Source organism: Gopherus evgoodei, chromosome 1 (assembly GCF_007399415.2).
Source record: "Gopherus evgoodei ecotype Sinaloan lineage chromosome 1, rGopEvg1_v1.p, whole genome shotgun sequence".
In the NCBI taxonomy this organism is placed as follows: domain Eukaryota; kingdom Metazoa; phylum Chordata; order Testudines; family Testudinidae; genus Gopherus; species Gopherus evgoodei.
Genome location: NC_044322.1, coordinates 87,099,959 through 87,172,047, shown reverse-complemented (window position 1 = coordinate 87,172,047; position 72,089 = coordinate 87,099,959).

Here is a 72,089-nt window from a genome sequence, read left to right as displayed (position 1 = left end):
TAAAATGTATTTTGCTTACATTTACACTTTACCCTAAACTTAAGAGTGGACTTTCTGTTAATAGATATATCACATATTAGTAAGCAAGTATGGAATAAAGTTTAAAAAACACATTAAAATGTACCTAAAGCAACAAACAACAAAGCCATTATAGCTATTTGCATTCAGTTGAATATTGTAAAATGCCTTCATAATACAAATGAACATAACAGTATAGCCAAGAAGTTTAATACAGTTGTTACTGCAACTGGCATTAAATAAGTGCAGTAACTATGAGAAAAATGCTTCCTTAAGTTCCATGTAATTTAAAACAAAAACAAAACAAAACAAAAAAAAACAACTCTAAAACATTCTTAAAATAGTTGTTCAGTAACATCTATGACATAAACATAACCCATGATAGTTATGCCACATGATGGTGTGGCAAATGTTTGATCAGATCATAAAACCCCTTGCAATGCAAGTATCCCAAAATCATGTCAATAAATCTTTTGTACCACACCATCATATATAATTCAATTACAGAAATGAATACATAAAAGTTGAGTAATTAAGTACTTAAAAATAGCATCAGAGCTTAGGTTTTTTTTGGTACCAATCTTCAGAATGATTGTTTGCAGCTCTATGAATTTATTTGCCCTCCCACATTTCTCACCACTGCCATAAACTGAAGGAGAATAAATAGATACGTGGGAATGAATGGAAATAAGTAAAACAAAACAGTAAGCCAGACTTCATTGCGTGTTGACAAAAAGGGGACCAGAGTCTCAGATCCAAGCTGTGGCTGGAGCACTTTATAACCTACTCGTGCTATGCTTATAAGCAGCACACAGGAACTTTTTCAGAGGAAAGGGCAATACGCCACTTTTATTGAAAATACAACAATTTGCATATGCATTCAGTCACACCACACACACACACTGTCCCGCAAGTTGATGTTATAGTTACCAGTCCAGAGTCCGAATCAATCTAGTGGCCAGCTAGGTTGATCACGGGTAGGGAGTAGCCGGGTTCTGTCAGTCGCAACACAATGCTCTAGGGAAGTCTTGGCAGGACTGACCCAAAGTTTCATGGCAAGGCATCCTGTTTATATAGGGATTTTCCTTCACTGGGACCAATGAGTTTTGCACCCTTATGCAGTAATCAACTGTTGTTTGATGAGTGCTTGTTTTCTTAAATTATCCTTCTCATTCTTTATCACAACTATCTTGTCCCCATTGATAGGTGCCTGTCTCTTATTTAGTCGTCAATCTGCCCTCCTCTGACATTTCAATAAGGGCATGTTGCAGCCTCCTGGCACCCTTGTGTCTGTTTCTAGTTTCTCCCTCGTACATCTGACTCAGCGATGGCCTTCCTCATTCACACACAAAACAGAATTAATGTACACGGAACATTTTGAACAGGAACATCAAATTTCAATACACAAAATACAATCATGGCATTCTTTTACTTATTTTAAAATGATAAACCTACAACAAAATAAAAGACCTTAAAACATCTGTTACTGCCTTGAAATCAGCACAGATACAGATTCTTGCTGATGCATCTTTACTAAATGGCCCATTAGGCCATTCCTTTCTGCTATTCAAAAAGTGTGACTGGCAGGATATGATCAAATCATACACCAATACATTTAATACACACTACATTATTATCTCATTATTCTTTATCCTTCATTCTAAATCATATAAAATACAAACATAAAATCCTACTACTACACTCCGGGGATTTCCGCTGGTTCTGCAGTTACAGTACTCATAGACCCCTTTCCAGTGCTCCTTAGGTAGAAGGATGGACTGGCCTAATCAGTGCAAGCAAGATTAAGGGCAAGAAAATAGATTCCCACTAACCCTTAAAAACATAATAATAATAATAAAGAAAAAGTGGAGCAGTGAAAGGAAAAGATACATCGGGTCCCATTCTTATCTTACACACAGTACTTTTGCACTGATGTACCACCGTTGATATAAATAAAGTTATTCCTGATTTACACCAGAATAAAAGATCAGCCAGGCCTACTGTTTCTTGGTAGAGATGGAGGAAACTAAAGAGGAAGAGAAGACAAAATTAATGATAGTACCTCATTTGCGAACCTCATGCTAATGAATTCTCAATGTACTCATCCCACGGGTAGCATTAAGCTGTAAAATCACCCCTGATAATCTCATTGAGAGTTTAGGATGGAAAATGTATATATGCAAATAATTTATTATATTTTATTAATTATTGTATTTTATATTTTAGTAATACTTAATTAGAAATACAGTCAGTGAAATATAAGAAATAAAAATAAGTGCTCTAAGTTTGCCTCAGTTTAGGGTTTTATTGTTTGATTGATTGAAATCATCAATCCATGAACCAGAAACAGTCTCAGACACATCAGAGTGAACTAGGCTTTTGCTGACAGCAGCCTCAGTCCTTCTTGAAGCACCAATTCAGTAGACAACTTAAACACAAGTCTAACTTTAAGCACGTTAACACTCCCATTGGCTTCACTTAGCTTAGAATTAAGCTTGTGATTAAGTACCTTGATGAACCAAGGCTTCAAATAATTAATTTAACACCAGCAACTTTTCTTATGGACCAATAACAAGATGCCTCCGCTCTCACCCGCCCTTCTGTTTGTACTTTTTTTCATTCCCTCTTTATGCTGTGGTCAGCAAAATGTTCCACTTCTAATATCTCTTCATTTTTGTCTGGGTTATATTTTGTAGATTCACTGTTTTGCACTGGACTATCAATAATACAACCTGTGTTCCATGCAGAACATGTTCTGTAAGTCAGTGTGCTCTTGCTTTGCATGCAATTGTTCTTAGACAGTGTCAGTGTCAGCTGTGCTCAACTGGTGGAAAAGTTTGTCACTACTCCTGTGTTAGAGTACTGTAAAATATAGATATTATAGCAAACAGAATAAGAAGCTTGTCAAATGGTCTCTAAAAATAATATCATAATTTCTCCTGGGTTGCTGTACACAGAGCTAATAAAATATAAAGGCAATGTAATATTTGCTTAAGATGCCTGTTTGCTTAAAACTCGTATTTACATTCCAGAAGTTATTCTCAATAATTTTATATTTTAATCATCCTATGTCAAGATATTCATACAATGGGTATTGAAGGGAAGGGCAATCCATTTTTTATTATTTGAAGTCTGTTTTCTGTTGGTGGGTTGTTGTTGTTGTTGTTGTTATTTTGTTTTTTAACATATACCAAACAGTGAAATGTTTCTCTTTACACTTCAAACTGATGCTGAGGTAATATCTGAGTATATGGTATTGTCTCTGAGCCTCAGACTATCTCATCAATGCAAGTAAAAAATAACTGCTAATATTATTCACAGTTAGAAAGCACTTGAAGGACCTAGACAGTCCTTCACAGCATGTATTCATTCCCAGCAATTTTTAAACACAGTTACATCTTTTTTTCCCCTTCTATTTAATGTTACATGAAGCAACTACATTTTACTTGCGACTAGAGCCAAATATCAAACTCTCCTGTTACTCTCCAATTTTAGCTCCCCTCCATCCCACCACTTTCCTGTGATCCTACTACTGATGTCCAGGCAATAATAATGCTTTTACAAACTCACAATCAAGAGTATACTCTCCCATGTAGGAATTGTGATACTGGGGCGGAAATGAGAGAGTGAGAAAGAGATAAAATAAGTTTAGTCACAACAGAGAGGTGGTGAAAAATACTCTGTTGTCAGATTCAGCATTTAGCTAATGGAAAGGAATTTCTGTAAAGGATATAATAAAACAGAGGTAGTCAATAGGCAGACCATGGACCTATTGTGGACCACCAGAGACTTTTGAACAGATCGTGAAATCTTTTTATTGACTACTATTACTACTACTACTATTCTTCTTTTTATTATTATTATTTTCTCTTGAGCCCAAACCTTGACTGTACCTTAATCAAGAAACTTGGATCTTGACAAAAATAATTGATTATTCCTATAATAAAAAAAATGCTGACTTGGTTGGTTTTGGGGAAAAAAAATCACTGAAACATTTGCTCTTGGATTGCAAAGTTATGGAACAGTTGTAATAGATACAGTAAAACTCATTATCTTTAATTGTAATATAATCTCTTTACAACTTTTAGCTCTTGTAGGCAACAGTTTAGTTCTTTTTCTCAAAACTGATTTCTGTCCAAATGTACATTTTCCTCAAGACACGCTGCTATTCCTTTTTTTGTGAATTCGCATGTTTAATTTTATTGTTTAATTTGGGTTATATTGTTTTTCCTTTGAACTAACATACAATGAATAATTATGCTCAGAAAAAAATGGACATTCAAAAAGTAGGTATTAAAATCTAGCATAAAATCATTAGTGTGATACTTCAAAGACACCATAAGTGTTTAAACAAAATAGCATGACAGGAAAATAACCAGGAGTAAATGAAGCTCAGTACTCTGTATTGTATTTTCTTTGCCATATTAGAAAATGATGTACAATATAACTTAAAAAGTGCTTATTAACAAACAATATTCTGATATCAATATAATAGTGCTGCTGTCAGAGAATGTGTATATTTTTATAGATGTTAAAATTAAGTAGACCGACAGACACAGAGCAGGAACTATTTTCTGGTTGCTGAAATGAACTATTATATGAGGGTGGAAAACTGGGTGAATTACCCTTGCTGGGATTTCTGACTTCAGCACAGGCACTGACTCTGTGGGTGCTCCGGGGTTGGTGCACCCATGGAAAAAACAATAGTGAGTGCTTAGCACCATCCAAATGATCAGCTGTTGGCATCCAATCAGCTATTGCATGGGCAGACTGCATCAGCCGTTTGCTCCACTGCAGCCAATCAGCTCTCCCCATCTGGTCAATCAGGCAGCTTCACGCTGAAAAGCTATCTTCAGCTCTTTTGGCTGGAAGGCAGCCAGGTTCCCACCGGTTGTGGGGGCTGCAGTTCCCAGCACGGCTCTGTCTGCAGGCAGGTGAGTCTTTTTCCAGGGCAGAGGGAGCCGGGCTGCTGCAAGCAGCAACACAGGCAGCTTCTGAGAGGGCCTTAGGGGGATGGGGCTGGAGGAAGAGAGCCTGGGCAGGCTGTAAGCTTCTGAGCTGGCCGCAGGAGGATAGGTCTGGGGGGAGACAGCCTGGGCAGGCTGACAGCTTCTCGGCTGGCCGCAGAGAGCTGGGGCTAGGACTGGGGGACAGGGCCGGCCTTAGGATTTATGGTGCCCTAGGCGAGATTATTAAACTGGTGCCTCTGTGCCTGATCTGCTCTTAGCAACACAAACATAAGCTTACAGTATTGGAAAACTTGCCACATTCACATTATTAAAACCAGTTTAACTTAATGAAGCACACTGTAATGCTGAGTATCAGAGGGTAGCCGTGTTAGTCTGGATCTGTAAAAGCAGCAAAGAATCCTGTGGCACCTTATAGACTAACAGACGTTTTGGAGCATGAGCTTTCGTGGGTGAATACCCACTTCCTCAGATGCATGTAATGGAAAAATCCAGGGGCAGGTATATATATGTGTGCTAGCAAGCAAGCTAGAGATAACGAGGTCAGTTCAATCAGGGAGGATGAGGCCCTGTTCTAGCAGTTGAGGTGTGAAAACCAAGAGAGGAGAAACTGGTTCTGTAATTGGCAAGCCATTCACAGTCTTTGTTCAATCCTGAGCTGATGGTGTCAAATTTGCAGATGAACTGAAGCTCAGCAGTTTCTCTTTGAAGTCTGGTCCTGAAGTTTTTTTGCTGCAAGATGGCCACCTTAAGGTCTGCTATAGTGTGGCCAGGGAGGTTGAAGTGCTCTCCTACAGGTTTTTGTATATTGCCATTCCTAATGTCTGATTTGTGTCCATTTATCCTTTTCCGTAGAGACTGTCCAGTTTGGCAGATATGCCCACATATCTACACCAGCGACACCATCACAGGACCTAACCAGATCAGCCACACCATCACTGGTTCATTCACCTGCACATCCACCAATGTAATATACACCATCATATGCCAGCAATGCCCCTCTGCTATGTACATCGGCCAAACTGGACAGTCTCTACGGAAAAGGATAAATGGATACAAATCAGACATTAGGAATGGCAATATACAAAAACCTGTAGGAGAGCACTTCAACCTCCCTGGCCACACTATAGCAGACCTTAAGGTGGCCATCCTGCAGCAAAAAAACTTCAGGACCAGACTTCAAAGAGAAACTGCTGAGCTTCAGTTCATCTGCAAATTTGACACCATCAGCTCAGGATTGAACAAAGACTGTGAATGGCTTGCCAATTACAGAACCAGTTTCTCCTCTCTTGGTTTTCACACCTCAACTGCTAGAACAGGGCCTCATCCTCCCTGATTGAACTGACCTCGTTATCTCTAGCTTGCTTGCTAGCACACATATATATACCTGCCCCTGGATTTTTCCATTACATGCATCTGAGGAAGTGGGTATTCACCCACGAAAGCTCATGCTCCAAAACGTCTGTTAGTCTATAAGGTGCCACAGGATTCTTTGCTGCTTTTACTGTAATGCTGATGGATTAGCACTAAAGAAGCAGCACTATAGAAAAAATTCTGATATGACAGAATGATGCAAATAATATTTTTTTTTAATTTATCAAAATTTTATTGGAAATTTATATGAAAAGGTATTGAAACAAAGATTTGTTTTTAATTAAAAGCAATCTTTCTGGCTTTTTTGGCTGCAAAATCAGTAATAATGTCATCGTATGACAAAGACAAAGTCGTGTCTTGTTCGATTGCAAGAATAGCAAGACCAGTTAAGCGTTCCTGACTCATGGTAGAGCGGAGATAGTTTTTAATGAGCTCTAGTTTGAGAAACTCCATTCTCCTGATGCTACTGTTATAGGAATTGTCAGTAGAATACGAGTGGCAATATACACATTAGGATATATGTTAACAAGTTTGCGGGTATGACTAAACTGTACAATGTCCATCACCGATTTTGCATGTGGCAACATTGATGACAGTGTACTCAATTCTTCATACAGTTCAAGTCCTTTTAAATCAAAACTATCACAGTGCTTCAGGAGGCTCTCTAGGTTCTTGCACTTTGTCATTAGTTGCTCTTGTTTTCCTATTTCGTTGAATTTAGTTATGTCATACAAAAATCCAAACTGTTCATGGTGTACTTGCAAGGTATTAAACCTTTCATCAACAGCAGATACTGCTTTATGCGTCACAACATTAAAAAATTCAACCTCAAATTTATTTTCTGGATCGTCTATGGGAATGATCTGCTGTACAGATTCTTCACAAAGAAGTGTCCCTGGCCTTTTAAACTCATATTAACTATGTATTTACTTTATGAAAGTTGGAGAAAACATTGTGAAAACGTAAAACATTGGCTGCCCAACTTCTGGGCTGGCAAAAGTTATACTGACTCACAGGGAAAAAAAAAAGCAGGAGAATCTTAGTACAACATATGGTCACTTTATACCAGGGGTCGGCAACCTTTCAGAAGTGGTGTGCCAAGTTCACTGTAATTTAAGTTTTCTCATGCCAGTAATACATTTTAATGTTTGTAGAAGTGTCACGGAGTCACCGGGCGATGCTCTGGAACTGCTCCCCACAAAGCCAGTCAGGACTTTGGGGAGCCTCCTGTCCCTTGGAGCAGACTTGTTCAGGGCAAGAAGCTCACACATCTTCACCTCCTGGGTCTCTCCTTGGAGCATTCAGCATCCTCTGCCCCTCCGTGCACTTCCCACAGCGAGCCCGCCTCAGTGGGGTCCTGAGGAAGCCACCGGGTCCTGCACCCCCACTTTGCAGTCAGATGTGACTCTTAGCCAGTCAGTAAAACAGAGGTTTATTCGATGACAGGAACAGGTCTAAAACAGAGCTTGTAGATACAGCGAACCAGACCGCTCGGCCGGGTCCATTCTGGGGGGCAGTGAACCAGACTCCCCGTGTCTGCACTTCACTCCTCGACCCCAGCCAGCTCCAGACTAACAACTCCTCCCAGCCCCTCCTCTCTCCTCAGCCTCTTTCCCGGGCCAGGAGGTCACCTGATCCCTTTGTCTCCAACACCTTCAGCTGGCACCTTTGCAGAGAAGGGGCCCAGGCCATCAGTTGCTAGGAGACAGAGTGCCAGGCATTTAGGTGCACTGTCCCTTTGCTCTTCAGCAATCACATGCCCTTATCCCACCACCTAGATATTTAAGAATTGCATAGGGGACACTGAGGCACCAACACAGTATTCAGAGGAAACATCAAGAACATTCCCAGTTCGTCACAAGAAGGTTTCTCTCTATGTCTATATTACATAAATAAACTATTATTACCTGAGGTCTTGGCCACCGGTCCTGCTCAGGCCACTGCCAGCTGAGTAAATGAAACCCCAAACTGGCAGCGGGCTGGTGGCTGGAACCCTAGACAAGGATCCCAGGCCCTGCTCAGCCCGCTTCTGGTCTGGAGTTCTGACCACCAACTCCTGCCAGCCAGGATCCCGGCCGCCAACGCCCCCTCAGCCCGCTACCAGCCTGGGATTCTGCTCACCCAGGCTGGCAGGAGGCAGAGTGGGGCTGGCGGCTGAGCTCCTGACTGGCAAGGGGCCGGCAGCCAGAACCCCGGAGTAGCAGTAGGCTGAGTGCTGCTGGCACCCCAGACTGGCAGCAGACTGAGCCACTCAACTCTCCACCGGCCCTGCTCAGCCCACCACCAGCCCACTCAGCCCGCTGCCGGCTGAGTGAATGGAACCCCAGGCTGACAGCAGGTTGAGTGGTTCAGCTGGCCTGCTCAGTCCACTGCCAGCCTGGGGTTCCTTGAGGGTCCCCAGGCCAGCAGCAGGTGCTGAATGGGGCCGATGGCTGGTATCCCAGCTGGCAATAGGGCAGCAGCCGGAACCCCAGAGCAGAGATGGGCTGAGCCACTCAGCCTGCTGCTGCATACCATCAAAAATCAGCTCACCTGCCACCTTTGACACATGTGCCGTAGGTTGCCGACCCCTGCTTTATACACTAGTAAGAAGATGAGCATATTACAGTTGTTGGAGGGTTCTTATCAGGAGTAACAGGCTATAGGAAAGTCAGTCAACATTTTTTGTTTCTCTGATGAAAACTGGCCCACTCCCTGCCTTTAACCAAACCTGTCACTAATAATTGTCAACAACTTAATTTTCTGTTTTTGGCTAAGATATTGATTTTTTTTTTAAAAAATATTGAAATTGGATTCAGGATTGTTAGCAAGAATTTTTGGCAAACAAAGTTGTTAAATGACAATCTAAATGGCAACACAGTACTGCTTTCATGCTTGGCTCACCCCCCAACCTGCTGGTCCAACAGCTGCATTAGACCCCAAAATCCACCTCTTGGGGTGCAGAGTGGCAACAGAAGCAGCAAACCCTCAGGTGCAATCACACGCCAATGGGCACCACCACCAGCCTTACGGACCATGGTGAAGTTAGCACAGCATCTGATCTCAGACAGGTCACCCATGGAGCCACAGCAGCTCATCTTGCCCTGTGCAGCTTCCCCCAGATGAGATGGATCGCTGGCAGCTGCCAGCCCGGGGAGAGGCGCTTCCCAGCTAGGGTGGCCAGATCCAGATGTCCTGACTTTATAGGGCGAGTCCTGATATTTGGGGCTTTGTCTTATATAGGCACCAATTACCCCCACCTAGAGTGACCAGACAGCAAGTGTGAAAAATCAGGACAGGCAGTGGGGGTGGGGGGAGGAGGGGGTAAAAGGAGCCTAAATAAGAAAAAGACCCCAAAATTGGGACTGTCCCTATAAAATAGGGATATCTGCTCACCCCACCCCAAGTCCTGATTTTTCACACATCTGGCTAACCCCAGCCAAGCCCTGTGTGACATTCCAATTCTGGCTGCCTGCGGAGGAAGTGAGTTACTTTCACTTTCATTCCTCAGCAGGCAGCCAGCCAGCTGCCTCCTCTCCCCTCCCCTGCAGCACCTCACCCAACCCAGCCCTGACGGAGGGGAGGGAGGAGAGAGAGAGGGGTGCTCCTGGGTAGGAGGGAGAAAGGAGGGGGTGCTCCAAGGGGCGGGGCGGAGAAGAATGGATGTTATGGGGGACAACAAAGGATACTGGTTCCAGAACCACAGAGCCTGCCTCACCTCACCTCAGCCAGGGGGAAAGAGTCACACTCACAGGTGAGCTCCTATCCCATCCCTACCCCTTCCCCTTCCCAGAGACCCCAGCAGCCAATCCCATTCCTCAGATTGTGCTGCATTTGGCTCTCTCTAGGACCCAGCAGCCCTGCTTTTACACTGTCTGGGCTGCCTGCAGTGTGGTGCCCCCAGGGAGAATGAGGCCCTACGCCGCTGTCTATTCTGCCTATGCCTAAGGACGTCCCTGCTGAGGGATGACAGGCAGGTAGCTAAGTAGATGAAGTGTCCTGAACCCCTCTTTGGTGTGAAGACCTCAAAATCCCAACTTTCCTCCACCCTGAGACCCATCTTGAACCTCCCAAGACAACCCAGGAGCTTATGCACTATCCCACAGTCTACCCCTACAGGCACTCTGGCTTATAGTTTAACTATTTTGGAGCCACATGACATTAAAGCAAGGAACACAAGTTCCTTTGCAAAGCCTTAAACACACACACACACATGCACTTTACCCAGACAGCACAAAAGTTAGAGCTAGGCAAAACAAAGCTTCTGAATACAGTCCTCCTTAGACTGGTTGCACCCCTGTTGTGAGTCTCTGGGTTTGGTTCAAGTCCTTAAGGGAGGCCAGGTCCCTCCTGCCTCCATTCTTTCTGGTTCTGGCAATGACCTGGCTCCTGTCAAGGCTGATTCCCCTGTCAAGGCTGATTCCCCACACTTGAGTGCAGAAGGTGGGGGCCCGCAAGGATTCAGAAAACTAATACTGGCCACTCCAGCTGGTATTAAACTCCCAAGGTCACAGCTTCTTTCTGAGTTTGGATGGGTAGATGCTGCCACCACCCAAGTGCAAAAAAACCCTTTGGACCCAGGATGGCGCACTTCAGAATTCCTTTCTGTGGGGTCCCTTTAAGTCTTTTCATCTCTCCCCCCCCGCCCTCAGGGAAGAGCTGAGAAAAAAAAAACAAAGGAAATCAGCTGTTGCCACCAGCTAATTAAAGAACATATGAACAAACCTCTTAGGACACAAAAAAAAAAAACAATCTTTTTCTTTAAAAAGATAAATTTTATTAAAAAGCAAAAAGAAAGAAAATACATCTGGAATGTAAGTTATTGCTAGATTTAAGAAGAACAAATATAATAATTAAGCATCAAGAATGGTTTACTTGAAGTCCAGCTTATGGTTACAAGCAAAACAAAGGCATTTGTGGGTTAGCACAGAGGATTCTTTACAAGCCAACAAGGAAAAAAAATGAGATAAACCTAATTGTGTCTTCCTAGACATTCCCTGATCTACGTACATATCTGGGGGTTTCCAATGAGTACCAAGAGGGATTTTGTAGTTAACTGACTGGCTGGGTGTCCATAAAAGGAAGCTCTTCGCCCCTCCCCCCCACTTCATTTATCTCAGCTCCTCTTGCTTAAAGAGCATGTCATTTTTTTAGAAACAGTAACAATTTTTCTTTGATCTTGTCCAGGCCTTCTCAGAGGTCCAGAGAGGCCTGGGCCACTTCCTGCTTTTGGAGCTTCTAGCCATAATAAAAATAAAAAATGAGCTGTCTACAATCTTAACATATTGAATAACCATAGTAGTCTGCTCTTTATGAGAATAAATCCTGAGTGTCATCAACAATGATTGAAAAATACTTTGCTTTTTGAATCTCATCAAGAATTTTTGTTTGTATGAATTACTCACATAGCTCGATAAACTTGTTTTGTATGTGTTTGGAGAGATAATGGACTTGCATGTGCTTTTCACTCTCTTATGATTCTCAAACATGTTTAACATGCTCTGATAAAAGTGAGTCATGTTTTCTGAGGAACTCAACTATGTCCAGAAAGTTTCCATTTGCACGATCACCAATACGTTGACTGGAACCAAAGAAAGCCAATCCCCGATCAGAAAGAAAAAGGATGACATTCAGTATGTGCTCGAGAAGTTTTTTCCAGTTATTAGTTTCGGTAGAAAGCTCAGTCAAGAGTAAATTCTTAATTGAACTTTCAGCTGATGCTGCCATACTGGCTGATTTCCATGCAACAGAGTTTTCTTTGTGTGACGCTGAACACTTATGTGATGGTATTCAGTCTTTCACCTTCCTCTAGTCTCTGTTGATGGTCCATCCTGACTGATCAGAGAGAACTGATGTGCTTGAAGCCCTTTTGTTCAAAATGAAGCAGGGTGCACAGTACAGAGATTGTTTTTCTGTACTCCAGCATAACCAGTATCTTGTGCACGTCTCACCATTTGGAAGTCTTTGTCAGCAGACGAATAGCGCAAGTATGATTATCAGCATCTCGTGGAATGTTACTTGGAATTTCAAAACAACTAATTTGAAGAAAAGATTGCATTTGGGCAGCATTGCTCTTATCAATAATTCCAAAGTCAGTCACAGTCAAACCTGTAGTACTCATGAATTGCTCTTGCTGACTAAGATCTACATCTTCCTGTGGGATTGCTGTTGAGTTTCTTGATCATACACATGACCTCCTGCTGCATCTGTTATATTGGCACATCTTCTTGACTACTGTCCTCATGTTCAGGTATTGGCAATGAGATATCACCTGTTGCAGTTGTGGAGTTTTCATTATCTATAGTATTGTTTGTTGGGTAAGGTGTGTTTTCCAGTGGTTTGAAAAGCGAAGTTATTGGCTTTGAGCTCTTAGCTGCTGCTTCACTCAGTCTCTTGCTTGCACCACTATAAAATCTCCTCTTCATAGTGATCTATCTGGTCAATATGTAGCCTAGCCACACTGGAAATATTTTGCTGTAAATAAGTAGCTTAACTACACTTGAAATCTTCTGCTGTAAACATGTACATAAATGCTGAAAAGACTTTAAAAGGAAAGAAAAATTAAGAACACAGAATGAAACAGTCAGACAGGTCATTATCCTTATCACTGAATCAAAACTCAAGCATGCACGGTATAATATAACAGGCAGAGCTGAAGACAAAGGGATGACATGTATATAGTAAACATGGATACAGACAGAGGGATAATGTCCAAAAATTTCAAACGTGTCCTCACAAAATTCACTGTACAAGATTGTCCTCGCAAATTTTCGCCTTGCATCTGGGCCTATAGCCTACAAAAGCCTATGGTGATGGTCAAGCTGCCAAGCTAGGGCTCAACCAACCAACCAACCTGTCACCTCTTTTAGCTACCATATGAAGATAATAATGAGGAATTCTCACACATAAATAATTCCTTAGTCAACTAGACGTAAAACTATAAAGACACTAAAATGTAACAATTCTCTACCTTCCAACATGCACTTGATCCAGCACCAGCCACTAGTAGTGGTTTGTTTATATAATCAGCTGATCTGAGAGGACATGTTCATCACGGTCTAATCTTGTGCCATGAGAACCGATATATTTTTATTAATATTTATGAACATTTTTAACCTTTTAATATGACAACATCTATATCAGTTAACAACAACAACAACAAAAATGTCTTTTACCAAATCACATCTCTTATTTGCTTAAATTTGCAGCTCTAAGCTGAGAGAGTGTGTCACTTTTTGGTCCAACAGGGATGCACATAAAAACAAGTTGCAAAACTTATCAAATGCCACAAAATTGACAAGTGTCTACATTTGAGGCCCTCTTTGAGCTTGAGAACCAGGCCTAATGGCCCTCCTGGTCTCCCCTCTGATTGGCCCTGGTCCTGTCCTTCTGCTGGGATTTCCATCCTGAAACCTTGTATGGGATTGCTGGCAATGATGCTGTTAGAAGTAAAGATATCTGCCTCTAACTCAAGGGTAGAGCGAATTAATGTTGATGACTTGTTAATGACCATGGTTCAGTTTCCAGACGTAGCCTGTTTTCTGCTACAAAAAAAGGAAGTTAAATCCACTCTGAAGGTTACAAGTAAATACCATAAAACAGGAATTCATATTTGGACACAGACATGTTCCCCAAGGGAACATCTTTGAGCTTCATTAAAACATTGCTTTTTAGTATTCATTTATTACTGTTCAGAATATTTCATACCATACTCAGTAATTAAATTATGTATCAATAAAACAAATACAAACATCCATTAATAACATGTTGTAGGATCACACTTTGTGTTTTGTCCCGCATGGAGATACTTAAAAGATAAAGATGAAACCCCAAACAAGACAAAGTACAGCTCTGCAAGCTTGGCTGGCAGTATAGGGCTGGGACTGGAACTAGGGAGAGGTGGGCAGGCAGCTTCTCAGCTCAGGGGAAGGGATCTAGTGATTGGGGGCAGAGTGGAGGGCAGGAAGAGGTGGAGTGGGGATGGGTTTTAGGGGACAGAGTGAGGTGGTGCCTCAAGGGAGGGGGCAGAGCCAGAATGGGGCACCCGCTGGCAAAACCAAAAGTCAACACTTATGGACTTCAGTGTACAAATTGGTATCTCAGTCATATACATTCATGTTAATTTAAGCAAGTGTGCATCCTTATAAATTGGTCTGTCCATGCCATCAGAATAAAGGTGCTGAGCAATGATGAGTTTAGATAGGTAACCTACATAAAACTTTAAGAAGTACCCTATATTTTCTGAAACCAAATCTCTCTGCAGTGGCAATGCTGCCATATCAGTGCTACATATCTTTTTATTGAATAATAATTTTGGCATTTTTATTCCAAAAAATGTGCAGTGAATAAGGAGGAAAACAAAGTATTTGCAGGCAATTGTGGTTGCCAGAAAGGTTGCATTTCAGCTGGTGCATGTGAAACCTAATAAGACTACACAGTGAGTGACAGCAGTTGAATTGTGTGAAAGCAAGTCCCTAGAAGGCAGGGAGCAAGTCAAAACTAAAATGCTATTATGAGCTGAGTGAAACATTGTTATAGGTAGGATTAAAATCCCATTGACGTTGGTATGTGTGAACTCACTCTTTGCTTTACATAACTGTAAACATGAACATCACTTAAGACAAAAGGTGTTCGTGAACCCATTAAGGAGCTTTTGGATTAGGTATTATTTTGGATAGGTGAATGTGGGTGTGTGAGAGAACACACAAAAACTGAGGACATGGACAAGAACAGAGAGGGACAAAGGGGGGAAAAAAGCAATAAAGCCTCTGAGCACAGTTTGACTGGAAAAAGCTAGAGAGCAAACTTTTGGATCTCTTTGCTACAGAGACTTGGAGCTACAAGCTTAGAAACTTTTCCTTTTATTCTTGGTTCTATCTGTATACAGAGACATAGACTTTGTACATTCTTTGCAAATAAACAAAAATTAATCACAAAAAAAAATCAGACTCCATCAATTTCTACTTCCAACAGGAACATTCCCAGGACCCTGAAATCTGACTGGCCACTTAGGTCAACTAGGGCAACAAACACATGAATGTAGGATACTGCAGAATGCATTCTTCCAAAGGTGCTGTATATGATCCATATTAATTTGTTTGAATGCATGTAATTCAGTTTCATGTTGGACATAACAATAAAACAGGTTGTTGGACAATCTGGTATAATTTAGTAAATACTCCCAAATGCAAGGGATATATGAGAGACTAAATTTTAACACTTGGTCTCACTAAAATCCAGATAAGCCCTTTTCTCATTCACTGCACACCTTGTGCAATTTTCCAAATGTAGGTAAGCTAGCCACACAAGAGTTAGCATTGCCAGTGTTTGCTTAAACTTGTAACATCTACAGCTATCATTTTTAAAAAAAAATACTGCACATTTTCAGAATCCCATATTCATAATTAAGTCAAATCAAAATCAGTTTCTACCAGAACATTCAAATACACATCTCCCTAATAAACACTCTTACACTGCCAAATTTCACTATACTGCCCCCACTAAAGCTAGTCACAAACATTTTGCACTAGAACTAGTCACAGTCACAAGATTTTTATATAGTTTTTTTTAATCTCCTCAGACTCACAACATGGATTATTATTGCCTAGAACAGAAATAAATGTATTTTTGTCAGAGACTAAGTTTAGAAAATTTTAGCACAGATGGTGAAAATTTCAGATTATTAGTAATTGAAAACAATGGATTAGAATGGAAGCTGTTATGTAACCTTAAACACTGGTCCTCATTACAGCTCCTGTTATAATACAGATATGGGTGGGAAGCAGACTTTGTGCACTGTTTTGGGAGATTCCTGAGATTCTATGTGTCATAAAAGAGATGTGAAGAGTATTTGAGCTTTTTCAGTGACATTTTAGAGTCCATAATAATAAAGCCACTCAACAGGGCAGCTGGCCCAAGCACAAAACCTCAGAAGTCTGTTTAGTGACTAAATCCTTTGTTTATTGGTGTTACATCATCAACTCACCAAACTCTTCTCTCCTTTAAATGATCAAGCCTGTAAGTTATTTTGTGAACAAATGCATTTTTTCAACTTTGAAGAGAAAATGTTCTCACATTATTCATTCAACCAATTTAGGAAGGCTTGATGCACTAATTACACACAGTTTCTTTTCTATTTTCCTGGTAAATAACATGTAAAGGTTTTCCAATTGCTCATTAAAACATTTGATGTCTGCTAATGTTCCTTTAAGGGGTTTTTCATACCGCCTGCATGGTGCAATAAATATTAAACTGAAAATAAAGAAGCATGTATGCTAACTTTTAAGAAACAATAAAAACATGTTTCTTTGTGTGTGTGTGTATGTGTGTGCATGTGTGCACAGTAGCAGTACAGCTTCAGACAAAGAAGTCTGTGTTTTTAAATGCAGAAAAAAACTGCCACAGCAGAGCAGCAATAATTTGAATTTTTAAAACTAGAAAGGTCACACTGGTCACTATAATGAGACTAAAGATGTTAGAAAACATATATGAACTAGTTTATAATTGGGCTTGTTACTACAGCTTTGGAGCTATTGGGCCTGGTTCTCCTCTCATTAACACTTCATTTGTTTAACTCAATAACTCTACTGAAGTCTGTTAAGTTATAGTGCTGGAACATTAATGAATGAAAGCATCAGAGCTATTCCTCATAGGCTTGACTAACTTTGTGATCTATCCTGAGTAAGAAGCAGTGCATAGCTGCAGGGATTTCCGTACACTCCCCCTGAATTTTCCGAACGCTCACCCACTTTTGTGAAATAGTTACATACAGTGTTGCCAATTGAGTGGATTGTTTGGATATTTGAATTGAAATTGAAACATTAATACACACTTTAAAAGCATATAAAGTGTATGATAAAATACATGTATCTGAAAAAGTATAATAGATTTGAAAAGTAGGAACATGGACTAGCTTCCTTATACAGCTGTTGTTTTTTATGACAATGTCATTTCTGTGATGGTGGCCAACCGAATAATTTCAAATTATGATTTGTAAGCAAAGTCTTAATGAGCTCTCCCTGACAGCTAGTGATGAGGTGGTAGCTGAGGGGAAAGGCTTCAGAACCAGATTGTACTTACCTTCACACTTAATCTACCCAGGTATACAGCAAACAGAGCTGTGTTGCCCAAGTGATAGATTTTGGCTGAGGTTGAGTTACAAATCACTTGAATGTGGTGTGTGTGTGTGCGGGAGGGAGGTATGAAATGTTGTTATTCTTATTGTATGAGTAAAGGGCTGTAGAACTGTACTTAGCCTATACAGATTGAGAATCAAGAGAGAGGTTGAGAACATGTGTTTTGCTTGATGGTCTGCCTGAGTCACAAGTACTATTTGACCAGCCCTTCTCCACTGTGTAAAGACAGAGCTGATTAGGCTCCATGTTAGGCCTGGTCTACCCTACGCGTTTAAACCGAATTTAGCAGCGTTAAACCAATTTAACCCTGCACCCGTCCACACAACAAGGCCCTTTATATCGATATAAAGGGCTCTTTAAACCAGTTTCTGTACTCCTCCCTGATGAGAGGAGTAGCGTTGAAATTGGCATTGCCATGTTGGATTAGGGTTAGTGTGGCTGCAAATCGATGGTGTGACCGCTCTGGAAAGCAATCTGAACTCGGATGCACTGGCCAAGTGGACAGGAAAAGCCCCGCGAACTTTTGAATTTCATTTCCTGTTTGCCCAGCTTGGAGCTCTGATCAGCACGGGTGTCGATGCAGACCCAAATCCAAAAAGAGCTCTAGCATGGACCGTACGGGAGATACAGGATCTGATCATATGGGGAGACAAATCTGTTCTATCAGAGCTCCATTACAGAAGACAAAATGACAAAGCATTTGAAAAAATCTCCAGGCTATGATAGACAGAGGCACAGCAGGGACTCAGCATAGTGCTGCGTGACAAGTGTAACGGAAAGCCAAAGAATCAAATGGACGCTTATGGAGGGAGGGAGGGGGGACTGAGGACTTCAGCTATCCCACAGTCCCCGCAGTCTTCGAAAACATTTGCATTCTTGGCTGAGCTCCCAATGCCTGAAGGGTCAAAAACATTGTATGGGGTGGTCAGGTATATTTCATCAATTTACCCCCCTTTCCCCCTGTGAAAGAAAAGGGAAAAAAATCGTTTCTTGCCATTTTTCAACGTCACCGTATGTCTACTCCATGCCACTGGTAGACGCAGTGCTGTGGCGCTGAACAGCAGCATCCCCTCCCCTTCCTTTCCTGATAGCAGATGGTACAAAATGGTGGAAAACCATCATCAGCCCATGAGTGCTGCTGGTTGGCCTCGGTGAGGTCGGCCGGGGGCACCTGCGTAAAAATGGGAATGACTCCTTGTCATTCCTGGCAGACGGTACAAAATGCTGGGTAACCGTCCTCATCATAGCAGCTGGAGGCTGAGCTCCATCATCCCCTCCCCCTTTTGTGTCTAAAGAAAAGATTCTGTATTCCCTGGACTATCATAGCAGCGGGAGACTGCGCTTCTCTCCCCCTCACCCTTTAATGTCCTGCCTGGACTATCATAGCAGCTGGAGGCTGCGTCCCCATTTTATCTCGCTAAAAAGTCAGTGTTTCTTATTCCTGCATTCTTTATTACTTCATCACACAAATGGGGGGACACTGCCACAGTAGCCCAGGAGGGATGTGGGAGGAGGGAAGCAACAGATGGGGTTGTTGCAGAGGCACCTCCTAGAATGGCATGCAGCTCATCATTTCTGCGGGATCTCTGGGGCTCTGACCTGGAGCGGCTGTGCTCTCTGGCTCTCTAGTAGAGGTGCCCCATATTCTAGGCAGGACTGACTCTATTTTTAGACAAAACATAAAGAAGAGAATGACCCGGGGAGTCATTCCCATTTTTGTCCATGTGCCCCTGGCAGACCTCAGTGAGGTTAGCCAGGAGCACCCATGACAGCAGCAAACAGTACAAAATGACTGATAACCATCATCTCATCACCAATTTACAATGGCAGACGGTGCAATAGGGATGGTAACCATCTCTGCTAGCTTGCAAAGGCAAATTAATGCTGCTGTGTAGCACTACAGTACCGCCTCTGTCAGCAGCATCCAGTACACATACGGTGACAGTGGCAAAAGGCAAAACAGGCTCCATGGTTGCCATGCTATGGTGTCTGCAAGGGCAATCCAGGGAAAAAGGGCGCGAAATGATCGTCTGCCGTTGCTTTCACGGAGGAAGGATTGAGTGACGACATTTACCCAGAATCACCTGCAACACTGTCTTTGCACCATCATGCATTGGGATCTCAACCCAGAATTCCAATGGGCGGGGGAGACTGCGGGAACTATGGGATAGCTACGGGATAGCTACCCACAGTGCAATGTTCCAGTAATCGACGCTAGCCTCAGTACAAGGACACACACCACCGAATTAATGTACTTAGTGTGACCGTGTGCACTCAACTTTATACAATTTGTTTTACAAAACCGGTTTATGTAAAATTGGAATAATCCCGTAGTGTAGACACACCCTTAGTTTCTTGTTTTGTTAAGTGACCACTACAGCTGAAATCACTGATAATCAAGTCTAAGTGCTTAGACCTGTTGTGGGACAGTGTTTCTGTGGAAGAGATGACCCAGTCTGCACTAGCAGCAAGGTTCCCTGACTGAGAGCTCAGCTGAAATCACTGAGAATTGGGTGGAACCTCAGGAGATGAACTCGCAGAGGTCACAGGTTGCAGCAGAAGATGATAATGCAGGGCCATTGGCAACAGAGCAATGGAGTGAACAGTGGCACAATGAACAACAGTGGCCAGAGCGAACAATGAGTAGCTGGAGGTGAACTCATGTGAAAGAACCTCTGAAATCTGAATCTCCACTGACCAAAGACAACAACCATGAGTGTTAATGAGGCTGTTAAGAATCCTGGAGACACAGCAGCATTCATGCAAACAAATATGGCTGTGGCATGATACTTTCTATTTGAGCAAGAGATATCATACACTACAAACTGGAGGCCAATGCTAAGTGCATTGTCACTTGTTCATCCTGAAGTTGAACACTGGTTCTGAACAAGACCAGCAAATACTCACTATCTTTCTGCAAGAAACTCAAGTGACTAGCTAGAAGCATGTGATGTAACTATGAAAGACTCAACAGTTGAGAAAGTGAAGAACTCTCTCAGCACATTCAAAAAATTTGCATACATGGCTGATGAATGCACTGATGCAAATGGGCATCAAGTATTAATTACGTCATTGTGGATGTTATCTTGATGTCAGTGGTAGGCCAGTAGATGCATTTCTAAATGTTCAAGTTATAGAAGACACATTGGCTGCATCTGTGACAACCCACATCTTAGAAGAGTTAAATGCTTCTCAATTGGACCCGAAACAGATGGCATTTGATGGAGCTGAAAACTTCTCTGGAAGACATGGTGGAGTACAAGCTTTGCACAGAGAAAAGTGTAATCCTAATCTATCCCGTACACCCTGTAGAGGCCATTGACTCCAAATAGCACTATTATGAGCTTCAGACTCTTCAAAAAACATTAAAAATCTATAAATTTAATGTCTTCATTATGTTCTTTTTTCAGCAAGAATCCAAAAAGACTGAATACCTTGGAAACTATAGAAGATACATTGGGAATGAAGTTCAAATTAGTCCAACCTGGGAAAACCCTCTGGCTTTCTCATGAGCGATCCTTGGCTGTTGTCTTAAAATTACTTCAGCCATTATTACCGGCTTTGAAAAGTATCTATCAAGATGGGATGGATCTAAGTAGGGAGGCTGGTGGATTTCTTTTGCTACTATGTCCAGAGAAGACTATTGCTACACTCTCTCTTTTAAGTCTATTGTTGAAACCACTTGGGTCATTAAACAATGCCATCCGGGCATCTACTACAGCAGTAGTAGATCTTTGTCCAGAAATAGAAGCTACTTTTGGATGAATCAGAGAGCTATCCACTGAAAAAGTACTGGAAGAAGCAAAGACTTCAGTCCAGAAGTTGACTATGAAGGCATTTATATTGAATCCTTAAGTGAAGAGGACAAGAAGTGTTTGTTAAGGCAACTGAAAAAGTACACAGACTTGATTCTTGTTTCACAACAGTGACTTCTAGATTCTACTCAACCTCTATGTAACTTTATATATCCATGTCCTATAAAACACTGACAGTTACATGGAGTGAGGCACTACCAGCAATGGGGCTGCCATGTGCTCAGGACAGAATAGAGGATTTGAACACAGAGTGGAATGTCATACGATGAATGAATGAAGATTTGACTTCAATTTCGTTTTATCTCTCTAGTGGCTCGACCTGATCTTTGTGCTATGTTTCCTGGGATGAAAGTAAGAATTCATCTCTTTCTACTCTCAGTCACAACAGCTACAGTTTAGTGTTCTTTTTCATTATTGAATAGAACTTTGTGTTCTGAAAGAAGTCGCCTTCTGCCTTATCATGTGAATGAACTAATGAGCATATCAATTGAAGGAATAGAAGTATCGGACACATGAGAAGCCACCAAAGATGAACATATTGCATTCAAGAAATTCATTAACAGAGTTGTGCAAAATTATAACAAGAAACCAAGAAGGATGTAGATGTTGTGCATCACAGAAGGCTTGAGTAGCCAACTTTACTTTGTGTAATGATTTTAGAACAGGAGTTAAATCTAATAAAATGGCCATGAAATATTTTTCAGTTTTTACTGTGGTGCCATACAGCCCTCCTTTGCCCTCACGGTCTCACACCTCATCAGCCCTGACCGCCTTTCCCCGTAAATTCGAACACACCCCCTAATTTCAATTCCTGGGGAAAACATTGCATAACTGTTCTGGACAGAGCAGACCAGGAAATGATTTGTGATTTAGAGTCACAATTCCTCCACTGCTCCTACCTTACTTTGTGGGGTGGAATAAGTTATTTCATGTTTTTTCATGAACCAGCTTATTACCACCTACTTCTGTTTGCCCAAACTACTACTCTGGCTAGTGACTAGAGGTAAAATCCAAGAGTTCTCCAGCTATACACCTTTTTCACTTCCTCCCTAAACACTTACATATAGGGTAGGATTACCAAGACGCAACCCTTACTTGTCCTCCCATGACAGAAGTCACAACCTATGCAAACCCTTGCAGGGTACTTCTCCAGATGGTCAGTTTTATGCATGTAACTAGTCCCATTACCTGTATGAATAGTTCCAGTGAAGTCAAAGTTAAGCAAGTTTATAAGACTTTGCAGGACCTAAACCTTTTCTGTTCAGATTTAGAGCTAGTTTTGGAAGAAATGCAATATGTCATTTAAGATGGTGGAGTCCACTTTATTTCCATATGTCTTTTATTATTATTTACCCAGGTTGGTCCCCACAGTATTGGGCAATTTACGAACACATAATAAATGACAGTCCCACTTCCAAAGACCACACAGTTTGAAAACACAAACATTCTTCAAAGCAGCTTGTGCTTCTGTAACCCCCGAATTTGCCATTCCTCATGTAAGCTCAGGACATGACAGTACTGCAATAGTGTCCATTTCTGGCTAAAAAACAAATACTACATAGTTAGAAATAATCTTAGGCCCTCAGAGGCAAGGCTATGTATCTGCCTGTTTACAGTTTGCTAATCAGAATGGGAGGATTGGACAGGGAGTTAATGTTCCATGAGAATGGAAGGAATGTTCGGACAGTTGACCTTGGTTAAGTGTCCCGACATACAAGTTTTATTGTTGGTATTACAAAAAATACTGGAAATGATTTAATAATAGAGATGCTGAGTAGTTTGCTGATATTAGGAGTATTGGTGACACAGTAGGGGTAATAATGGTGACCCCCTTTGAGTCACTATGAGTTATGTGCTTTGTTGAAGTTAGCTATAAAAGATTAGGCAAAAGGATACACTTTGGAGCAGTTCGAGGAAGCTTTTCTTCGGGCAAGGAGCTGACAACCCAAACTCCCTAGTGGGAAGGCAACTGGCCATCGATGACCTACTGTCACTTATTGAAACCATTTCAGACTTTGGTAATTATGTCTTGAAATGCTCAAACCCGGTTGCTATAATATAGATGTGCATGTGTGTGTGTGCACTTGAGATGTCATGAGAAGTAGTTTTAGATAAAAACACTCTGGTTTGTATCAATCATGCATCAGGTGGAGAAGCTGTGTCCCCACTGGTTTATTCCTGACACCTCCCGGAGAGAAAAAGTAAAGTTACCACTGCTTTTGATTCTGAAACCCTTATATATATAACACTTGTATAGTACTTTTTTTTTGCTTGTTTTTTTGTCTTTTCAAAAGAAAGTTTACATTGCACAAGTCATTTAGTAATAAATAAAAAACAAATCTATTGCTCCACTAATTGCCACAGACACTGTGTGAGAGGTTTTGGTTTTAATGTCTAGCTGTGAAATGTCTGGAAGCTCGTAGGCTGTGAACATTTCTAATGTCAAGTCAGGAGCTTTTTTTACATCATTTATTAGTTCATTTTTTCCCCATAATATGATTATGTATACTGTTCTGCCAATATTTGCAATACGCATTCCAATGGGCAAAATTGGTAGAGAAGCAGTCTAAGCCTTGGGCACAGAATGAGTAAGTTTCTTGAGTCTCCTCCTTCCCCACATTCTTACACTCTCATTAAACAGCCCAAAGAAAAGGGATGGGTGTCAGCATCTTTTCTAATTATCTTATCCCACACCAATACACAGTAATGTGCTTTGACCTCATTATTTTTCCCTCCATTGTGCCCCAAATGCTGCACATTCGATTGCATTATATTCATAGCTCTTAAAATGGTTACAGATGAAGTTGTTTTTAAAAGTGCATATTCAGGCTTAGTCCTTGGTTTGCTCTAAAAGTAACCAACCATTGCACCAGAGGTAGCAAAAGCTCTTTGACATATAACTTCGCTCTCATAGTAAACTTTTGCCAAAAAGTGCCAAGATAATTCAGTCCTCATTTAAGAGTATAAGTGCTATACCTTTCAACCTATGGATGGCACTTATTATCCTGCATTCCATTTGAAATAATGGAAAATGATGGGCATATGCCAGTTTCTTCTCATGCTGTTGGATGAAGGCCTGCAGTTGTGCCTGCCCAGTTATCAGACAGCCAAGGAGCACAGCTGGGACACAGAACAACCAGCTGATTGGATATGGCTGTCAGGTGGCTTGCTATTAAGCCTGGCCACTGCAGAGGATCAGTGGCTGTTCAATGCACATGCCTGTGTGTTATCAGCATCCTTGTGCCTGCCTCACTCAAAGTCCTGCTCCTGCCTCATTCCAGCCCTGCTCCTGCCTTGGAACCATCCCTGCTCTTGTCTTCTCTGAGCTAGGGTTTCCAACCCTCCAGAATTGTCCTGGAGTCTCCCGAAATAAATATTAATCTTTAATTAAAGATTATATCATGTGATGAAACTCCAGGAATATGTCCAGCCAAAATTGGCAACCCTATCTCTGACTCCAGATTACCCAGCTCTGATCCTTGACTCTGATACCTGGCTCCAGCTCTGTCATGATCTGTGGCTCTGGCTTTCAGACTCTGACTTTGGTTTTCACCTTCGGCTCTGACCCCTGGCACTGACTTTGTCTTGACCTTAAGCACTGGGATTTGGACTCTGACCACTAGGCCTGACCACCGATGAGCCAGTCTCCTTGCATATACACAAGTATCCAGATTGTTAAAGAAGAAATAGAGGGAGGCAAATCAGAAAGTCAGTACTGGCAGCACATTTTGTACTAGGCTATGTACTGATCGGTAATCTGACTGCCCTTCTGCTTGAGGAAATGTCAGCCTGGCTTTTTTGTTTTAAAGGAACAGTGATAATAACTGCAAACTCTATGCTAAGTGAAACATTTGACAGCAAAGAATGTGAGAGTTGGATTGTGAGATTGAAAGCAAAATTGAAATAATTATTTTGATAGAGTAGAGAGATTGCAGGGTCTTTAGAAGTATATTTCGGAAAAACAAAGCACTGCAGGCTATCTGCTAGGCCAAGTAAATCTCAGCAAAACAGATTAGAGTTCTTAGAAGTTTCAAGATTTAAAAAAATCCCTGCTATAACCTTCTAAATGGCAACTGGGTACCCAAAGCAACAGAGTCAACAACTACAAAAAGCACATGGAAATAGTCAGCCATCCATGAGTCCAGGGAACATGGGCATGGTTCACATTGGGGTCTACTCTATATTTAAGTTATTTTATTTAATTAAAACATGATTTTAAATTCCAGGTTAAGTACATTTAAATATATGTAATTATCAAGAAAAACAGAATGGCTTTGCCAGTTTCTTGTACCATCCTGACTCTCCATACTGGAAATAATGGTTATGAGCACAAGATTTGTTCCCCTAAACAACTCCACGCTCTGTGTGCACACAAGGTATAAACCAGATCCCATGGAAGTCAATAAGAGTTTTTCCATTGATTTAATTGGGCCAGGATTTCAGCCAAATTCTTTTCTTTGGCTGGCTATGGGCTGCTTGAAGGCATGGAATCCTTTCAGATACATGTATTCCTTTATCCCTTGTTCTGTTCCTCCTGCCATATCTTCTCCTGCAAGATGATGCTACATTACTTCGCCATATGTCAACATCACCTAGAATTCCTGAGCTTCCCTCTTACTCTTATTTACTTTAGCCATTAAGTTTTTGATTAAAATTTAACAAATAGGTTCTTGCATGACTGCTGGGAGTATGCAAATGGTATCCTGCCTGCAATCTATAATCTTAGCAACAGCTTTGCCCTTTATATGAGAAAATGATTGAGTTTTTGGTTGATTTCTATCAAGGTCAGTAGTACTCAAAATGCTTAGTATTCTATGGAGACACATTTCATCATGATCTAATGCCCCTTTTGCTCTTTGTAGATAACCACGAACAGCATACAAAATCAGGGTATTCACTGAAGTATGTGCAGTGAAATGGGTAAGGACTCAAAGTGGAATTTTGTATACATTTCTTTTCTGTACCAGTATTGACTGATCAGCTCTTGTCCAACAATGTGGGTAATTGACAGCCCATTTATACCACCAGACTCATGACTAGAGCTGGTCAGCAAATAACTTTCCCAACCTCCTATATAATTATCAAATCAAAACTTTCATTTGGATAAAATCAAAGTATTTCATTTCATTTTTGACCATTTTTATTTACATAAAAGCCATACCTTAACCTACATTTTGGAATGAAAAGTTGTTCTGAACCAAAAAATGGAACTCGTCATTTAGAAAATGTTGAAATGGGAAGCTTTAAAACTCTTTAAAACTCTTTAAAATTCAAAATAGGAAAATTGTCAAAACTGGCCCAATCCTGTCAAAAGCTTTGTTTTTGACAAATCAGCATTTGATGAAGAAAAAAATGTTTAATGGATCAATTCCTTGCTAGCTCTGCTCTGACCTTATTTTCATAGAACTGATATGAAACAATCACTGACACGACTCCAGAATCCATGTGAAACTAATAAAATGAGCAGAGAGTTGCAAATGATGTAAACAGAGTCTGGATGAGCTTTCCTCTGACATCTAGTGGTGAGCTTAGAAAAAGACTGCAGAAGGGTTGTTATCCTTGTTGTGTGAACTGAGGGAGGCACAACTGTACCTGGCATACCCCAATGGAGGGACTCACCCTCAACTGAACAACATTCTCTAGGCAGGGGACATGGGTTCCAAACTAGCTCTCCCAATCAGCGGAGAGAGGGTGGGGACAGGTACTTGTACCGGGGGGGGGAGCTGTTTAAGAGTTCTAGGCACCATTTAACCCTTTCTCTCTTCATGGTATAATAAAATAACTCATTTAGACTCAACTGAGAGTCTTGTTACCTAGGCAAATTAGTATTCCTACACCTTGCTGATCCCTACCTCTCCCAAGGGAAGCCAACACAATGGGGGAGTGAATAGAAAATTAGGGAAAGGTGTTTGTGTTACCTGGGGTTTTTAGGACCCCCAACAGAGTTAATATAACTATTTCACTCCAAGCGGTGTCAAGAATAAATCAACAGGAAAACAGCAATTCTGTCTGATCAAAGATGAAATGCAAGTAAGAATGCTCTTGTCTAACATGGCAGTTTATTAGATTTAAGCATACACAAACATAAGCAATAGGTTTAGAACATCCCAGATATTTACCTAACATCAGGAATGATATTGAGTAATTAACAGCCAGTTCGCAGTGGCCAGTTTCTCCCGCCAAGGTAGAACACTGCTCCAAAGTACACTATATTATCTAATCTTTTATCACTAACTTTTGCAAGACACATAGGTCATAATGACCCCTACAAAATCATCACTTTTCCTAATTTTCAGTAAACTTCTAATATCAGAGGTGCTCAGTCTCAAGGTCTTCCACCCACTTATCTTATTTCAGTCTCAGTTGTTGACTTGTCTTTCCCCTCCTCCCATTCTGATTAGCAGAAACTATAGCTAGTTTTGATCTTGCTTCTGAAAACCTGTCTTCAAAATAACCCTTAACTATGTGGTGCTCTATTTAATTAATTCATAGTGGCTGAGTGCATATAATATGACTGCAATTAGCTTAATCATATTTTGGGGTATACACACCCCTCAAATCCAGAGCAACACCAGTAAAAATCTGGTTTATCCATAAATTGGGCAAACAGTGGCATGAGATGCAGGAAGGGGCTTGTACATGAGGCTGTGCAGAATCGATCTGGTTGCTAACTTATTTTGGCTGTGTAATGTCTCAGCAGAGACATTCCCCACTAACCCTCACTTAGAATCTCTGCCATGCTGAATATGGATAAATGTGGCAACCATTGATGTACCTCTGTCTCTCAGACCTCATGAGACTGAACCATGTCCTCAAACATAATGCAGTCTTCAGCTCTGCAGGGTTGCAGGCTGGTCTGTTAAATGGGAGAATCTAAAGGCATCTCCCCTGAGATCCATGTTCTGACTGGGACTGAAAGGCATTGGTGTAGGTGAGAGTTTAACCCCACTCTCCATCCACTGTCTGGATTATTAGACTATCCTTCAAATGGCTTTCAGTGGGTATACCCCTGTCCTTCATATCAGTCCTGCCCAAGCACACCAGCCAATGCCAGTGAAGAATTCTTACAGTCAGCAGGGTCTTTCAGGGACCCACAGACTGGCTACAGTGTAAGTGCACCAGTCTCTCATTGGATGAACTGAATATTCATTACCAGATTCCTGAAAACAGGAGCTGGCTCAGCTTTGGAATTTCTTCCATATCTCTCCTTGTGTGCCCTCAAGTGGGCATGGAGAGAGCAGATCAGGTTCTGAGATAAGCAAAGTCACCCCTCGGATGGAATCCTACTTGCCCCAAATGGTTCACACTCTGTGATAAGTGCACATTGTGCTATGAACAGAGGGTTTTTTTTCTGTCTCCTCTGTCCATCCTGTCCACCCTGACAGGAACTGGAATGCACTTAACTCAACTTTTGATGGAATTATTTAAGAGCAGGGCATCAGGGCATATTCTATCTCATGTCTCTCCCCCTGCCCTGTGGAAGAGAGATGTCCCTTCCTAGCATGGGGCACAGCAGCTTTTCACAAGCTGAGCTACTCTGGTGAGAGAGAACTGTATCCTGTATGGGCACTGCGGACCTCCCTGGGAGGTAGCACTGTTCCTGCAAACTAAATTCCAGTTTGTAGGGGTGTATAGGAAGAGGCTGCCATTCTTGGGCTTGCCACCATGACAGTATGGCTCCCATTTGTTCTGTATATGGACCACAATGATAGCTACACAGTTGGGTTGGGGAGGTAAGGGGGTGAATCAGAAGTCTAGGCTAAAGGGCTTGGGTGATGCGAGGCCTATACATCCTACATGTGGCTGTTTGAAGAGAGGCAGATGCAGGTGGTGGGCCATAAGCACCACAGGCTTTAACCATGGCTTCCTTCCCCATGTCTATCATATAGAATGTATTGGAGCAAGCCTATGGCTGGGGATATGGATTTGTGGGCACACCTTTGTGCACTCGGCTTACAAGAAAGTGTAATTCAACAAAGTGTTTGCAGTTGGCCTCGCTGGATGTAACTTTTCTCTTTTTTTTTTTTGGCACAGCAGATAAGGCATGCGCTGGACTAGCTCATGCCTGTTTTGCATGGGCTAATGCCCCATGGGATACTCTAGACATCATTGTTATCCACTTATGGGTGAACAACCCAGGAACATGCCACTGGGCCCAATAGATATGAAAGTCTAAGTGGGATGTTGGACTACTGGTGGACATTTTTGCCAGTGGTGGGATAGTATGGTTGGAGATACTAGCCTGCAGCCTCTGGCAGACTGCAGTACACCCACAAAAAAGGTGGATAGGACCTGGAGAAAGGCCAAACAGAAAAGATATTGCTGCTGTTCAGCTGCACTCCCTGGACTGATTTTATCAGGAGGACAGAGTACACCTCTCTGATATAGGTCCCGATTTGTTCCTGGATTATCTCAGTATTGGGCTGGATTAACTTCTAGATAGCTCATGAAGGGTGGGGTGGAGGCAACCAAGCTGATGTTTGAGCCTCCTTGTGGCAGGAACTTGCTGATTTAGACTGCAAATCCAAAAAATTAATAGTGGGCACCTGGGGAATATCTCCTTACTAGATGGGAGTGTCATATTTAACCCCCTGGAGTAAATGCTGTAGCACCAGCTGGGGGGACCTGGTGGTAGTGCTGGCTAGGAGTCAAGGTCCCCTCTTCCCTCACCCCTAAAAGGGAGAGGTTTGCTAGCGGGTGAGTGAAAAGGTCCAGAGACCTTCCTTGTGTGCACTTGGCTCCCCCTGTAGTGGGAGCCCCCAAAAAGTGGCAAAAGAAAAACGGGATGAAAATAACTGAGCTGGGCTGTACCCCAACAGGAACCTTAGGTGTAAAGTACAAAGTTAGGTCAGCTTAATTACATCCTTCATGGTTGTGAAAAATTTCACAGCCTGTGTGATTGTAAATAAGCTGACCTAAACTCTGATGTAAACACCACTAGGTCGATGGAAGAAATCTTCCATCAACCTATCTGCTGCCTCTTGGAGAAGTGAATTTGCTGTAGTGATGGAAGAATCCTTTCTGTCACTGTAGTAAATGTATGTAGTACAGCAGCACAGCTATGCTACTGCAGTGTTTCCAATGTACACATAGCCTTAGTAAATGGGCATAATTTAGCACTTGCTACAATAGTGCATAGGAGAGAAGGGGATATCATTTTGTTAGCACTATTCCTAATGCAAAAAAGTTCAGGCTATTGCTATTTATTGTTCCCTATCATATCTGTGTATGATCTTAAATTTGAAGTGCAATATTTAAGAAACTGAAAAGCTGATGGAAGAAAAAAGAGCTAGATGGGCACAGAAATTATTTTGCATGCCTTGTGATGCAGCAAGTTAATACCCTGGCAAAGTAATCTGTCAGAAAAACGTTGAACACCTCATTCAGATAAACTACATTTGGACAAATGCTATTGTTATGCTTCCTCCACCCCCCATTTTGGTTCATAATTTGTAAAACAAAAAAGTGATTAAAAATGGACAAGATTTTCATAATAACTCAAAGTAGAGGGGGTTGGATGAAGTATTTAAGATTCTCACTGAAACACTCTAGACTTGCTGCTGAAAGTATAAATAACTATGGTTACAAATAATAACAAATAACATCTGCAGTTACACGGACTAGGATAAAATTACAAGGTCTATCAATCTTCATGCTTTATGGCATAAGCTGATCACCAGCTGTGATCCACAAGCAATTTCCTTCCATGGTGTTATATTACACAGCTAGGTAGATTATGAGTTTTATGCCTTGTTCTGAAGCATCCAACATTGACCAATGTCAGAGAAAAGGGATAAGACTAATTGAGCCATTGATCTGCCCTGGTATGACAATTCCTATATTTGTTATCTTATGTATATAAAATCCATCTATCAGATGATGTTTGAAGCAACAAAGGTTGGGCTCAATATCTAGAGATTCCTCTTAATGTTAGAAAATAGAGCTGGTTTGAGCCCCCGCCCAAATTTCTGGGTGAGCGAAAAACAACCCCCTGAACACCTGTAAGAGACAATACTTCCCCATTTGCACGCACTGAGTCTGTGTATAACAAAAGAACACCCTTTATTAAAAGGAAAGGCAGCTCAGCATTAATTTGGTAAATCTGCAACAAAGATTCAGAAGCCTGGAAGCCATGAGTAAATACCTGCCTCACAGAATGCAGGGCAGTGTCCTTTACCTCAGTTTCGCATCTTGAAGCATGAAAGTATGACAAACAAATGGCGCTTTAACACACCACTCCCCTTTCCCTTTCCCACACTCCACTCAGTTTGCTGTCCAAAGAGTGCATGTAAGTGGGTCCAATTTGCACTCTGTGGAGAGTGGGTCAATCAGTGCCCCCCCTTCTATTGCCATCACTGCTGTCACTGCTGTCTTTGTCTCTGCTTGCCACTTGTGCCACCTTTGCTGCTGCTCACTGGCAGAGGAGCAGAGGAAAGTTAAAAAGCCAAAAGATAGACTAAGAAACATGATTGGCTAGGTTTATTTGAGGGGTCAAATGTCATGATTTTTTGGTGGTTGAACTCATGATTTTTGATATCTTGGGATTGATAATATGGCAGTGGGGCGGGAAAGCTGAAAGTATTCCACAGTTCCAGTCCCTTCCTCACATTTATATTTCACACTCAAGGGTGGCGGGTATAATATGTCAGGGTAGGCTAAATCTGCCCTGGCACAGCTGTGGCTGCCAGATGCCAGTTCTGGGTTTGATGGGGGAACTTTTTGCTTATTATTATGCCTCATGCAGGTTCTGGGGTGGCTGAGGAGGCAGTATTGGCTATTCAGCTTCCTGGGTTAATCAGTAATCTCCCTAGACAACTCCAGAATATCAAATGCTCAAGTTCTTCTCCTGGAAGAGAAGAAAAAAAGAGCTTTTCCTGCCTTTCCTGCAGTGCAGCTCCAGCTGGCCCAGGGCTGCAGGGGAGAGGGGAATTGGAGCTCCTCTGTCAGAGGAAGAGCAGGGGATCTCAGGGCTCCTGCCGTGGGTGGTGGGTCTTGGGGATCTGGCCACGGGGGAAATGGGTTGCAGGTGAAAGGGGCAGAGCTGGGAGCTAGTCTCCCCGAAGGGGAGCTCCATCCACCACTCATGTTCACATTTACTGTACTGTGGTGGTGTGACACTGTATGGAATCTGGGGGACACCTAAGGATATTATGAATACCAATATTGTAAAACGGGAGTGAGTTCTGTCAGATATGCTGTGTGAAGTATCTGCAAAAGTGTTATAATTTGCCAGATGTGATAATCTTGTTTATATGTTTGTATCACCTTATATTATGAGTTATAGATATGTAGAATATATCTGTATTTCAAATGTATGTTGTGAAACTGAGTGATACTCTCAGACAGATTGGCATCAGCTCTGTTTGGTGGCCCATCAAGGGACATCAGCTGTACAGTGAACTCATTGAAAGGGTCAGGGATACATCTTATGACCCAGCAAGGCAGGCAGGGACATGCCTATGGACAGAACTCTAAGATTTCCAGGCCAGGCGCTGGGTAGCTTGTGTCTAGAACAACGGAAGCACAGGCCAGAAGACTATAAAAGGCAGCTGCATCTTCCTCATTTTTGTCTTCAATCCTGCTTCTTATCTCTGAAGGAAATTTGCTACAAACTGAAGCTCTGAACAAAGGACTGAATGACCAGTACAAGCTGTGGATGTATTCCAGAGGTAATTTCAAGCTAGCAAACTCACCAATACTGCTAAGAACCTGATATTTGGACTTTGAAGTCTTTGTATGTATGTGACTGCTTTACCATTTACAAGTCTCTCCTTGTTCTTTCTTTTCTGTTTATAATAAGTCTTTAGTTTTAGATGCTAAAGGATTGGCCTGGCAGTGTGGTGTTTTGGGTAAGATCCAAACTCATATTGATCTGGTAACATGGCTGACCCTTTGGGGTCAGAAGAACATTTTGTATATGAGAGCAGAATTTTAAAATAACTTCTCACTTTACTGGACCTAGGTGCTGACTGGGAGCCAGAGAACTGGAATGCAATAAGGAGTCTGTGTGATTTCTTCTTTTGCTTCACCTGTTTGTGACTGGTTGGAGAGTTTAAGTTCAGTATTACTCACTGCTCTCCTTTTTGCAGCCTGCCCTGACTTTGGCATTTCCAGTGAGAGCTGCTCTAGGCTCACTGGGTCACAGGTGGTAACTAATCTTTTTCTCAATGATAGTAGGCATTTTCATGGGGTCCTCCTTATAAAATAAAGCTGCAATGAATTTGGAAGAAAAAGTCTAAAGAGTGAGATGGGGAAGCAGCCACAGGCCCAGTGCACGGCTTCCAGTATCAAGTTAATAGTTATTTGATGTAGTAAAATTAAATCATGTCCATATTAGTGCGTTATAATGATGGGAAAATAAACAAAAAAAATCCAAGCAAATTTGCACCTAATGTATATTTATTGGAATTAAGAAATCACAAAATGCTATTATGTTCAATAATATAATCTACAATTGTATCAACATGTGACCTGTATGAATGAATATTTGTCGGCTATGAAGTTAGATTCTTTTCTACACATTCTTTGGGTCTGGGAGATCTCCATGACCTATTATGGACCGGATTCTGTGTCTCATTGTAAATTACGAGTAAATCCACTTAAGTTATTGATTTATATTGGTGAAAAACACTGAAAGTTAGAGCTGAATGAAGCCTTTAGCAGGGGTGCTGAAACAATTTGTATAGTGGAGGCACTGAAAGCTATTGAGACAAACTGTAAACCCGGTATATGATGGAAACTGCTGCAAGCCAGGGGGCCCTTTCCCCCCCTAGTTCCAGCACCTATGGAATTTAGTGTTTAGTATGGTCAAGCTTTTCACCAGATATGTTTCAGGAAACAGAAAGGGATCAGAAGCATTCAAGGAATTTGGAAATCCAAGAGGAACTTTGCATATCATTGCATAGCATTGATTTTAGAAAGATTGCACACTCTTGTACGTAGTCCAGCACTGGGACTGAGTTCATGATTTTTATTGGGTTTTTTTCCATAAAGCAAAAGGGTTCAGTAAAAGGGGATAACTGACTACAGACTACCGCTGCTGTTTTACAATAATTAATGCTGCTAATATGAAAGATTCTCTACCTTTCCAATAACTCAGCATCACTCAGATGTTACAAAGGGAATGGAAACTGGCTCCCAAGCCTTCCTGTGGGGCCCTGGCATGGAGGCAGGGGGAGGGGGGGAATGTCTCCACTGGGCGCAGAGCCAGTGATGCTTACTCCTACATCATAGTTCCCACAGCCACAGGATGAAGCTGGAATGTGGAGGGTGAGAAACGAGAATAGCCTGATTGTATTGTGCTTCAACAATCCCTAGAAGGTCAATAGTATCACTGCCAGCTTGCACACATTCAGTAAATAGAGTATCTCTAACATATACCCAGGGCCCCCATTTTTACTCCACTTCACTGAACAGTGGATGCTGGACAGAGCAAAGAATCAGGTCCAGAGTGCTTACACAGAGTGTAAACTTTATTTCCCTCTAAATTCTGTTAACTCCTTAATTGACAGTAAAACATTAAAAAACAAAACAAAACAAAAACAAAAAAAACAAAACCCTACAACCACAACAATACGGAATATTACTTTATGGGATAATTTATTCTAAAGAAAAGGACTTTCTTTAAAAAAATAGCAGTATAATTTATAGCAATAACAATTTATCCTCATGGTATGCAGGTAGTTTGGAAATAAACTGAAATTGTGAGATTTTGCAGTAAAGAAGAAGGGACAGGTTCCACCACATTAAGACCTCTATGTTTCTCTGCCTGTTTTGTGGTAGCGTGATCATTGCTTCTTCTGTCTTTTTTTCTACCCCTTGTTGTGTTAGTGTGGTATAAGTGAGCCATATTTAGCAACAATTTCCTAAGCAAATACATACTGTTATGAGAAGTAAGGGCTTCTCTACATGTGCACTAAGGTAAGTATGATTTTTAAAGCACACACTACTTCAGGGATCAGCAACCATTGGCATGCAACCCGGTTTTTTTAACTGCCACATCCGCAGGTTCTGCTGATCGCGGCTCCCACTGGCCGCTGTTTGCCACTCCAGGCCAATGGGGGCTTCAGGAAGTGGCGCAGGCTGAGAGATGTGCTGTCTGCTGCTTCCCACAGCCCCCATTGGCCTGGAGCAGCAAACCGCGGCCAGCGGGAGCCGCAATTGGCCGAACTTGCAGACACAACAGGTAAACAAACCAGCCTGGGTCGCATACCAAAGGTTACTGATCCCTGAGCTACTCTATATTAACTTCCTGAGTGGACTCTCTCAGTGCTCACTAAGGGCTTGTCCTCACTACCTGCAGCATCTGGAAGACATGTTACATTGACCGAAGTGCTGTCTCCCATGGATGTAATTACTGTACCTCAACAAGAGGTGGAAGCTATGTTGGCAGGAGAGTGTCTCTTGCCGAGGTAGAGTGGAATAGATAACACTTAAAGTCAATGTAACCTACGTTGCTCAGAGGGGGTGTTTTTTTCACACCCCGAGTGATGTAAGTTACATTGACTTAAGCAGTAGCATAGACAAGCCTTAAGTGTCCTCAGGTGATTTAGCTTAGTATGCTTCCAAAGTGTAGCTAATGCACAAAAGGCACTTTATAGGCTTGTTTACACAGCCCTGCAGTTCACATTATGGGGGTGTGACCTGCAGCATCGCTCTAGAATGCTGTGGTGTAACTCTCCATGTAGATGCATGGGCACGAACTAAAAGGTATCTAGATCATATTAACTTAGTCCTGTTTAAAGAGGATTATTTTAACGCCAACTAGGCACCTTTTATTCGCATCATTAGCCAGTGACAAGCCTTGGGTAGCCTCCATGTGTAGGGATCTTAGCAGATAAAGCCCCAATTAGCATTTAAAGCTTCCCTCCCTGGCAGAGACCAAAATGTGTTGTCACCATCTCCCTCTTCCCTGGGGTGACTCATTGCTCAACTACAACTATTGCCACAGATGTGGAGGTGCAAACTGCATCCTGGTTGCACTTGCAGAGGTTCTTCAACTGCAAGATCAGTGAGCACTATGTTGTGCCATAATGGAGATACTGAGCTCTTTCTAGCTAGCCCAGTTACTTTATGTAGCCCAGGATGGGTCTGTAGCCAATACTTCCTTAGAGTGAGAAATAGTCACAAGACAGGGGACCCAGAGCACATGCCCTAATTCCAGACGAAAAGCGAGTTTAAAAATGTATGTATTAACAATATTTCAGAACTATATATATATATATTTGTTCTCGCCTTCTATTCAAATACTCAGGTGAACACCACATCCTGCAGCTTCTGTCTTGACAACATTTAAAAAAATACAATCTTTTATTTTTGAACTGATAGCTAAAACACTTGGCTATGCTATCACTGTTACCAGGCTAGCTGCACTACTCTGCTTTCTCAGAACCTCGCCAACTGTACCCTTACAGGTGTCAGGCTTCAGGCCTTCTCAACTGGGGAGGAATGCTCAATCTTAGACCAGCAGCTGGGTTACAGCTCCCTGGGTACCAATCATGATTATCTCAGCAGGTCCAACTGAGGTTTGGACACTGCAGAAGTTTCCCATCAGGAGCCTGCAACAATAGCTGATTAAAGTGACTCAAAAATAATTTCAGCATGATCTGTTCTGGATGGTTTACACAAAACAAACCCTGCATCTTGACAGGGAGTTAGATTAGATGACCCTTGCATGCCCTGCTAACTCTATGATTCTATTAAACTTTTTTTTTCCACCCAAAGATACAAAGCAGACTTGGCTAAGCAGAATCCCCCACCCATATTTCATTGCCTAAGCTTAACCCCTCTAGCCATAGCTTTGGCAGGTCTGGCTTTTTCTCCATCTCTGAGTTCAGAGAAACATCCTGCACTGCTTGCAGCATGCTCTCTCTGAGACTTCCCAGTCTGTCAGCTTTATCACTGACACATCCTGGGCTGCCTCTGGCAGCTCTCCAAAAACATACAAACAATCTCTCTTTTCTTCAGGCTAGCCTCTATAATGGTAAAACAACTTAGCCTAGAGCAGCCAGCCATTGTTATTTTAATTCCTTTGCAGATATGTAACCCTTTCCTGCTCACTTCTTTAACAACCCCCTTGCAGAGTCCTCTGATTTAATTCTATGCATTCAGGCAGACAGCAATATAAAAGTGAACAAGGAAACCAAGTCACCCTTATTTTTCATAAAAATAATACAGGTAGACTAACTCGTAGTTTCTCACACATGCCTCCTCTGTTTCCCACTTCACCTGCTAAAATCTCCTCCTCTCTGGCCTCCCTAGAACTCCTGTTGATCTCCTCCAGCCCACCCAAAATGCAGGGCTGGTCTACACTAGGGAGCGAAATCGATCTAAGATACGCAACTTCAGCTACGTGAATAGCGTAGCTGAAGTCGTTCACGTAGCTGAAGTCGAAATATCTTAGATCAAGTTACCTGCCATCCTCACAGCGCGGGATTGATGTCCGTGGCTCCCCCTGTCGACTCCGCTACTACCGTTCGCTTTGGTGGAGTTCCGGAGTTGACAGGAGCGCGTTCGGGATCGAAATATCACGTCTAGATAAGACGCGATATATCGATCCCTGAGAAATTGATTGCTACCTGCCGATACGGCCGGTAGTGAAGACGTAGCCGCAGTTAGAAGTATCATTCACTCACCTCCCTCTTTGAAACTTTACAAGGGTCCCCTCTTACAATATTAATAGTAATGTGTTTTTTGTATTGGGGAAACTCTTAGAGACCCCAGTCAGGGATTTGGGCCCCAATGAGCAATGCATTCCATGCAGAGATAACAATATATGGTCCTTTGGCCCAGAGAGTTACAATTTAAGAAAGAGGTAATTTCTGATGCCCTTGATAATTGTGGACCAAATTAGCTCAGATAGTACCTCATCATCTGCTTAACCAGGACTTGAAACCAACTCCATGGGTGCTCTGGGGATGGAGAACCCATGGGAAAAAAATACTGGGTGTTGAGCACCCACTGGTGGCCCTGCTGATCAGCTCATCCCCCACCCTCCCACAATCAGCTGTTCAGCTGCATGCAGGAGGCACTGGGGGAGGAGGCAGAGCGAGGGCAGGATGCTCTCTGGGGAGGGGCGGGTACAGGTCAGAAAGAGGCGGGGCAAGGGTGGGAAGAGGCAGGGTGGGTTGGGACCTTGGGAGAAGGGAAAGTTTCCCTTCAGGAGCCTTGGGGGAAGGGGTGGAGTGGGGGTGGGGCCAGGGGCGGAGCAGGCATCTAGCACCCCCAGGGAAATGACAAAGTCAGCAGTTGTGTAGGAAACTAAAAAGGTTCAGAGGGAGTATACTGGGAGTTGAGACAGGGCATTTCTAATCTGACCACCTTCAGAGCCCCATAAAAAACTGTGTAAACAGTGTCCATTTTTGACTCTTGTATTCCTCTCCCTTTTAAGATAAATAAATAAAAATCACGACCTAGATATTACAGGAATCAGCACTCTAAAATATAGTAGTTACAGACTGATAAATCAGATTAAGGATGAAAAAGATTGTTCCTAAGAAATTAATGAGCCATTAATTACCCACCATGTCATCAGCCAGCTTGTGTAAAGACAAATTTAACTCTTCCTGACCCAGAAAGGAATAAATAATCATTATACACTATTTTATCTTCTGGAAAAGGAGGGAACAAAATAGAACTGAGAAAGGAATTGTCCTTTATAGCACGTTCTAGACCTCAGAATCTCATTGCATTTAGGAAAAGTCATCTTAAGGTTTTCTTCTCTTTCAGAAGAAAATAAGACATCTGAAGATGCTTTTAAAGAAAATTAGCTTAAAATATTTGGCTCTATTTCATGCTAAATGCACTTGCAGATAGCAGTAGAAGAGACAGAATGACTTAAGTGTTTTCTTTTTTTTGTCTTTGTTAGTAGATTTGCACAGATCTTTGGTTCTTCCTGTTTTTATTAGAACAGTCATCATTATGACAACTTCCCAACCCTAGGAGCTTTTCTTTCTCAGGCCATGTCCAGACTAGATATTAAAATCGATTTTAGATACGCAACTTCAGCTACGGGAATAACGTAGCTGAAGTCGAATTTCTAAAATCGAGGTACTCACCCGTCTGGACGGCGCTGCATCGATGTCCGCGGGTCTCCGTGTCGATTCCGGAACTCCGTTGGGGTTGATGGAGTTCCGGAATCGATGTAAGCGCGCTCAGGGATCGATACATCGCGTCCAGACTAGACGCGATATATCGATCCCCGAGCAATCGATTTTAACCCACCGATGCCGCGGGTTAGTCTGGACGAGGGCTTAATCCAACCTTGTGTCAGCTATTGGTTTTCCTTTCAGAGTCTGTCATTAATCTGGATTTTATTCAGAGAGGATCTATAGGAGGCTATAATATCTTCTAAAATATGCATGTTAACAGCTTACTAAAAAAGCATGTAGCCATTATATGATGCAAAAAGATTAAATACAATCATCACGCTCAAATACCCATAAATATCCCCTTTCTAACAAACAGTACTAACTAAGATTGAACTAAAGGGAACCATTTCCTATTTTAAAAAGGCTAATCAGAGAATTAAACCGAAACAAATCATATTCCCAAAATAGAAACATTTCATGCTTCAGATGCAGAATGCAGCAAATGCAGCCTCAGAGAATTTTAAACATTACCATTTTCAAGGCATTTGTAACTAAACAGGAACATAATACCATTTGGTAATGATTTGCTGATAGAAACACCTATATTTTTGTAGTCAGCATTACATTCTCGTGTATAATCCTGGGTGTTGGGCTGTCTTTCTAATCTACATTGGAAAAGTATTGACATTGTGTCAGTTTGTACTGGTCTTAAAAACAGTTCGGTGCAAGTGACAAGTATATACAGTTCTGCTAAAGACATTTTGTGTAAATAATGTTTCAATCTTGCAGTCATTTCTCTGGCAAAACTCCTATTTACTTCATTGGAAACTTTGCTTGAGTAAAGTTGAGGACCAGAGTTTGATTCAGATGCCATAGAAATTAGCAGGACTTTTTCTCCCAGCTTTATTGGGAGTTGGATCAGGCACTAAATCAGCAAAATAATAGATATGATTAATCTTGCTCTATATAATAAACCTGTTTTATTATCATTATATATTATTTATACTATTATAGTACCTAGGAGCAAACACAGAATGAAAAGACAATCCCTGTTCCATACTTTTGCTTAGGCAAAAGTTATGCTGATGTAAATCTGAAAGAATGCCACTGAATTCAATTGAGAACTTTTAGATTTACACAATGTAAACATTGTTAAAAAATATCTGTTTCCATTTAGCTGTCTGAAATCACTGGTGACTGATTTTATTATTAGCTGTTATCTATATCATGTCCCTTGAATGGTCTCTTGAATATGTGTTAATGAGTTAATGCTAAACAATCTGTTCCATCTTGTATTTAGCTCTGACACTCTGAGTAAATTTCTCAATCCCAAAGAAGAGCTTGAAAGTTCATCTCTCTCACCAACAGAAATTGGTCCAGTAAAAGATATTACCTCAGCCACGTCTCTCTAATATCCTGAGTCTGTCACAGCTACAACATGCATATATATCTACACAATAGCATCCAACCAATGAGGGTGAGGTTTGACTGCTCTATAAGTTAGTGTTCCTAACTCTTTTTTTTTTCTGAGTTGAGATAGAAACTGGGCAGAATGTTCATAGAAGAGTAGAGTCACCTGTATAGCAAGTTCAGCTCTTCTTGTGCCTCCTGCCAACAGAAGATCCAGCCCTTCAGTGGTCTGCCTTGTCTTGTGACTCATCCTCCAGCCAGGTCATTTCTGAGGTAAACAAATAGTGCAATAAACGAAGCTCAAAGATAACTCTTCATTCCTATCCAGCTTCTACGGACTCTTCATCTCTTCGTGGGCTTTGTAGACATCTCTTTCTCTTGTGCAGATAAATGCCTTGCATGGGTTTTCTCCCTGGACACCTGGTTCCAAACTCAAAGTTCTTCTCTCCCTTGTGTCAGGGAATTTCTGTAACACCTTTCCCAGTGGCCTGTAGGGCAAAAGAGGCCCTTTTTATTTTCTGGGTTTGTCTCTGCTTCCCTGGACTTCTTCCTGCCTTGGCCTTTCTTCAGGCCCCTTTCCACAGCCCATTTCTGGCCTTACTCTACATCTGCCTCTCTCTAGGCCTTTCCTTTACTCTCCAGAAACCAGAGGGGGACTATGGAATTCTTTCTATCTCTTCCTGCAATCTCCTTCTCATCTAAGCATCTTTTCCCAGCTGGGCCTGGCCCGCTCTGCAATTAGGGAAATTGCACTCTTTCCAGTTAACTTTGCATTATGCATCACAGTTCTTTAATAGTTGTCCAGAGGAGCTAGATAGGTATTAAAATACCTAATCTGTCCAGGTTTTGGAGTGGTCTCTTTTGCTCATTCTCTGCAATTGCTGGTTGACTTTTCACATTCTCTCCCATCATTTTTCTACCAAATCTATGTATACCAGTTTAAGAAGTCATGGATTAACTGATATGCTAGTAAGGCAATCCAGTGGTGTTAAAACTGTGATGCAGTATTAAATTAGAAGGTTGGAGACATCTCTTTGTTGAATTTCTAGTGTATCTCACTAAAAACAGATGAATGGAGTTGCTTAAAATGGGGGGGAGCAGTTTTAGATTTTTTTTTTCATTCTTCTGTTAACATTCAATTTTTCCAACAATGTCTTTGAAAAATCAACATTCAAAGGTTTTTGATTAGTTCTAGTGATGGGGAAAATGAATATTTACTAGCTATACAGATAACCAAGCTAGCATTTGGTAAAATAAAAGGAAGGAAAAAAACCCTACAAAGTAAATCAGTCACTACAGTGAGACAATAAAGTCTCTTACAGGATTAATAGAACATTTCAATCCATGCTGAAAAACATTCAGTACCTACATTGAAGGACTGAATCTACAGTTTATTGCTAATGAAGCACCAGAATAGAAGAAGGTGCTCACCCTGCTTATCTTAATAGTGGGCAGAAATAGGCAATTACTTCAAGAAATAATAGAACCAAAGAAACCTACTAAGACAAGACATTTAAATAAACTTTGAAGACATTTTGTAAAACCACATAGGTTGGAAGCCTTTGGAAATGGCAGAAAGACAGATTCAGATTTTGTAAGTTTCTCCTGGATTTCCTAGAAAGGAGAGAGCAGCAGCACTTACATAGCAGAGATAAGGAATTTCACAGAACACTGTGATTTAATAGACACTTTATAGGACTCTTTGTGAGATAGATTTGTTTGTGGCTTATGGAATGGATATAACCGAAAAGGGTTACTCTCAGAAGCTCAGCTCACTTTAACAAAAGTTAAGAGAGTGAGGTTGGAATGATCATTGCCACTACAGATACACTGAAACTATTGGATAGATCCCAGACAATTGACTATGCAGAAATTTATTCTTTTTAAAAAAAAATATAGACGCTTTGTGGTACAGACATAAGTTACAGATGCAATAATGTGGTATATAAATACGTGCTCAGATACCAAAGTGATGAATTGCCAGAGAGAGAGAGAGAGAATCTGAACCCCATGTTAGGACTGAAGTGTGCCACAAATAAAATAGATATGGAACATTCAAAAAGTCATAAAAAAGGAGAAAGGGGAAAAATACTGTGAAAAAGGTAATATTGGTTATACCTAGCTCTTATATATCATTTTTCCTCAGTAGATTTCAAAGCAGTTGACAAAGGATGTCAGCTTCATTAGCTAATTTGATATATTGCTGTGTGAGTCAAAACAAGACATGCAAGGCCAGATTCTAGCCAGACCCTAATTCAAAGAAGGAAGGGTACAAGTGGTTTTTTATTTTTTTGGTTATTGAGGCTAGCCAGAATAACATTAAGGAAAGCATCAGAAGCTCCTTACGGGTGCTAGCTTTGTGAAAAAAGAACAGGAGTACTTGCAGTACCTTAGAGACTAACATTTATTTGAGCATAAGCTTTCATGGACTACAGCCCACTTCTTCGGCTGCATAGAATGGAACATATAGTGAAAATATATATATACACACATACAGAGAGCATGAAAAGGTGGGAGTTGTCTTACTGACTCTGAGAGGCCAATTAAGTAAGAGAAAAAAAACTTTCGAAGTGATAATCAAGATAGCCCAGTACAGACAGTTTGATAAGAAGTGTGAGAATACTTACATGGGGAGACAGATTCAATGTTTGTAATGGCTCAGCCACTCCCAGTCTCTATTCAAGCCTAAGTTGATTGTATCTAATTTGCATATCAATTCAAGTTCAGCAGTTTCTCGTTGGAGTCTGGTTTTGAAGTTTTCTGTTGCAAAATTGCCACCCTCAGGTCTGTTATTGAATGACCAAACAGATTAAAGTTTTCTCCTACTGGTTTTTGAATGTTATGATTCCTGATGTCAGATTTGTGTCCATTTATTCTTTTGTGTAAAGACTGTCCGGTTTGGCCAATGTACATGGCAGAGGGACATTGCTGACACATGATGGCATATGTCACATTGGTAGATGTGCAGCTGAATGAGACACTGATGGCATGGCTGATGTGATTAGGTCCTATGATGATGTCACTTGAATAGATATGTGGACAGAGTTGGCATTGGGCTTTGTTGCAAAGACAGGTTCCTGGGTCAGTGTTTTTGTTCAGTGCCGTGTGGTTGCTGGTGAGTATTTGCTTCAGGTTAGGGGACTGTCTGTAAGCAAGGACAGGTCTGTCTCCCAATATCTGTGAGAGTGAGAGATCATCTTTCAGGATAGGTTGTAGATCTTTGATGATGTGCTGGAGAGGTTTTAGTTGGGGGCTGAAGGTGACAGATAGTGGTGTTCTGTTATTGTGAAAGGTGGCCAAGAAGGGTGGTATGAAGACATAGCCATTATCCTGCCTCCCCTCCTCATTGTCCAGGTGAAGTGGGGAACACATTGTATTCTCTCCAAAGATAACAGAGCTACCCATATGGTTTGCATGCTCCAGAAACTCCCAGTACCGTGACAATATAATCAAAGATAAAACGAGTTCAATACAACATGTGCTTCCACAACCCCATCCTTGTGCTCACCATCTCCCACCCACCATGCTTTCTTTCTGCCTCTGATGTGTGTCACCTGCTAACTTCTTCACCTATGCTATGCTGACTGATGGACCTTCCTAGATTCCCTGTTTGGGATTGTCTCTGATCAGCTAACACGTTTTTAAAGATGTTAAACCCTGTCTATGCTACTCTATTAAAATGTGCTAGTTAAAAGTCATTAAGCTAAATGTTTTTTAAGCATGCCTTAAATAAGAGCCTAAATAGGGCCAATGTCAGTAAGGGTATGTCAGCCTGGCCCTTTCATACATTCCAAGGCCAAAAGGGACCGTTGTGATCATCTAGTCTACCACCTCCTTAAAACAGGCCATAGAACTTCCCCCCAAAATTCCCAGAGAATATCTTTTAGAATAAAAACCTAATCTCAATTTAAAAATTGTCTGTGATGGAGAATCCACCATGATCCTTGGTAAGTTGTTCCAATGATTAATTATCCTCACTGTTCAAAATATATAACTTATTTCCAGTCTGAATTTGTCTAGCATAACGTCCATCCATTGGATTGTGCCCTTTCTCTGCCACATTGAAGAGTCCATTATAACACATTTTCTCCAATATAGGTGTGATATTATCTGATTAAAATATGACCATCTCGATCATTGTTGCAACCACTATTATATATTTGCAACAAATCTTGTGCAAAGATTGTCAAGTGAGGTGTCTAGGGAAAGGTTATGAATTGCTGAATATAGTTCTGCTATTTGTATGCATGTATCATTTTTGTATTTGAAGTTATGAATGTTGGCTCTATACCTTGATTTCAAATGTTTGCTCCTGGGGTAATACCCACAAGGTAACTAGCCAGCACATCTTGGAGGGACTGTTCAAATTGAGTGCCTTATCAAAAGAACTTTTAACTGACAAGAGCATGAGAGATGCCTATCTACACTTAATGGAATTTCCTTCTGTGACTAGACGAAATGCATGGACATGTGACTTGTCCATTTGACTTCAACAACCATCTTGTTACTGTACTTTTCCACAGAAGGACCAATGGGATTCCCTCCACATGGCAGAAGATATAAAAGGCCCTAGAAACCCCTCCACTTTGCCTCTATCCTGCTCCAGCCTCTATCCTGCTTCAATCTCTTTTCTGCTCCAGCCTCTAGATTATACTATTGGGAACATTCTAACCAATGGACAGAGGACTGTCCAAGGATTTGGAAGCAGCCAAAGACTTGACTTAAGTCGGAAGTTTATTCCATTACTGCTACGAGCCTAAACCAAAAACTTTGCAATTACTGTATGTATTTGATTCTTTTTACCAATTTTAACTCTCACCTGTCTTTCTTTCTTTTTATGAATAAACATTCAGATTCTAGATACTAAAGGATTGGCATCAGATTTAAGTTATATATTGATCTGGATGTGTGGCTCATCCTTTGGGATCAGAAGAACCTTTTATTTGATGAGACGGATTGTAAAGAACCACTCATCTCTAAATCCAGTGTTTTCGGTGGTAACACAAGGACTGGGATACCCAAAGAAACTACTTTTATGACTTCTTCTTAGCTAGTGTGGTGAAACAGAAGTTTACTTTTGTTGCTGGTTTGGTATATCTTATGGGGTATAGCCACCGGTGTTGGGGTGTGTTATACCAAATATAATAAAAACCAGCAGGATCTTATTAAGAGAGATAAGGCAAAGATGCCACATTTACTGTAAATATAATAAAGCAAAAGACAAAAGTAAACAACGTTATTTGACTAATTCCTATTACTACTTATTCCTTATGCACACACACAATATATATATTCATTCGCATAGTCATTCATTCAAGCTCTGTATAGGTATTATAGTTACCTGCCTAAAAGTTGCTCTTGCCAAGTTACTGGCCAGGTATCTTGGTCATGAGGATGGAGCCGAATCTGTGTCAGATGCACCTGATGCTCCTGGAGGCTGGCAGCAGAACCAGAGACTCAAATTCCTCAGTTTTTGGAGTTAATTCTTATAGGAATTAATTCCTATGTTAGTCTATGGGAGCTGTTTCATTCTGCTGTTGCTGACTCAGTCAGCAGATGGCACATTCCTGGTGGCTCCACACTGTCTAAAGTGGCACAGTCCTTCCAGGTGTTTGGGGTGGATCCCAGTTTACCCTCTGGGGGTTGTCTGATGGTCCACTTGACACATTCTTCGGCTGATGGATCCTTTCTAGGCTGGCACCTCCCTAACCATTCACTTACATCAAGCATTCATCAACATACATACCTATCTTAGGCAGAGTCAACTAACAGCTTAAGGCTCACAGCAGGGGTGGCAACATAGTGTCCACTTCAAGAACAAAGTCAATTAACTTGTTTGTAAGTTTTATATAGTAATAGAGTATCTTTCACAGGACAGATACAATCAATGTTTTCTGCAGACAGGAGCTTACAAGTTTTAACAAAAGAACTAAAAGATTTTTGTACTTGGTGAAACGGGGGGGGGGGTCACTGTCACTTGTGGGAATCACTGTTAGTACCTTTAATATCTCTACACGTGTTTATTCCCTATTTCTCAGCAGTTTGTCCTGAATTTGTCATCCTCAGTTATGACCCATTGAGGCACGGTTACAGTAGGTACTTATAGATTATACTGAAATCACCACTTAACCTTATCTTTGTTTAAACTAAATAGATTGAGCTCCTTGGGTCTGTCTTGGGTGTTGTCTAATCCTATAATCATTTTCATGCCTCTCATTTATCAGCATGCTTTTGAACTGTAGCCATCAGAATTGGGACACAGTATTCCAGCAGAGGTAACACCAATGGCAAATACAGAAGTAAAATAACCTCTAGATGACTCTGTTTATACATCCATAGATTGCATTAGCCCTTTTGGCCACAGTGTCAGCGCTGATCTATACTGAAAAGTTACATTGGCATAGCTATGTCTCTCTGGAGTGTGAAAAATCCAGTGAACAGCGCTAGGTACATGAAAGAATTATTCCAGCAACCTAACATCTGCTTTTCAGGAAGAAACAACAAGGAGTCCTTGTGGCACCTTAGAGACTAACAAATGTATTTGGGCATAAACATTTGTTAGCTAAAATCCACTTCATGCATGGAATGAAAAATACATTAGTCAGGTATATATATTACAGCACATGAAAAAGATGGGCGTGTCCTTACCAAGTGAGGAGTCAGTGCTAACGGGGGCCAATTCAATCAGAGTGGATGTTGCCCATTCCCAACAGTTGACAAGAAGGTGTGAGTATCAGAGGGAAATTACTTTTTGTAGCATCCCGGCCACTTCCAGTCTTTATTCAGACTTAATTTGATGGTGTCAAGTTTGCAAATTAATTCCAGTTTTGCAGTTTCTCATTGGTCTGTTTTTGAAGGTTTTTTTTAAGAATGGCTACTTTTAAGACTGTTACTGAGTGTCCAGGCAGATTAAAGTGCTCTCCTAATAGTTTTTGAATGTTACAATTCTTGATGTCTGATTTGTGTCCATTTAATCTTTTGCATAGAGACGGTCCAGTTTGGCTAATGTACATGGCGGAGGGGCATTGCTGGCACATAATGGCATACTCTCTGACATCACATGGCCATTACTCTCTGATCCCACTGAGGGTTAGCAAAAGAAACTGCACCATCTGCTCAAGAAATGCCATGAAGAAGCATAGGAACAAATCTACGCAGAAACACTTCTAGAGACCCGACCAGGGGTCTATCTGCTGTTCAAGATCCATAAACCTGGGAATTCTGGATGCCCGATCATCTCAGGCATTGGCACCGTGACAGCAGATTTGTCTGGCTATGTGGACTCTCCTCAGGCCCTATGCTACCAGCACTCCCAGCTATATTCGAGACACCTGAGGAAACTACAATCCATTGGTGATCTTCCAGAAAACACCATCCTAGTCGCTATGGACGTAGAAGATTTGGTGTTCTTTTTATTTGCTTTCTGCTTGTTGAGCCTTTAGGTTCACTGAGGTCACATTTTGAAGCTTTCTCCACAGCCACAAGAGCTAGAAACTTACTTTTTCTTTAAGAATGAAGACTGAAATAATCACATACACTTGACACCAGGAGCTGGGAGTTTAAGGAAAACAATAATTGTCATGATACCTATGACAAAATCATGAGAAATGGCAACATAAACCTGGCAACATAAACCTGGCTACACAGTTCTGGCATCTGTGCTGCAGCCCCTTCCCCACTGCTGCCCTGCCCACAGCCTCTGCTCTTATGTGGTCCCTGTGCACAGGTACATTTGCGGGGCTGCAGCCCCAGAAGAGAGTGCTGGAAACATGCTGAGCACAAAGCACGCACAGCTTTGTAGGGCTGCATCCAAGGAAAACACACCCTAGCACTTCCTTCCCTGGCTGCAGCCTTGCAAACCTGCCTACAGCTGGGGGGGAGGTTCTTCCAAAAAATATTCTTAATAAGCATCATGCCATTGTCAGAATCCAAATCCCATTAACATTAAAATCAATGGAATGGGATTGGTTCCTGCCAAAATGTTGGGGAACTTGTTAATATTCAGGTTGCTATTAAGTTTAATCTATTGTATATTATACACTGCTCTACAGCCAAAATGCTTCTGAAATAAATATAGTCCAACTTTACTAATTCTGAGTCACTGAGAATGAAAATGATGCTTAAAATTGTTGATTGGCTCTAGTTTTCAAGATATGCTATTGGGTCAGTATATATGACCCTTGACTTGGGAATGGCAGAGGATAAGTGAGTTATAAAGGGAAGGGATATCAATTTAAACCAGAAATGACTAAAATACATCTTTGACTGGATCTATGAATAAATCTATGACTGGGTTTGGACAGTACTTGCTTTTGAGGCAAAACAATGAATGATGCAATCTGAAGCTGGTATTGTGTCATACATGATATGAATTGCATCATGTTATTCCTAGAAGTCATGGATGATGCAATCCTAATGAAGCTTACATCACTCTGCTGAACAAATTGCCCTGTATCAGCTCTAGAAATCATACAGTGTCGTGCTCTCTTATTTGTCAGTGTTTGATTTTGCAAAGGGACACATTTCTGTTTAGCCAAAGTGAGCAAAGATGCCTCGTACTTGTGTGAACAGTGCAGATAACTTCTGCTATGTTTGTGGTGAAGTGACTTTTGCATCACAAAAGCGCAGTATAACCACTCTGGTTAAGAAAGCCTATCACCTTTATTTGGCTGCAAAATTGGAGATCAGGACTAGAGGTGGGCCCCACACATATGCTGCAACACTTGTGCAACAAATCTTGGCCAGTGGTTGAACAGGAAAAGGAAATCTATGCCTTTCGCAGTGCCAATGATTTGGAGAGAGCCAACAGATCATACCAGCAATTGTTTCTTCTGCATGGTGCCTCCAGTTGGGAAAGGTATGTCAAAGAAGAAAAAGTGGACTGTGCATTATCCAAACATTCCATCAACTATACACCCAGTACCCCAAGGAGAAGGCCTGCCGGTTCCTGATGCACCAGAATCATTCTCACTTGAGTCAGATGAGGAAGAAGATGAAACTTCTGGTCCTGAACCATCAATGTCACAGGACCCACATATTCTCCCATCCTCCTCCTCTGAACCACACCTCATAACAGAAGGTGAACTGAATGACCTTGTCAGGGATTTGGAACTACCCAAGAGTAAGGCAGAGCTGTTAGGCTCCAGACTACAGCAGTGGAATCTCCTGGCAGGCTATCAGGGCAAATGGAGTCCATCAGTGCTTACAGGCTATTGCTGGACAGTGACAAGAGATGCTCCATTTAATGAACACAAGAGACAAAACAAGAAGCGCCGAGTAGTGTTTTTTTTTTAAAAGCAAAACTTTTAATAAAAGAAAAAAGAACAAAGAAAATCACTGTAAATTCAAGATGGAATATTACAGGGTCTGTCAGCTTATAGAAACTGGAGAAAAAGCCTCCTCCAGCAGAAATACAATTTAAAATACTTCCACCCAAATACACATTTGCAAATAAAGAAAAACAAATAAAAAGACTATACCTCATTTCTATCTTTGTACTTACAAAATTGGAATACAAGATTAGAAAGCCTGTAGGTACGGGTGGTCACTCTCAGAGCCCAAAGAGAACAAAGCCAAACCCAAAAAACACAAACAAAGGCTTCCCTCCACCGAGATTTGAAAGTATCTTGTCTCCTGATTGGTCCCCTGGTCAGGTGTTTGGTTCCCTGTTTGTTAACCCTTTACAGGTAAAAAAAGACATTAACCCTTAACTATCTGTTTATGAGAAGGGGGCCCCAAAAAACTCTCGTGGGGGCACCTGCGGGGCCTGGGGCAAATTGCCCCTCTTGCCCTCCCCCTCTGGGCAGTCCTGCACTTGTGGCCACTATTAAATGTTAAAAATAAATAAGTAAAAACTTAACCATGTTTTCTCTTCCTGTATGAGATGGTATAGAATAATCTATGCATTTTGCTAAAACAACTCACTTTTATCTAAGCTGTACTGCTTTTGTAATAGACAGAAAGCATGAGTCTGGGAATCTATACTGTTTGGATAATGAAAGCATGCAAGTGGGTCAGCAATTAAATACAGAGGCAGCTGACAGCCCCTGCAATGCTACAGAACAATATTCCAAATTCTGAAGAGCAACAGTTAAGACTGCTGCAAACAGAGTCAGGCTCTGTACAAATTCTTCAACTTATGATTAAGAAAAAAGGAAATGAGCTGCTATATGAGTAACATTTTTATGAGAAGAGCTCTAATGAAATTTTCTCTTGTTAGCTCAAACACATGCTGAGAATCTTCTAATTCTCTAGGGATAGATTGGGTCCCACTGCAGCCACATCAAAATTCTTCAGCAGTGTTAATTGACAGCAAAATCATGCCAGAATATATGATTTTAATAATATAAATTTGCTGTCTAAATTCACCACACAATCAACAGATATCACATTTTCCCTTTTGAATACTTGGTCTGTGAAGATAGGAAACACAAACTTACTAGATTTGCAGTGCAGCAAAATAATATCCCCATTACCAGCGTTTATGGGCTGCAAAAAAACCCTACCATTGTCACTTCCCATTTCAAGTGCATGAGTTGCAAAATGTGCTCCTTTGTCTGCTCATTCCTGGAATGGGAAATGACAATGGCAGCAATTTGCAGCTCATATGGTGGTTGTGAGCAAAGTCAGTCAGGGAAAAGTAAGAAAAGACTGTCTGAACTGCATTAGGAAGTAAATCCCTGCACGAGTACAGGCAAGAGTCATATGGAGAAACAATGGGGAAATGGAAGAAACATACACAAGCAAAACACACAAAAGATCATGGAAGGAAAGTAGGTTACAGACTAAGGGGTCATCTACTTGGAAAAGTGAAGATTCTTGAAAACCAGGAAAGAACTTGGGAAAATATAGACTACTAGATAGAATGATGAAATGTTTAAATGTGTATTTGCAATAAAAATGAAGATATCAAATAGAAACACAGCTAGAAGTTCAATCTGAAACAATTAGAAATAACCGACCCCTACACACACAAACTTTCTCTCCACTTTGACATCAGTTCTTGCTGCGTGTTGTGCCTGTGTCTGAATGGTGCTGTGAGCAAAAAGAATCTGCCTATTTCCTATTATTTGATTCCTTCTGTCTTCAGAGATACAGGACTTGTACATTCTTTGTAAATAGACAAGATTGTACCAAAGAAATGCCTGACTATTGTCAATTTCTCCTCCTAAGTGAAACATTCCAGAGTCCTGCACTTTCTTTTTGTGTCAAAAAGCAGCAACAACAACAAGAGAAGAGCTACATGTATAATAAAGAAATCAAAAACAAAAGAAGCAGCACTGTTAAGATGGTGGCTCTGCAGAAGGAACCTTATGGCACTGTGGCTTCTTGAATTGCTGCTGCAGCAGCTGCAGCCATAAAGATTAGGACAGACAAGGAGACATTGACCACTTTGACTCAGCCTACTGTATAGAATGACTTGTGATCTGAAGCAATTTTCACGGCTGTCTCCTGAAACCTGGTTTAGTTAACACATAGTGTAGATCAGTTCCAGCTTTTGTGACTATAGCACGACTTCTGAAGCCTCTGTGATAAATGGATAAATCTGATAAATTCTGAATTTCTTCTGCGGCCACAGAATTGCAGTGATTACATGGCCATAGTAATAGGTAATATGCAGAGGCTGAAAGTATTTGTGTTTCTGCAAATCAGGTTGTGATTAAATTATCTTTAAAAGCTCTCTTGTCTTAACTTTCAGGAAACTTGCTTTTATGAATTTAATCTTAAAACAACTGTGTGACAGTATAAAGTACATCTTCAGATCCATCACAAGGAGAGAGACATCCATGTCTACTGTTACTGCTTATTAATAAGGATTATGAAAATTACTGCATAAAAGTTGCTGCAAATGTTAATGAATTAGACCCAAGCAGAAGGAAAAGTAATGGATGCTTGTAGTGTGGGCAATCATTATTCTTCAACTGTAATGTTCTCCTTAGAATAAAGTAATATTTTGGCATGATAGAACCATAATTAATTAGAAGTTGTGTTGGCTTTGCACATAGTATCATTAGACTCAAATGTTAATTTATATTCCAGCAACACAGTCTCATCCAAAAACACAGAGCTTAGTTCCGCACATTAGCTTATAGAGCAATTCCATGTCTCTTTCCCTTTCTCTCTCTCTCAGACTCCCATGTGAGTGTGCTTCCATCTGTGTTTTCAGGAAGACAAAAGTATACAGTTTGTATAGCTAAATTTGCTAAAGTAAGAAAAATTTGAAGAAAAAGAACGATATGACTATGATAATATTAAAAGAAAGACTGTTAGTTAAAACATAGACTAGAATGGAGTATAAGTAAGTCTTAACTAAGTCTTGCAGTTGTGAAGGTGTGATTCTTGTAGTTAATCATAATGGATTAATTATTTGGTTTTCTGACACTTAATTACCAGAATTCTTACATGGCAGAACCAGTAGAGGTAGTAAATTATTGGTAAAATGGAGAAAGTAGAGCTCATATAAATTATCCTGTTTTAAAAAAAAAAAAAACAACAGTGAATGGTCACAGAGATTTTGTTTTAAATGTCAGTTCGAGAAATTGACAGCTATGACCTAAAAAGCTGAACAATTTTTAAACAGAAAGAGAATTGGTAATTCCTAATTTTTAAATGACAGCAGGGCCTTTCTTATTTAAAAATATAATCAGAAGTGGAAATTGTAGAATATGTACAATATTGAAAGGGTTGTATTTAGGGCTGTCAAGCAATTTAAAAAATTGTGATTAATTGCACTGTTAAACAATGATAGAATACCATTTATTTAAGTATTTGGGATGTTTTCTACATTTTCAAATATATTGATTTCAATTACAACACAGAATGCAAAGCATACAGTGCTCTTTATATTTATTTTATTACAAATATTTGAACTTAAAAAAACAAAAGAAATAGTATAGTTCACGTCACCTAATACAAGTACTGTAGTGCAATCTCTTTATAATGAAAATTGAACTTACAAATGTAGAATTACATACAATAAATAACTGCATTCAAAAATGAAACAATGTAAAGCTTTAAAGCTTTAGAACCTACAAGTCCACTCAGTCCTACTTAAGCCAACTGCTCAAAACAAGTTTGGTAACAATTTGCAAGAGATAATGCTGCCCACATCTTGTTTACAATGTCAGCTGCAAGTGAGAACAGGCATTCACATGGCACTTTTGTAGCCGGCATCACAAGATATTTACATGCCAGATGCACTAAAGAATCATATGTCCCTTCATGCTTCAAACACCATTCCAGATTACATGCATCCATGCTGATGACGGGTTCTGCTCGATAACATTCCAAAGCAGAGCAGACCAACACATATTCATTTTCATCATCTGAGTCACATGCCACCAGCAGAAGGTTGATTTTCTTTTTTGGTGATTCGGGTTCTGTAGTTTCCGCATTGGAGTGTTGCTCTTTTAAGACATCTTAAAGCACTCTCCACACCTTGTCTCTCTCAGACTTTGGAAGGCACTTCATATTCTTAAACCTTGGGTTGAGTGCTGTATCTATCCTTAGCAATCTCTCATTGGTGCCTTCTTTGTATTTTTTCAAATCTGCTGTGAAAGTGTTCTTAAAAGGAACATGTGCTGGATCATCATTCGAGACTGCTATAACATGAAATATATGGCAGAATGCAGGTCAAACAGAATAGGAGACATACAATTCACCCCCCAGGAGTTCAGTCACAAATTTAATGCATAATTTTTTTAATGAGCATCATCACCATGGAAGCATGTCCTCTGGAATGGTGGCCACAGCATGAAAGGGCATATGAATGTTTAGCGTATTTGGCACATAAATACCTTGCAATTCCAGCTATAAAAGTGCCATCCCAATGCCTGTTCTCACTTTCAGGTGACATTGTGTAGGAGAAGCACGCAGCAATATTTCCCATAAATGTAAACAAACTTGTTCATCTTAGCAATTGGCTGAACAAGAAGGACTGAGTAGACTTGTAGGCTATAAAGTTTTACATTGTTTCGTTTTTGAGTGTAGTTATGTAACAAAAAAAATCTACATTTGTAAATTGCACTTTCACAATAAAGAGGTTGCACTACAGTACTTGTATGAGGTGAATTGAAAAATGATTTCTTTTGTTTATCATTTTTACAATGCAAATATTTGTAATAAAAATAATATAAAGTGAGCACTGTACACTTTGTATTCTGTGTTGTAATAGAAATCAATATATTTGAAAATGTGGAAAACACCCACAAATATTTAACACATTTCAATTGGTATTCTATTGTTGACCAGTGTGATTAATCAGTTAATTTTTTTAATCGCGAGAGTTAGCTGTGATTAATTGACAGCCGTAGTTGTATTACTTTTCCCTGAGGATTACAATATTTTTAATTTAGATCATCTCATCTGTCTCCACAGACAAAGCAAATGAAAACCCATTGGATCTGAACATGGAAAGGGAAAGTGCTGTCTGTGGGTAGTTAAAATGGTACAACTTTTGTGTTGACATGTCTGTGCACTGTAAACTCTTTAGAGCAGGAGCAACCTATGTTTGCAGAGTGCTTAGTATAATGGAGTTCTGATTTCAGTTGAGTGCTCTAGATGTTACCAAAGTAGAAATAGAAGTAATAGAGCTTCATTTATTTATTTTATTTAATTCATGTAGTTCCTGTAGGGATGGTCCAGCTGCCTTCTGTATTATTTTTGCTGAGTGGTAGATGTACTCTGTGGATCCCTGCAGGAGCAGAAGAAAATGAATCTTTTATTCTTTACATTTTGGAAAAAAGTCATATTAAGCTTAGATAGGTGTTGTGGATTTTATTTGTTTGTTTATTTCTTCAAATGCCTTTGAGACAGCTCCTACTGATACAAAGTAACTGGGACTAAATCTAGTCAATTTAGTAAAATTACCTACAGTTTGTAGGGCTACTTGGAGAATCCCTTCTCAAGCACATTAAAGGAGGAAAAAAGAGTTCATGAATGACAGGACAAGACAGATGGGAGGAAAAGAACACACCAGATTGCTATTGTTTGGGTATATATAATGGGTTTGAAAGGATTATGTCAACTGTTATTCACATCAGGAAATTAGAAAGAATGCAGTATTGTTCAAAGTGCTCCTGAGGAAAACTGCAGTTTTGGGGAAGCTGACATGAAAAGTTGATGCATAACCCAACCATCAGTGTGGATGATGCATTTCCCCCTCTGACTGACCCACAGAGGATATGAGTCTGTTAGAGCTCCAGTTATAGGATTCAGTCCTTTAGCTCAAGCTGTGGAGGCTCACGATTTTAGCTCGAGATCCGCAGTTCACAACTAAAAAATGCACTCTAGTTAGTCAGATGACTGCATAATAGTAAGTGCCACTATCAGAGCCAGGCCATGATAGGATATCAGATGCAAGGCAATAAAGGTACAGAAGTGATGAATGTGAGGATAAAGACCTCTCCCATTCCCAATCCAGTTATTGCATGCGAAGTAGACTGGGGGAGATACTCTGAACAATTTAAACCACTCAAGAGAGTGCAAGTGATACATAGTGTGTTGTCAGCACATCTTCACTCATGCTGTATATGTTCAATGTCAGAAAAGTAGGATTAGGGTAAAATTTTCAAAACTGCCTAAATCTCCATTTTCAAAAGTAACTTAGACATGTAGAAGTCCAAGTCTAATTGAAATTCAGTGGGAATTAGGCTCCTAAATAGCTATGTGATGTTTGAAAAAGAGACGTGGGCTCCTAGATCACTTAGGCACTTTGGAAAATTTTACCCATAGTGTCAAATTCAAAGTCTTGGTGTTAATCTTCAAGACCATTCATGAACCTGGCCTAAAATACATCTGAAAACACCTGTCTTTCCTCCAGCTATCTCCCTCAACAGCTATGTTCCTCAGGAACTATGAGAAGCTTCACTGGTCAGGCTATGAGAGTCAGACATAGGGCTTTCTCAGCACTCACCAAGATTTTGGAATGCATCCATGGAGTAGACAAGAATGACCACAAATCGTACTAGAATCAGTGTAACCATTACTTCTTGGACTTGGGCCAGGTGTATGCTACAAAGTGTTGTTGGCATAGTTATTGTTTGCAGAAATGGTGTTACTATGCTGACCAATAAATGCCTTTTCCAGGCACATTGAGTCCTGCTCTGGAGTACTTGCAGGACCGGCACTTCCATTTAGGCGACTTAGGCAGTCGCCTAGGATGCTAGGATTTGGGGGGGGAGGCATTTTGCCACCCTTAGCGGCAATTCGGTGGCAGGGGGTCCTTCCGCGCTCTGGGTCTTCGGCGGCAATTCTGTGGCGGGTCCTTCACTCACTCCGGGACCCGCCGCCAAATTGCCCCGAAGATCGGGAGCCGCAGAAGGACCCCCCTGCAGCAGAATTGCCGCCAACAACTGGGAGCGCGGAAGGACCCCCGCCTAGGGCGCCAAAAACCCTGGCGCCGCTCCTGAGTACTTGGGGATATTTCCCATAATGTCAAGATGTACCTCCTTTTATTAGCAAAGTATTTTGTTCACTGTCTTTCTATAAATATACAAAGACAGCATTATATCAAGAAATACAATTTAGTGAAGCTTTTGTTTAACAACTTTTCTTTGTTTTTCACTAGCTTTCTGTCACTGTCTGTTGCTCCTGTACAGAGCTTTTCTCATTAAAGTTATGTTTAATTGTTTTCACTTTGATCAGTCTCATTCATTTTACTGTAATAAAGAAGGTAGCTACATTACCAACTTCAGCCTTTATCAGTGGCTGCAGCTCCAGTTATAGATGCATGCATTCGACTACAAAACAATTCTTCAACCTCCATATGCTTGCATTACCTGAATTGATGAACTAAAACATCTGAAGATGTTAATAGACTGGAGATAAGGAAAGGACTCACTGAAGCTCACAATTTGCTAAACTGAAAATAGTGAGAATAAATCAGGGAGAAAGGGGAAAGGTAATGTTTCCAGAAAGTCATTATTCCTTCCATCATGGCCTCCTCCTGCTCATAATGTTATCCATACATCTCAAGAGCCTTTCAAGGTACAGTAGCAGAAACTCAAGAATGATAAGCATCAGGAAGAAATATTAAGGGGGTGGAGGGTGATGGGAGGAATACTTGTCTGACAGCATTTCCATTCAGCCTTTTGAAAAACCCCAGAGCAGTCATTCACTTGAAGAGTTAGGCACCTACATTACATGATAATGTTAATAAAGACTTTACAGAAGAATAGAGGAAGCCTAGAAGGTAGAGTCTGAGAGATGCAGGAATAGCCTTAGAATCAGAGGAAACTGCACTCAGTATCATTTGATTGCCAGATAAGCATGAACATGAATATAAAAAATGCTTATCATGAAGGGACCATACAAAAGTGAGAGAATGACACTATAACTTACGTTCACAAAACTACAAAGAACAAATATAATCTATAATCAAGAGCTTACAATCTTATTAACTAGCATGTAGATATACAATTAGCATATTAATGAATTGTGGGGAATGGTGGCCAGATTCTTCATCCTGAGCCTACTCCTTATATCCGCTCAGGTTGCGTGTCCATAATTCATTAGCAGAAAGTTCTCCCAATGTGGGGGAACTCTCAGCTCATGTAAAGGCACCAGAGCTGGCTCCTGTTCCAACCAACCCCATTACACTAGTGTAGGGAGCATGTCAGAGGTGAGGAGAGAGGGAACATGTTATGAGTATGTTAAAAACGGTTAGTGAGTGGGACAGAGTTCCTCTTTACTGATTCTCAGCCAGCATACACCTCTGTCATTAGAGCAAACCCTGGGTTGCTTTAACTCATGCTGCCAGGACAAGAACAGGCCTGCTCAGACTACTACACAGAATCGGGGAGATGTAGACAGTTCCCTCACAGCTCACCTTTTCTGTACTGAGTGTACCTCAGGTACAGGAGTGAATCAAGGTCTTTACACACAATTTGACATAGAACTTTATTAGATGTTCTGGAATGATCAGAGAAAAGCAGTATGGACCAGATATTATAGATGTGATGCTTAGTATACATCCAAAAGGTCATTTTCTTTCTCTAGTTCTGCTACAAGCCATTCCTCCCACCACCTTCTTTAAAATAGAGGCCGTTGTAATCTTCACCTCCTTTTAGTCACAAACCAGTCTATAAGAAGCAGTGAGCTTAACAACTGGGCCTTAGCATCAGTTGAAATATATCTTAACTCATTCAGCAGTTGAACATTTTTATTGCAGTGTGTGGAGATCCCATCGCACAACTCCTATTAATGGGAGTTATGTGACTTTGGCTTCACATAGTGTTTCAATCTGAAATGTGACCTCCACAATATGTCTTTGCTCAGAATGTATTAGAAAGATATGGAATGTACTGAAACCAAACAATCCATGGATTTACAATATTTCCCTTTGGTGATCGCGCTGCAAGCATTTGAAGCAAATGTCCTTATGAGGGTTAGTATTAAAGGAGGATTCACAAATAGTCTCCTGCTGGATGGCTGTTTTACAAGATGTTACTAGTCACTTTAGTTTAATCCATTTTAAACCTCCTCAGTATTCTGGCACGGCCTAAGTGTCTGAATTTTTAAGTATATAAAAAACCCATATTCCAGATCTTTGGCTCTCTATATTTGCATGTCAGTAACACTGGCAGCATCTTTGCCAACTAATACAACAAGGAGACAATGTGACTGTATAGGTGTTGTGAGAATCACTGATCATGGATTTTTTACAGGGAGAAAGTCAGCTAAAAAAAAAATCACATTTTGGTCTGAACAAAATCTACTTGCAATTTTAAAAAGAACACAAAGGATTAAAAAAGGAGTAGCGACAAAATATTGTTTCTCCCCCACACATATTGCTTACTTTTTATATTTGACAATGCTCTGTGTGTCAGATTAACTTCTGTGTTGCTAATGAGTTTCACTTATTACTTTTGTGAACTAAAGGGTGAATGGTATAAGTGAACAGGAACTCTACAAACAGTCCACAAGAATTACATCATTATGTTCATAAAGGGGGACCCAGCTTATTCATGGCAGTGATCTGCTTTGGACCAGCAACTGAAAGGGCTCAATCCGACTTTTCTGAGCAACCAGTTCTCTCAGAATTTCGGCTGTACAAGATCTAAAGGGATGAACCCCAAATGCTTACATGTTATTAAACAATGAATGAAGCTTCTAAGAAAAGTGTTAAAATTCAACATTCAGGAGTACTGTCTCAGCAGCTTACAAAAGTTGCTCTCCCTAGCAGCTCAAACCTGTCTATTACAGACAAATATTGTTCAGCTTTAATCCAATTTTAATGGCATTTGATTAGCTTGTCAGGGCAAGGCTCAAGAGTTCTTAGTTATGCTTTAAAAGTGACCCTGAACACTCACAACTACACAACTGACATGGACTACAGCCTACACTTCATGCACACATTCTATACTGTCTGTCTTTCTCTTTGGGCATGTCTACACTTGGAGCAGGACCGGCTCTGTTTTTGTCGCTCCAAGCAGCACGCCAAGTTGTCGCCACAGACGGCAGGGGCAGTCCATGTGCCATTAGGGCGGCACATGCATTTCTGCTGCAGCAGCAATTCGGTGGCAGCTTCTATGTTCAGCTGTCCACGTTGGTGCAGTTTCTGCCTTCCGGATGAAGACAGAAGCTGCCGCCAAATTGCCACTGCAGTGGAAATGTGCGTGCCGCCCTAATGGCACATGGACTGCCTCTGCCGTCCGTGGCGGCAATTCAGCACACTGCTTGGGGGCAAAAACACACAGACTGCTGTACCTTGCAGATTGCTGCCCCAAGCACCTGCTTGGAATGCTGATGCCTGGAGCTGGCCCTGACTTAGTGCTAGGGGCAGAATTTCCTAGAGTGGCCTACTCAGAGTGCAAGGGAGTTAGTTAGAAACACAGCTGCTATTACCATAGGATTAACATTGTATGTTTATAGTGTGTTCATGAATGCACTTCAAGGCACCCTAGAAACTGAGATGAGAATGAAATTCACTTAGTTTCACTTTAGTTATAAGGATGCACTTATTTTCCTGAAGCAGAGATTTGTCATGCATTCAAATGTTCCATCCCTTCCCCTAGAGAACATGTCACCGCCATGCTGCCTCTGCCCACTGAGGGAATAATAATTTTTAATAAGACTAACTGTTACAAAATGACAGTTTAATTTGCATGTGAAAGATATTGCTCTGAGCAGAATTATAAGTGGCGATCATGTTTGCAGATATCAAAGGAAACAACAACTGAGAAAACAATCTCATTGTTTGGATAACGGTTTCAGAAGACTACTAAACTGCACAGGTGGATGTAGTATGAGACTGGCTTGCAGCTGAGAAGGAGCACTAATGAGGAGACTGAATATGGCAATGATAACTCTATAGTAGAAACTGTCATTTGAAAGAAATCATTGTCACATTCTGTAAAAAAATAAGGTGCACTTATATATTTACATTTTTTCTAGCCAGTCGGAGATAGTTCTGCCACATTCTGAAAAATATGACTAGGCCAGATGTTACTGATTATAATCTACTTTTACTGTGAATCAAGAAATATTTTAATCTTGGGTTCTTCTACATATTGTATGATATGGAGTGTGCACAAAAATAAAATGTGCCTAATAAAAGGCAAGACACAATGAAAACTGTTAAATTTTGTTATGTGCGAGGTTTTGTTCTTTGCCAGGAACAGATAGACATACATACATTTATTTAACTATAAGCATCTCTATGGCACTCATTGCTGAAGTGTTTGGATGTAAAAATCCTAGTATGGAAGGAAATGTCTGAATTCACATGTGAACTATGCCTGACTCTGCAGCATGAAGTAGAATTACTACCTGATGTAACTGGAGATGGTTACTGTATGCATGGGTGGCATATAATGGAGGCTGGGGGATGCTAAGCCTCCCCAAACATCACACTCCATAGGGGGAGCAGTGTCGGATTACTGCATGGGCCCACGGGTCCTATGCCTAGGGGCTCTGGCCCATTTGGGGTCCCCAGAAAACTTCAGTGCCACAGCCCTGGGGCTGGAGAAGCTCTCTATGGTGGGGTTGTAGAGCTTTTCCGGTCTCAGGGGAACAGTGGGGGAAAGGACGTGGAAAAGAATGAGCAGGGGCAGGGCCTCAGGGGAAGGGGATTAATGGGGTGGGGCCATGGGTGGGGTGGGGCTATGGGGTGGCGCCACCATCCCGGCTGGGGCCATGGGGTGACAACAGTAAGTGGGCAGGGCATCGGCCATCAGAGATAGGGCCTTGGTCAGAAGTGGCTGGGCAGAGGCTAGCCTCCCCCAGGAGAAGATTCACCTGCCCATCCCTCCTCTGATTGAATGGTTTAGTAGGAAGCTATAAAGATCCACATCTCCATAAAAGCGTCTTTAAGACTCACCAAATCTCGCTCATTCAGCAAGTTACACATTAGAACTGAACCTGAATGGAAGGGTAGACACTGGGTACAATGTCCATGCCCCTTATCTTGTCTGACCAGCACTTCCTTCAGAGGTTTCAGTCCTTCCTGAGTAGAAACACAGCCAAATACAGAGCAGCCACAAACCAGAAGCTCTTGGGCTCTAAGTTTGCAAAACTCCCTGGCTGGGCATATTTTCCCCAAGCATCAAGAGATCTAAGACTTGTAAAATATGATGATCACCTACTGTCTACAGCAATTGACTCTCTGTCTGGCCCAAAGTCCTTTATCACCATGTCAGGGACCTGAACCCAGACAGCGAGGTTCATTGTCTGACCGCAGAGAGACAGGCAACACCAGCAAGGTCCGATCAAAAAGCTCTTTATTGAAGAGTGCACACAACAATAGAGAGCAGCCCGTCTCCAAAGAGAACCAGCTTGCTCTTTACAAATAAGATAGATTTATATAGAGTTCCATCGTGTCATTGATTATTGCATTGATTATGCAATTTCCCACCCCCTTCTCCTAACAACTAAACCCAAAATCTTTTGTATACATACGTGTGTACCTATAGCAACATTAAGTGATTAATAACATGACATCCTAACAATCTCTTATCAATCATGGTGATGAACACCAAAAGTTAGGAACAAGGAGTGAAGAACAGATACAGAACAGAATCAAGAAATGAGATAGGGAGAGAGATACAGGATATTCCTTATCTGTTCTTTAAACAAACTAGCTGTTCTTGACACAGCACATTGCACACAAGAATGCAGCCCTTTCTTATCTTACTTTTTCCAGCTGTTTGTGAGACATGCTGCTTCTCAGTATTTTCCACACAAGGATTACCCAGAAACCTCTATTAGCCTGACTTTGGTCAGGTTGGCATACCTGTTTCGTCTGCTATATCTTTATTCAGGCCTAACAACCACATCACCTACACATATTACCATAGTTCTCCGATTATCTCAGCAATCGAAACATGAAATCAGAAGACTGAAGTGCTTACAAAAAACTTTCTGAAGCACACAGCAGTGTGCCAACTATCCTCTTTGACAAAACGGGTTCTGTTCTGCAGAATAGACGTACTAAAGCTGGTGAAAGAAGTCTATGCTATCATTTGAAATCTAGATATGCTTCTGCTAGCTGATAAAAGCCTCCAGGGAATGCTTGGCTAACAGCCATCTTGAAAACTCTTAAAAAAACTAGATACCAACAACCACACCAATTATTGCCTGGTCTCATGCCCCACTTCCTGTGCAAAATTATTAAGATGGTAGGGAACTGTCTCCAGCATCACCCGATGTCTGTCAGTGTCCTAGACTCCCACCCAGTCAGGCCTTAGACAGATCATGTCACTTGTCACACTGATGGATGAACTCATAACAGTGGCCACAGGTGAAGCGACACTGCTGATGCTACACAATCAGCTGTTGTTGACACTTCTGTTTAGGTGGTGCTGACCCATATATATATATGCTGGCAACAGTTAATGAAAGTGAGCTAGACTGACTTTCCTCATTACTTTCCAACAGGTCCCAAAGGGTCATGATGAGCAGCTTTTCCATCCCACTCCCCAAGAGCTATGATAAATGGAACCCCACAGGTCACAAACCCATCACAATTTTAATTTAAAAATAGGTATCTGACCTACAGGAATGATCATGCTATGACACAGGATATAATGCCAGCACTACTCTGATGACACAACTTTCTTTGCATCCAGGACAGACAGCATTTCACTGTGCAGAGGAAATCAGAGCCCGAATGAAAAAACTGCCATAAAGCTGAACTTATGAAAAAATCGAAATGATGCTAATCAGAACAAACACTTAGAGGACATTTTGAGATACACCACCTCCGTATCAGTCAAGATCATTTATCTATCAGCAGCTAAGCTAGTGTGAAGCCAGAACACTATGGTGGAATGTTATTGTTCCTGGACACTTTACTAGCAGCTCATCAAAAGAACTGGACTGTAGGACCACTGAGCCTTCCAAACCCATCAACTTGGATTGCCTCTCATACTGTGATATTTCAGTAACACATAGCGATACTTTGTAACTTCACATACAATGATAGTTCACACAATCCAACTGGATATTAATGTTCAACAGATTGAGACACTTCAAATGATACCCCATAGGCATGTTTTGTACAAAACATATCTAATCATATTGCAGTGGTGAATATGGAGGGTCCAGACTGCTACTTGAGGTACAGAGGATCACACAAAGCAGCTACAGTCAGTCACACAGTACCTTATGGTACTGTAGTATATTGTCAAAAAAACGAGGAGTCTGGTGGCAATTTGGGCCTAAGCTTAAACCCAACTTCTTCAGATGCCTGGAGTGAAAATTACTGATGCAGGCATAAATATACTGACACATGAAGAGAAAGGTGTTACCTTACAAGTGGAGAAACAGTGTTGACAGGGCCAATACAATCAGGGTGGATGTGGTCCACTCCCAATAATTGATGAGGGGGTGTCAATACCAAGAGATGTCAATTTGTCTCTTTAAAATTAGTCATCTGTAATCACCGAAGGATATTTATAATCAGGAATTTCTCATATGATGCAGGCATAGTCAGGGTCTCATGCTTAGAGTCTGTAGGAGCCATCTTGTTGTGTAACTAAAAAAAAGAGAGCTGTGATTTAAATTTTATATCCCTGGTCTCAAACTGAGTTCCTGTATATATATATCTCCTTACCATATGTTCCATTCTATGCATCCGAAGAAGTAGGCTGTAGCCCATGAAAGCTTATGCTCAAATAAATTTGTTAGTCTCTAAGGTGTCACAAGTACTCCTGTTCTTTTTGTGGATGCAGACTAACACGGCTGCTACTCTGAAACATTACTTTACTATACCTCATATCAATCGCAGAGAGATTGGTGCTAGTGAATGTCAAAGCCCAGTGGCTAAGTAACAGGGTAGGTATGCCAATGGCTGTCAATTTGTTTCTTACTGTGGCACTGGCAAACCATATGCCAGCTCTTGACATAATGTACCCCGTGTCTACACCCTACACTCTGTTGTAATAATCTTTGTACAAAGTATGCTGTGTAAGATATCATCTGAAACTCATAATTTGATGGTCAATACCATCCTTGTAAAATGTGTGGCAACATTGTATAAGTACCATGATATGATGATCTTGACACATGTTCCAAACAGAGGTTGGCAACTAGAGCTGTCTCAAAGAAAGGACTGTGTGCTCTGCTTAATTTACATTTAAGCAATAAATAGAGTAATCAAGCAGGAAAGGTGTGACGTAAATCTCAGAGAAGCTACAGTTAGGTTACTCAATTAGGGCAAACTGCAAAGACAATCCCCAAAGTTGATGGGTATTCCAATTCTTAGATTTACCAAACCAGCATGAACAGCTTCTATAATACCTTACTGGCTATGCAGATTTAGCCAAAACACAGTTTACTTTAGCAACCCAGCCTTGGGCTTCCACCCAGACACTCACGTCAAATACGATGAAGGTTACTGAAAATCATAATAGTATTAGAAAGTTCTACCAATCCCAAAAGATTGGACACATTACTGCCCAAGGTCATTAATATTTCATATCTTACCCAAATACAAGCTTACAGCCAATCCTTAAGAAAACTAAAAGTTATTAAAAAAGAAAAGAGCATTGGTATACATAAAGTATCAGTACACAGACATCACATGAGTATAGTTTTGACAGAACCATTTCATAGTAGAGATAGTGAGCTTTGTAGTTGCAAAGACTTCTCAGAATTAGTCCATAGGTTGTAGTCCAGTGTTCATATCCAGGGTGATCCAGGTGGGACTGGAGATCTCAGTCTTCGACTTAAGCTTTCCCTGCATAAAGCAGCAAGCAGACTTGAGATAAAAGGATCAGGACCCAAGGGTTGTTTTTTTTTTTTTTTTTTAAATACAGTTCCAGGCCTTCTCTTGACAGCTTGGAGTTCTTAGGTGAACAATAGGTAATCATTGAGACTTTGAAGTAGACCTATTTCCTAAGTATCACTGGTAATTAGCTACATGAATTAACATAAGGCAATTTCCTGTTTTCCACAATTCACAGGTGATTTGCTATATACTTTGAAGAGGGAGCAATACAGTGATATCACTATATTTTCAGTTCATTTAAAATGAGTGCTCAAACTGGCATCACCGTTTGTGTAGGGAAAGCCCCTGATGGGACAGCCCAGTTTGTTTACCTGCCCTGTTCGCAGGTCCGACTGATCACAGCTCCCACTGGCCATGGTTCACTGCTGCAGGCCAATGGGAGCTGCTGGAAGTGGCGGGGGCTGAGGGACGTACTGGCCACTGCTTCCAGCAGCTCCCATTGGCCTGCAGTGGCAAAGCACGGCCAGTGGGAGCCGTGATCAGCCGAACCTGTGGATAGGGCAGGTAAACAGGCCTGGTCCGCCAGGGGCTTTCCTTGCACAAGTGGCGACCCCAGTTTGAGAAACACTGATTTAAATGTTAAGATGTCCTTTGGATCTCTGAATTAGTTGAATATAATATAGACAGGAACTGTTCGATTACATTGTTAACCTCTAACAATATATATGTAAACACACAAAACCACAATTATCTACCAATTTGTCCTGTGACAAAGTTCCTCCTCTACATTGGTGGGTCCTGCGCTTATTTGGCAGATTTGCTCACCTCAGTGATCTTCCCCACAGTCTGGGTCAACTTCTCCTGTGTCTGATCAGGAGTTGGGAGGTTTGGAGGGAACCCGGGCCCGCCCTCTACTCTGGGTTCCAGCCCAGAGCCCTGTGGATTGCAGCTGTCTATAGTGCCTCTTGTAACAGTTACATGACAGCTACACCTCCCTGGGCTACTTCCCCATGGCCTCCTCCAAACACCTTCTTTATCCTCACCACAGAACCTTCCTCCTGGTGTCTGATAACGCTTGTACTCCTTAGTCCTCCAGCAGCACACCCTCTCACTCTCAGCTCCTTGCACCTCTTGCTCCCAGCTCCTCACATGCACTTCCTCTCCTCTGGCTCCCCCCTCCCTGACTGGAATGAGCTCCTTTTTAAACCCAGGTGTCTGATTAGCCTGCCTTGATTGGCTGCAGGTGTTCTAATCAGCCTGTCTGCCTTAATTGGTTCTAGCAGGTTCCTGATTACTCTAGTGCAGCCCCTGCTCTGGTCACTCAGGGAACAGAAAACTACTCACCCAGTGACCAGTATATTTGCCCTCTACCAGACTCCTGTACCCCACTGGCCTGGGTCTGTCACATATCCCTCCCCCCTGCTCAACACCAAGGGGTTGAGCAGCTTGGGGTGTTAGTGCACACGTGACAAGCCATCAGCATTACCGTGACGGCTCCTTGCCCTGTGTTGCACACAGAACTGGCAAGGTTGGAGGGATAAGAACCACCTGGTCACCCTTGTGTTCTTCTCCTTGTTCCGCTGCATCCATTGAAGAGAGGCATAGTCGGTCCCGAGGACAAATATGCGCCCGAGCAAGTAATAGCGCAATGCTTTCATGGCCCATTTTATGGCAAGGCACTCTCTCTCCACCACTGCATATTTCTGTTCCCTTGGAAGGAGTTTATTACTGAGGGTAGAGAATTGGGTGTTCCTCCTCCCCGACCATCTGTGATAGAACAGCCCCCAACCCTACTTCCAATGAATCTGTCTGCAGGATAAATTCCTTGGAGAAATCGGGGCTATCAGTACAGGGTTACTGCAGAGGGCAGTCCGTAGGTCTGTGAATGCTTCCTCTGCTGCGTCAGACCATCTCACCAGATTAGGTCCATAGGCTTTCACTAGGTCTGTCAGGGGGCTTGCCCTTGTGGCAAAGTGGGGGATAAATCATCAGTAATACCCCACTACACCTAAGAATGCCCAGACTTGTTTCTTGTGACGTGGTTGGGGCCAATTTTGGATGGCCTCCAACTTGTTCACTTGGGGTTTTACCAGACCTTTTCCCACAATGTAGCCAAGATATTTGGCCTCCGTAAACCCCACGGCGCACTTGGCAGGGTTTGCTGTAAGGCCAGCTCACCTGAAGGTATCAAGGACTGCCTCCACCTTCTCTAGGAGGGTTTCCCAGTCTGGGGTATGAATGACCACATCATCCAAGTAGGCATCAGCATAACTGTTATGCGGGCATAACAGCTTGTCCATGAGGCACTGGAAAGTAGCTGGGGCCCCATGTAGTCCAAAAAGGAGGACAGTATATTGAAAAAGACCCTCTGGTGTAGAGAACACAGTCTTTTCCTTTGCGTCTTCTGCAAGGGGAATCTGCCAGTATCCCTTTGTCAAGTCTAGGGTAGTCAAGTACTGGGCATTCCCCAGATGGTCCACTAGCTTATCTATGTGAGGTATGGGGTATGTGTCAAACTGGGATACTTTGTTCAGGCCGGCAGTCATTGCAAAACCTTGTGGTGCCATCAGGTTTGGGTACCAGCACGATTGGGCTGGACCACTGACTGTGGGATTCTTCGATGATCCCCAACTCCAGCATTTTTTTTACTTCTGCTTTTATTTCCTCCCTTTTGGCCGCTGGCACCCGATAGGGCCTCTTACCTGGCCCCAGGGTTCGTGACAATGTGGTGATATGTCTCAGTTGTTCGACCTGGTTTTGTTGAGAACACATCTTGGTTCCGGAAGATCATCTCAGACACCTCATTCTTCCGGTCTGGTGTTAAATCGGGAGACACTCTCACCTGTTTGGAAGGCTTGTTTTCCTGGGTTAGGTCTTTTTTGGACAGTTATGCATGCCTCTTGTGCATGCCAGGGTTTCAGAAGGTTGATGTGATAAATCTGTTCTTGTTTTCGGCGTCCTGGCTGCCGTACCTTGTAGGTTACTTGCCACCACAGGTTCAAACCACCTCATAGGGCCATTGGGCTAGAAGCTTGCTTTCTGCTGTGGGTACCAACACCATCACCCGATCCCCTGGCTGGAACTGTCGGACTTTTGCCTGGTGATTGTAATGAATTCTCTGGGCCTCCTGTGCTTTTCCAAATGTTCTCGTACAATAGGGGTGACCCAGTCTTTATCCGGTCTCACATCTGTATTACATGCTCTATTATATTTCTCCCTTCATTGGGTTCCTCTTCCCATATCTCTTTGGCAATATCTAGTATGCCATGAGGGTGACGCCTGTATAATAACTTGAATGGGGAAAACCCAGTCAAGGCCTGAGGTACCTCCCAGATAGCGAACATAAGGTAGGGCGGTAGGGTATCCCAATCCTTCCTGTCCTGACTTACCACCTTCCTTATCATAGCCTGAGGGTTCGGTTAAACCTTTCTACCAACCCATCAGTCTGCGGATGGTAGACTGAAGTTCTCAGAGTATGTATATGGAGCAGCGTGCAGAGGTCCTTCATTAGCTTTGACATAAATGGGGTTCCTTGGTCTGTTAATATCTCCTATGGTAGCCCCACTCAGGCAAAGATTCCCACCAGCTCTTTGGCTATCATCTTAGAGGCTGTTTTCTGCAGGGAGACGGCTTCTGGGTAGCGAGTTCAAAACAACAAGTATATATTGGTGGCCCAGAGCCATCTTCTCCAGGGGTCCCACTAGGTCCATGGCTATTCGCCCAAAGGGGACCCCTATGATGGGAAGGAGTACTAAAGGTGCCCTCAGGTGGGGATGGGGACTGTGCAGCTGACACTCCGGGCAGGACACACAGTACTTCCGCACTTCTCCATGTACTCCGGGACAGAAGAACCATCGTAGGACTCGTGCCAGGGTCTTCTCTATCCCCAAGTGCCCCCCCAAAAGATGATTATGAGCAAGACTTAATACAGCATTCTGGTTTTTGAGGTACTAGGATCTGCTGTACCTTCTGCCCCTGTACTGGTGCAACCTGGTATAAGAGATTCTTCTTCATTATGAAATAGGGTCCTGGTCCCTGGGTTTTCCCTTCCATGGGGACCCCATCTATTTCAGTCACGTCCTTTCTAATGTTGTCGTACCTTGGGTCTTCAGCCTGGAACTGTCCAAAATTTCCTCTTCCGGGGCTAATCTGCCCAAGATCTAGGGGCCCAGTCTGTTGCCTCTACTGGTTGAGAAGCGTTAGGGTGGAGGTCAGACTCAGGTACTTCTCCCTCCTGGGTGGTCTCCTTTTCAGCTGCTTGGGTCTGCCTACCTACAAGAGCGACCCTCTGGCTTTGGGTCAGTATTCAGGTTCCCAAGGCCTTAGCTGCCCTCCTTTCCCTTTTTGACTTTCTACCCTGTCTGGGAATGGAAAATAAATCTGGGGATATTTCAGAGAAGATTCGGGGGTTGACAGTCTACTGTGGATGCCTCATTAACTTCAGGGCTCCCTCTTTCTCCAATCCTCCTATTGAGAGTAAGTCTCCAAACCCTGGGAAGTCCCTCCCTATGAGCACCGGTTATGGGAGTTTAGGGACTACACCTGCTGCTACCTCAGTAGTGTTCCCCTGAATCTCGAGTTTTACTGGGATAGTGGGGTAATAACCAACTGTCCCATGGACGCATGTTATCCCCATATGCTTAGCCCATAGCAGTTGACTACACTTCATGAGCTTCCCCGAGACAAGCGTGATAGCACCCCCCAATCAACCAGTGCTGTGGTCTCTACCCCATTTAGCTTTACCGGTCTGGTGTACATATGTGGGATTAGTGAGACCCCACAAAGTAGATTAGGGAGCATGGGTCTGCCCAGTTCCCCAGGTTACACTGCATTGGCTCCTCAGCATTGGGACACTGTGCAGCTATATGTCCCTACTCCCCGCAGGCATAACATCTGCATTCCCCGGTCTCTTGGTTTGGGCAGTCTAACATCATGATCCTCTTCTCCCTCAGTGCTCTTACTCTGTGGCTTCTGGTGGGCCTTCAGCCCCTCTCTTTTTCCACCTGTGATCTCCTCATTGCCCAGTCACCCGAGCTCTAGTTTAACCTGCTGCTAGTTTAACCTGAGGTGCCTCTTCCTTAACTGGTCGGGTCAGCTCCCTCACTGTCCTTTGCCACTCTAGCAGTGCGACAACCTCATCATAGGTGGAGGGTTCGTTCTGGCTTACTCAAGCACGAAGGTCTGGCAGTAGCCCACTCATGTATCGGCCGATGACCAGAACCTCTAGTATCTCTTCCGGACTCTGGAATTCCGTTCGCAACCACTTTCGTGGAAGATGGATGAGGTCATACAATTGAGACTGTGGGGTTGTGTTTTCCTAGTACCTCCATTTGTGATACCGCTGGGCCCGCACTGCAGTTGATACCCCAGATCTGGCCAGGATTTCTGCTTTCAGTTGGGGGTAGTCTGCTGCAGCTTCTTCAGGCAGATCATAGTAGGCCTTCTGGGCCTCCCCACAGAGGAATGGGGCAAGGATGCCAGACCACTGATCGAGGCCAGGCCTCTCGTATGGCTGTTCTCTCAAAGGCCAGAAGGTATGCCTCTACGTCATCCTCCTGATGTCATTTTCTGCAGCCAATGTTTGGAGGAGGCCATGGGGAAGTAGCCCGGGGGGTGTAGTTGTCATGCAGCTGTCACAGGAGGAACTATAGACAGCTGTAATCCACAGGGCCCTGGGCTGGAACCCAGAGTAGAGGGCTGGCCCGTATGAGCCGCATCTGATCATGGCTGCGGTTCAGCTCTGTAAGGGTCTTTACTTGGTTTACCAGTTCCCGCAACATAGCTCGGTCTTGAGAAGCCTGGTCCATCAGCACGCGATTAGTCTCCCAGGTCCACCCTCTACTCCGGGTTCCAGCCCAGGGCCCTGTGGATTACAGCTGTCTATGCCTCCTGTAACAGCTGCATGACAGCTACACCTCCCTGGGCTACTTCCCCATGGCCTCCTCCAAACACATTCTTTATCCTCACCACAGGACCTTCCTCCTGGTATCTGATAACGCTTGTACTCCTTAGTCCTCCAGCAGCACACCCTCTCACTCTCAGCTCCTTGCACATCTTGCTCCCAGCTCCTCACACACACTTCCTCTCCTCTGGCTCCCCACTCCTTGACTGGAGTGAGCGCCTTTTTGAACCCA